Genomic DNA, 55,134 nt, shown 5'->3' with positions numbered 1-55,134 from the left:
GATGTCACTGAGTTATCTCTGTTATGTTCATCAGGACAATGAATAGCTGTTTCAGTCACAGTCCCTTGACTTTAGGGCACATTTTGATATTAGAAACTTGATGTGAGTTTTACTTTCCCCTAAGAGGTTAACTCCACCAGGTAGGTCATATTTCCATCTGTGATGCAAAACTAGAGAAGTTCAGTAATTAAGCAGCCTGCCCAAGTTCTAGTGGTAGTGAAATTAAGATTCCAGGCTACCTACTTCGGTGGTGCTTTTGGTATTTTTCAGTTGTTTTTTGTTTTTTTGACAGGATTTTATATATCCTGGGCTTGCTCTGTATACAGGAGGATGACCTCGAACTTCTTGCTTCTACCTCCTAGGTGCTGGGATTACAGGTGTGCACCATCAGTCTGGCATAGGGTTTGCAGCTCTCACCAAATTCTAATTTCAGGACAGTTATAGTCACTCTTCAGTGTGCATCCCTCCCTCCCTCCAATATCCCGGCAACCATGAGTGTGCCTCCTCTCTCCGTAGATGGGCTCATTATATCTCATAATGGATTCACAGAGCACATGCTCTTTGTGAATGACTTTTAGTCACCTTAATGTTGTCAAGGTTCATTGAGGTTATTCTTTCTTCAAACATAATTTTAAAATAACACATATATATCTATAGCATATGAAAAATATATATAATATGCATTATATATATATAGTAAAATATAATCTTAAACTTTTTTTTGGTTTGGGCTTGCAAGATGGCTTGGTGGGTACAGGCACTTACTGCCAAGCCTGACGATTTGAGTTCCAAGGATGGTGGAAGAAGAAAGCTGACTCCTGGAAGTTGTCCTCTGACCTCCACACAGTCACCCTAGCATTGTGTGCCTAGCACACATTCTCCTGCCCTTTCCCATCTGTCTGTCTCTCTTCACATCACACACACAGAAACCAGTAATATGTGATAAAATAATTGTAATTAAATTTCTTTGGTTAGAATGCAAAGCAATGGGTTTTCTGGTATTTTCCTACTAAGAATCATGCTTCCCTGTCATTCATGCCCTTTCCCCTATTCCCTGTTGTCTTAGTCAATGTGCTATTGATGTGAAGAAACAACATGACTGCGGCAACTCTTACAAAGGAAAGCATTTAACTGGGGCTGCCTTCCAGGTTCAGAGGTTTATCAGCATGGCAGGGAGCGTGATGGCGCGCAGGCAGACATGGTGCTGGAGAAAGAGTTGAGAGGTCTACAGCCTGACCCACAGGCAACAAGAAGAGAGAGCACCTGGCTTGGGCCCTTGAAATCTCCAAGCTCACCCCCAGTGACACATTTCCTGCCACAAAGCCACACCCACCTCAACAAGGCCACACCTCCCAATCCCTTTCGAATAGTGCCACTCCCTAGTGACCAACCATTCAAATACATGAGCCCCTGGGAGCATTCTTATTCAACCGCCACACCTGCCCTCTTCTCTCCTGTTGCCCTCTTCCTTCCAGATAACTGGCCCTGGTTTCTTATCACACATCTCTCGATCCCTCCTAAAAACAGCAACGATCCCCTCTCTAGTTTCATGGTCCACACTCATGAACTCCAGAAGGTTGCAGTTCTTTATGTGATACGTCTCCAGTGGGACTTCATCCCCCGCCCCCCTCAAGAAACACTTGGCTGAGTGGACGTTATGGCTTGTTTGCCTGTTCGTTCCTTGTATTTTCTGGCTAGTCTTGACACCACACACACACACACACACACACACACACACACACACACACACACACACACGCGCGCGTGTGTGTGTGTGTGTGTGTGTATATGTATATAATTTCTGTTGGAAGTATGTTCTCAATTCTCTTGTGTACATACTTAAGCATGGCATTGCTAGGTCCTGTGATAATATTTTAGGAAATGCTACACTCTTTTGGACATAGACTGCATTGGAACAAGGGTTTCAATTTCTCCACATCCTTCCAGCACTTGCCTGTCTTCCCAACTACAGCCATCTCACTGAATGAGCAAATGCCAGCTCATCATGGCCTTGATTTCTACTTTCCCAGTGACTAACAAGGGGAGAACTCCCATGCTGATCTGCCATTTGTACATAATCTTTGGGAGAATGGTCTCTCTAGCTCCTTTACTCTGCAATTAGGTTGCCTGATTATCCATGCTTAAAAACTTCTTATTTTAATAACAAATCTCTTATTGGGTATATGATTTGCAAACATCCCATTTTTGGTAGGGAATCTTTCCATAGAATTAATTAGGAAGTATCTCTTATACTTTTGGAAGAGTTTGTGAAGGACTTTTGTTAGTTCTGTGATGTTCGGTGGAATTCCCTAGTAAAACCATCTAAGCCTAGCTTTAAGAAATATTATACTTATTTTTAAAATTTATTTATTTTGTGTGGGATGGAGGGCTGTGTGCATGCTATAGAATGTGTGTGGAACTCAGAGGGCAACTCTGGAGAGTTGGTTTTCTTCTTCCACTAGGTGGTACGGGGCTGCCGAGATCAGGTCTTCAGGCTTGGCAAGAGCTTTTAACCTCTGAGCCATCTCAGTGGCCAGGGACTGCTTTTTGTGGGAAGTTTTGAAACCAATTATTAGCAGGTTAATTTTGTATGTGTGTGATGCTAAGACAGACTCCTGACTTGGTTTGTTCAATTATCTTAACACAGAATACTAAATATCTAGCTCTTCCTACTCATTGTAAATGGTGTTTTTGCCTGTGACTTTACTCCTGATAAGATATGAAGGCTATTTGCTTTATCAGTGGTCTGTATGTTAAGCCTTAAGGAATTCTTTGTCCTCTTGGGCTGTGGTTTGGAAACAGGGGACTGGGACAGGGGCTGGGACTTTCCTACTATCGTTGCTCGTGTTGTGGTGAGCTCTGAACATGACCTGCACACACACTCTCGATTCTCTGCCTATGAAGCTGGGAGTACATCCTTGGACACTTGATGCCCACATAGCTTAGGGAACCAAGCCAGGCCAGAAGTCACACCCAGTTCTCTGGCCTGGATTCTTACCTCTTGTGACTCTCCAGACTTTGGAGTCTCCCTTGTCCCACTGGGCCTATCTGTTTCCTGCCTCTCCCTGAATTCATTGTGTTCTCAGACCTTGGACTTGACCTTATTTTAGAGTCTATCCCTGAGCCCTTGAGGACAGTGAGTTCTGAACCTCACAAAGATCCAGGACTTTATTCTGTCAGCAGCTCTTAACCCTCCAGTTCATGCCTCCACTTATCCCTGAACAATATGTTCTGATCCTCCCACAGTTGCTCATGATACAGTCTGGACATGTCTCCCCTGGCCTCAGCACCCAGGAGATGTGATCTTCTGCTTACCCCGAAGCACTCCTTCTCCCTTGTCACTAAGTAGGGCAGAAGCATCCAAAGCCATGGGAATGCAAGACAGCAAGAAGGGATGCTGAAAACCAGGGTAGCCACGCAGGGCATCCAAGTGCAAAGACCAGAGGAGGCACAGACTCAGGGTGTAACATAGCATTAGGTTAATGAAGAAATTGCCCCATAGACTTGCTTACAGGCCAGTTTGATGGAGGCATTTTTCTCGACTTGCCCTAGCTTGTATCAAGTTGACAAAAAACTAAGCAGAACAACTTGACCACATGAAGATCACAACAGTGACTTTATTGAATTTCTATGTCCATGGTTGGCAAGCACTTCAATGTAGAAATCCCTCAGGAGCTCCATAATGCCCTTCAGATAAAATATCTTCACCCCAGCCTGTCTGCATGCCCACACACTCAACCCTGGCTCAAACCATGCTGGAGGATTTCATAGTGAAGGGACCAGCTCCCCATTTTGGCAACCATAACAACTGAACATGTATTTGTCTGACCTTGTCTTAGTCACTAAGGTCAGATGCCTGCCCCTTTCGGCAGCCATGACAGTAATGCCTGCTTTTCTGACCTTGCCTTAGTCACTAGAGGTTAGGTGCCTGCCTCGTGGCAAGGAACCAATCAGAAGTTAGCTGGTGGTGGTATGCTTTACGGCTCTGGGTGTGCTTTACAGACAACCGCAGAGCAATGAGGCACAGAGCATAGCAACCACCCTGGGAGGGCCTATGGGCCATAACAACCAGTTGGCCAATCAACACAGGGCAAGCCCTCCAAGCCTGGAGGCACACCAATCCTGAGCCTGTGCATACCCCTAGACACTTCCCTTACGCTGCCCTACAAGATCTCTATGCAGCCCCTTTGAGCTGTCTTTGCTAGCCATCCGCCATGGTGGGTGGGTGAAAGACCCGAGCTAACATGGAGTTAGCTAGTTAAACAACAATAAAGCCTCATGCATTTTGCAGCAAGCTTTCGAATCCACCTGGTGATTGGGGTGACCGAGGTCCTGGGTTGAGACCCAGAGGTCTGAGTTTTCCTGGGGTCTAACAATAGATAGAGCCCATGTTTTCTCTTGGACTGTGTGTATTGTGTATGTGTGCTCGCTGCCTGGCTTCTCTCCTTTCCCTGGGCCCTTTTTCACAAGCTCAATTGCCACTTTCCTCAGGAATTCTGTCCTGACACTCTGGGCTGGGTGGCTACTCCCTATCTTCCTGTGGCATCTTTGTGTTGCTATAAACTTGGATATTCCCAGTCCTCTGTTCAGGTCTTACTCCATTTTTCTTGCACAACTGCAAAAGAGATAGCTGTTGCTACATAGTTGGTGGCGTGTACCCAGCTGCCCTCTGCCTACATACATAGATACTAACAAGCCACATGTCGAGCCATGAGCCCAAGGCATCTCTTTTGGCCTTATGTAGGCCAAGCTTGACAGCAGTGCAACACCCTGGCCTCTGAATCTCCCCTGAGGTAATCCTGTATCAGGTCCCTCCCTTGTTTCCTCATCTATCGGGTGCTCACATGGGAAGCATAACTGTGAGTCTGGCTCCTCTGGTTAGATTGCTAACTTTCCAAAGGCAGGCAGGTACTTTCTCCCTGGCTAGCTGAGCCCAAGTCTTGCTGTAGTCTACTTTTTTTTTTTTACTAGTTTCAGGGAAAATGGACTTTTATATTCTTAGTAACTAAGGAGACAGGCATTCCAACGTCAAAAGCTTCCAAAGCATTCTGAGTAAGGTTCTTAGGTGTGTCCAGCAATTATGCAAGATTTACCACTCACACTGGACCGCTCCCCTCAACCCCGAGGCTTCAGTCCCTCGCTTGAAGGCCAGGCGCCCCCTTGTGGAAGAACACAGTCTCTTCTGAAAAGGCAAACACCAGACAAACTTCATGAAGCCCAGCAGTGAAGCTCTCCTGGGATCACAATGCAGATTACTGTTTAAATTGTGTAATGTAATGATATATATTATTCCTTATAATAAAACTGTTCCTACTCATAAAATTTAGCAATTGTACTGAACTATTAATAAAGGGCCAAGAAAAAAGTCACCACAATTCTCACCTTCCAAAGAGAGCCAAAGGTAGTATTTTTGGTGTATTTTCCCCCAGTTCTTTCCTTTCTTCCTGTGTGTGTGTGTGTGTGTGTGTGTGTGTGTGTGTGTAGGCTAGTGATGGAGGTCACATGACTTCCTTGCACTCCCCACCTGTTTTTTGTTTGTTTGTTTTTTGAGACTGGGTTTCTCTGTGTAGCCTTGGCTGTCCTAAAACTCACTCTGTAGACCAGGTGACCTTGAACTCACAGATCTGCCTGCCTCTACCTCCTGAGTGCTGGGATTAAAGACATGCACCACCACCGCTAGGTCCCTACCTGATTTTTTTTTTTTTAAGGCAGGCTCTCACAGAATCTGAAGCTGGCTCATGCAGCTACACCCAATGACTGGCTGCAAGCCTCAGAGATCCTCTGTCTCCATCTCCTCAGGGCTGAGATGACAAACATGCAAACACAGGTTCTCTGTTTGCAAGGCCAGCACTTTCCTGAGTTCCTACCCCAACCCCTATGAAAACACAGAAGTTGGCTGTACACACTAGCCTAGCTATTGCAGCCCACCACCCTCTTGCAATGTACTCAATAAAATATTCTTAAAAGAAAATACAGGAAATAGACAAGCAATCCACATAGGCATCTGTGTGTAGCATATTAACCTACAAATTTAAAGTTGAGGTCACGTCTCCATGCAGTGACTAAGCCTATGGCCTGGAAGCCTGCCACTCTAGTTAGTCTGAAACCTGCCTTCACCTGTGTTTTTTTTTTTAGGGCTTCTTTGCTGTGGTAAAACACCATAACCATAAACAAATCAAGGAAAAGTGTTAGTTTTATTTTACAGTTCTCAGGTCATACTCCCATCACTGAGGGAAGTCAGGGCAGGAATCTGGAGGCAGGAACTGGAGCAGAGACCATGGAGGGATGCTGCTTACTGACTTGCTCCTCTCCTAGATTGCTCAGTTTGCTTTCTTACACTACTACTTAAGGTTGGCTCCACCCATAGTGATCTGGGCCCACCCACATCAGCCATCAATCAAGAAAATTGGCTTACCCACAGGCCAATCTAGTAGCAGCATTTTCTCAGTAAAGATTCCCTCTTCCCAAATGACTCTAGCTTGTGCCAGGCAGACATAGCACCAGCCCTCATAGCCACAGCCTCTCCACCCTGTGGCTTTTCTTTTTTACAGCACTGGTCACCTTCTACCTACTATGGGCCTTCCTTTCTGCTTTAGCTCATTGTGTCTTGTGGGCAGTGGGCTAAAGGGCTACATAAATGCTAAGTGCTCTGGCTGGTGTGCTACAGTCCTTTGAATCTTCTTCTTAGTGAAGTCAAGATCAAAAGAGGGCTACTGCATTTAAGAATCTTCAAAGGCCTACAGTGCCTGGAAACTCCAAGGTGGGCCTGTGACCTCAAAACAGCCCCCAGAACGCTACAGGCCAGGTCTCTTTCCCATCTAAAGACATTGGCTGATTCTATTCTGGGTCACAGATTTACAGGGTGACCCCAACACGCCCCGTCACACCAGCAAAAAGGAAGCAGTGGAAGGCCACTACGAGTACATCTACTCAGGACCATGCAGAAGAGGCAGGGCTGCTTATGTAGAAAACGGGAAGTGAAGGTATAATCAGTATGAGATTAACCATAAATTGACAATGATGGAAGCGTGATGAGAGGTGGGTGAAAATTCATTTTGATTTCTTCATCAGTTTGCATTTTGTCCATCACAAAGTCCTAAAAAAAATGACAAGGTATAAAGTAGCTGTACCCATAACAGCAGCATGGGAGTGAAGCATCCTAAGGATCTACTTCACACTATGGTAAACATATTTTAAGAAATCCTTATGCAGGCTGGGAGTATAACAGTTTGAGCATAAAGAGTTTTGAGTCATACAAACAAACAAAAACCAAACTGCAAGGACCTGATGCTTAATTTTTATTGTCAATCTGACTGGATTTGGGATCTCCTAGGAGACACAGGTCTGGGTATAGTAGGAGGGTGTTTCCACTGTGCATATGGGTGGCATTACCCGGCTTCAGCCCCCAATTTTTTTTTTTTTTTGAGACTAGGGAGGGGAGTCTTACTTTGTAGCCGTGGCTAGCCTTGAAATCAAAGAATTCTGCCTGTCTCAGTCTCCCACATACTGGGATTAAAGATGTATGCCACCACACCCAGACAAAAATATTTTATTGTCTATGAGTGTTTGACCTGCATGTATGTCTGTGTATTGTGTGTGCCTGCTGAAGGCAGGTGGGGGTATTAGATCCCCGGGAACTGGAGTTACTGATGGTTGTAAATCATCATGTAGGTACTGGGAATTGAACGCTGGTCCTTTGGAAGAGCAGCCAGTGCTCTTGCCTGCTGAGCTCTCTCTCCATTTTCCCTGTTGACTTACAAAAAGGGGGATTTTTGTGGAGCACCGGCACACATCTCTATTGACTTTCTGTCTCCACACACAGTGTGATCAGCTGTCTTATACAACTGCCGCCACGCCTTCTGCACCATGGTTGACTGTACCTTCCCTTAAATTGTGTGCCAAAGTAAATACTTCCTTCAAAGTGCATGCTACGTGGTGATTTGACTCCATGGTAGAGCACCTCCTAAGAACAAATCTCTGAATTCCATCCTCAGCACTGAAGACAAAGGAAAATAAACCTGGATTTTCAAAGCTGCTTTCCAGGGCTGGAGGGACAGTTCAACAGTCACAAGCACCCGTGGCTCCTGCAGAGGAACCATATTAGGTTTCCCTGAACCCCTGCCTGCAACTCCAGGTCATCTGACACCTGCTTCTGGCCTCTGAGGGTACCTGTACCCTCCCCACAGACACATACATACGCGCAAATGTCTTTTAAAAAGTTGTGTCATTTATTTTGTCGGTGATGAGAGATTAATGGGTATAATAAGTAATGAAAAATTATAGCTTTAGTAGGCAAAGAGCTAAGATTGAGAGAGAATTTAAATTCTGGTCAAAAGAAAAGAAATCACAAGACCATCCCCTTTCACCAGCAATGATAGGGTATTCCTGCCTTGGGGTTCCTTTCTTCTATTCTCTGGGAGTAGATAGGAAGCAAAGCAAGTACCCACAACTCTCAAAAACCATGTCTGTGGGTCAGAAGGCAACGGTGACCTTCCTGCTGCCACCATATATCCAAGTTGCTGGGGGAATCAGTACTTCCTTCATGCAAGGAAATGTACCACTGAAGTCACCCAGGCTGTGTGACCCTGTCCCAAACGGGCTAGGGTTACTGAGAATTCCCATTGGGACACTTTCTTCCATGTCTGCAGTATCCACTGGAAGGCTGTGTGGGAGAGAGCGTTTGGGTGGGACAGCTTACATTCTCCTGCACTTAACCTGGCCCTGCTATCTTTGGGCCCTTTACACTCCACCCTCTCTCCTCAAGGGTCAAGCCCTAGGTCCCAGCAGTTGAGCCTCTGTGGTCACAGGCCTCTGAGGGTAATTGCCACTCTAGAGAGCTTCTCAGAGTTACAAGAAAGCAGCTTCAAAACTATAAATAGCTGCAGTAAAAAGACTGTGGTCGGAGTTGTGACACACAGCAAACTCAGTTTCTCTCTTTTTGACAACTGACTTCTGAGAAACAGTCTTTGCTGTTGAATAGCAGGTTGACCTCTGGTGGGGGACACTCACTTCCTGGAGGGTGCAGAGGACACATGGATCCTGGACTAGGTATTGGCCCTGCCCTCCTTTATCTGACCTGCTTTTATTCAGCAGGAGACTTTCCTAGCCAAACTGGGCCTTTTCTGGGTGTGCAATTGGCTAACTGCACATCTTTTAACTTGGGTTTACTCTTGCACAAAGCTGCTTGTTTTGTGGGTGTGTGCATGGAAATATAGTCTCACAGTTATGCTGAAGTGCACTTCTTTCCAAAAAGCTTCAACTTCTGGTTTTGCTGTCCCACACAATGTTTTCCTTGTCATTATTGCAACTCCATTCCACCAGCTAGCTCCCCCAGAAATCAAAAAGGAAAACAAAGCAAATGTTAAAAGATGTAGGGCTGGAGAGATGGCTCAGAGGTTAAGAGCACTTGCTGCTCTTCCAGAGGTCCTGAGTTCAATTCCCAGCAACCACATGGTGGTTCACAACCATCCATAATGAGATCTGGTGCCCTCTTCTGGCATGGAGGCAGAATATTGTATACATAATAAATAAATAAATTTTTTAAATTTTTTTTAAAAAAAGATGGAAAGTAATAAAATTAGATAGTACAAAGGAAGTCCAGAATCTAAACACTAGAAATTGTAAGAGGGAAAGCAGAGAGCGGACCAAGATGCTCTCTCAGGACAGGACAGATGAGCCTGATGGAAAACTCCCTTCCCTTAGTGGGTGACGTAAAACTTCAAAATCCATGTCAAATAGAAGGCCCTGTGGGTAGGGGGAGGGCTGGAAAAATGGCTCAGTGGTTACAAGCACTGACTGCTATTCCAGAGGACCCGGGTTCATCTCCCAGCACCCACATGGCAGCTCACAACTGTCTGTAACTCCAGTTCCAGGGGACTTGAAATCAATGGCAAAACACTAATGCACATGAATGAATGAATGAATGAATGAATGAATGAATGAATGAATGAATTAATAGTGCTTGTGAATCCTGAAAGGAAGCAATGACCAATCTAGAACTGTCCATCTGGAGAAGTAGTAATGGGAAGTAACATAAGATGCTCAGACACACAGGCTGTAAGCAGTCTCCTTCCCATCTACTGCTGGTCGGGAAGCTGCTGCAGGATGTGCTCTGGCAAAACAAGGACCACAGACAAAAAAGGAGAAAGGCCAGAACCAGAAGATTCCACAGGGAGCAGAGGGGGCAGGGATCCCGAGTCTGGACACTGAAGGGACACTGCAATGTGGTGGCTGTGTACTTGGAACAGAGGATAAGACAGACTGAGTGTGAGCAAATTGGGAGACCCTGCAAGATCACATACGAGAAACCTAATGGAAACGATATTTCCAGAAGAGATTTCTACAACATTAAAGAACTGAAGGATAGGCCATTAAAAAGTTTATATAAAACTAGTCCAAAACTAATCAATTAAAAAAGATTGAGGCAATTATTAACTCAAGGAAATTAAAGTGTGAGAAAGAAATAATTTTAGCTGATTACGTGGTTCAGTTCAGAATAGCATGAGAACTTGTAGTATGGATAATGAATAGTGATTGAAGTAAAATTATGATATAATTACATTGGGTGGGGCTGGGGGATGGCAAGAGATGGGTTGGGAGTATAAAGATAAAGACAATGTCTCAAACTGGAAATCAAGCAAGGCCTTCTACTTAAAGATACAGGAGCCGGCTGGGTGTGGTGGTGGGCACCTGCAATCCTAGCTAGCACTTGGGAGGCAGAAGCTCAAAGGCAGGCAAAGTCATCTTTGGCAACATATCAAGTTCAAGGCCACCCTGGTTAACATAAGACCACATCTCAAAATAAAACAACAAAAATAAAGATCAAGGCAGAAAGTAAAATAACCCATGGGAAGAACAGCAAGTTTCCTGTGGGACTGGGAGTCAAAGGGAGACTAGATACTGTCATTTCTTATAATAGACCATATTGAACTGTTTGATTCTTTCAATTAAATTGCATAGAATTTTTTTTGGGGGGGGAAAAAACCCAATTGGTAGTGGATACCCTTAAGTATCTTAAAATGTGACTGGAATCTTGCTGGGTCAAAGAAACCAGTTAGGCTCAAACAGAACAGGGTTTTGGTTAGTAGAATTATTCAAAACCCCCGGGGCATAGCCCTTCCTTCATATTACAGCCACATGGGGAACTTCGAGAGCCTCTCCATGCCATGGTCTACCTGAGCCAATGAATCACTGAGACTGGCTGAGGGAGGCATCCAGAGTTTAAAAGCACGTCCCGAGATTCTAATGTTTAGCCTGCCGAGTCTATCGGTGGCCTAAGGAAATATTTTTAAATTTACCTCTTTATTCAATCATTCTGAGACATAGGCTACCTACATATCCCAGGGCAGTTTTTAACTTGAGTGTAGCCCAGGCTGCCTCAGCCTCTGGAACGCTGAGATAAATACAGACGTGTGCCACGATTCCACTCCCAGCTCTGTATCCTAACTTGTTGAAATATTTATTACTTATTATCACTATTTTTTTTAATGGCAGGGTTTCATGTGTCCTAGGCTGGCCTGAAACTCCTGATGTAGCCTAGGGTGACCTTGAATTTCAGATCCTCCTGCCTCAGCTTTCTGCGGTTACAGGCATGCACCACCACACCCCGTTCATGTACGTCGTTCTGGGAACTGAACCTAGAGCCTTGTGCATCCTGGGCAGCCAGTTTGCCACCTGAGCTACATCTTTGTGATCCCTGGCTTCATTTCTTTATTACTATGATTATTTACTTAAAAATGTGTGTGTGTGTGTGTGTGTGTGTGTGTGTGTGTGTGTGTGTGTGTGTGTGTGTGTGTGTGTGTGTGTGTGTGTGTATACTTGTGCATTTGATGGCACACAGTGGAAGTCAGAAGACAGCCTCAGTACCAGTATTCTCCTTCCACCTTGTTTGAAGCAAGGTCTCCTGTTCTGCAAATTTGAACTCCAGGCTAGTAGGCCTGCTAGCTTCTGGAGAGTTCTGTCTCTGCCTCCTATTCTGTCTCTGCCTCCTATTCTTGAGTAGGTGTGGGGAAATTACAGGCACACTGCTGCATTTGGTTTTTGTGAGTTTTGGGGATCTGAACTTAGGACAGATCCAGGCTGGACACCAGGCACTTTAACACACTAAGCCATCCCCTTGGCTCCTCACATGCATTTTCAATTCTACTTAATTCAACTCTTAAGAGAGTCATAGCTACAAGATACAAACTGGGACTGGAGAGCCGGCTCAGTGGGTACCGGCACTGGCAAGCCTGACCACTGGAACCTACCTAAAGGGAGGTGGAAAAAAAACAACTCCACAAAGTTGCCCTCTAACCTACGCAAATGTGCTTTGGGACTAACCCCCTGACCCCATTAACATAAAAACCTCAAAAGGAAGAAAACATGGGCTGGAGAGATGCCTCAGCTGGTAAGCATACTTGTTGCTCTTGCAGAGGATGGGAGTTTGGTTCCACAGCTTACGACTGCCTATAACTCCTGGTCCAGGGGATCCAAAACCTTCTTTTCGTCTCCATGGCACACAGATAAAGACACATGCACATAGATAAAGTTAAAATCTTAAAATCCTCACAAACTGATACTTTTAGCCATTTGAGCAGAGCTTGTAACAACAGCTGACTGGCACAAGGCCAGGCATGAAGGCCTCAGGGCAGGAAGTGCCAAGAGATGGCTTCACAGAAGCCCTACTTGGTTGCAGAGAAGGGTCGAGAACACAACACCTACCCCTGGCCTTGTGTAGGCGATGACTACTTTCTAGCTGTTATCACCAAGTCAGGGCATTGGCTACATGGTATCTGGGAAACCGAGGAGAAAGAAGCCATTTGTCATCTGTATTTTAAACACACAAGTTGTGTTTCCCTAGGTTTCGTCCAGGTAGTTCTCCCTGTTTTCCCTTTGCTAACCTGGGGTTTCACCATGGAAGGAATTGGAACCCCATGTCTTTCTGGTGGGAATGTTGAGAGGTGCCTCTGCTAAGAACAGTTTAGTCGCTCTGCCGCACACACAGCAAACCTGCAGTTACCACAAGGCCCAGCAATCCCACCTAGGCTTGCACCCAAGAGTGCTGAACGCCTAAGTCCACATAAAAACACGTAAAAGCACGCCCAGAGCACCACATTCACATTAGCCAACGAGTGAGAGCCACCCACATTCCGGTTAGCTGTGTGTGGTAAATACCTTGTAGCATTAGCCTTGCACAGGAGTGAAGTCCTGACATGCTACATCGTGCAGAAGCCTAGAAAACGCTTGGCTAAATAAGAAATCAGACACAAAAAGCCATGAGCTGTCTGGTTCCATTGAGAGGCAGATTCAGAGGCAGAGGGTAGATTAGTGGTTGCTGGGGTTGGGGAGGGGAGGATCAGAAGAGTGTTAATGGTGTGGAGTTTGTTTGAGTGATGGAATTAAACAAAGGGTGATGGGGTATGATACTGCAAACACACTAAAGCCCACCGAAGTGCATGCTTTAAGATGCTGAAAAGAATTTTGTGTTGTGTGAATTTTATCTCAATGCAAATGCAAGGAATAGAACTGTAAGGTTGTGATGTTAGGATCCAGGCCCTCCCCTTTCACAGTTATAGACAGGCACCTACTGAGACTCTGTCAATCTCTGGCTAACATTCACTTGGGGGAACAGAACTACACAACAAAGGGGCTATTGGTGCCACAGCCTGCTCATCACCCCCTCCTCTGCCTACTGCCTGGGAATCTGTCTAGCTGTAGACTTCTACCTTCCCCCTGTCTCAGAAAAGTACCAAAAAGAGAAACCCACTTCTGTCACGAGCCTTGATTCCTCAGGGACAACCCCAAATTGAAATTTCCCTAGAAATCTCATGGTAGGAAGAGGAAAAGAAGGCCAGAGATCTTCCTGAGCAGGTAAAGGTGATTGCCACCAAGCCTGATGACCTGAGTTCGAACTCAGGGAACTACAAGGTAAAAGGAAGAACCAACTCCTTCCTGTAAGTTGTCTTCTGACCTCCAATTTGTATTGTGGTGCATGCACACACGCACACATGCATGCACACATACTATAAATAATAAATGTAGTTTAGCAGGTGAGATGGCTTGGTAGGTAAAGGTTATTTGCCACCAAGCCTGACAACCTAAATTTAATTCCCAAGACATCTCCAGCTAGAAACCTTGTTATAAAACACACATACACACAGCACAAGTGGACTCAGTTTTATGAAATGCAAGTTAATAATGGCCAGGGAGACCCTGAGGGAACATTACCTACCACCCTACAGGTTTTTCGCAGACCAGAGAGTGGAAGGGGAAGGAGCAATGATTTAAGAACTTTCAGTGTAGATTATATGTTTAAAACAAAACATCAATAAGGCTGGAGAGAGAGCACTGCCTGCTCTTCCAGAGGACCCATGTTCAATTCCCAGCACTCACATAGTGCTTACAACTGTCTGTAACTCCTGTTCTAGGAATCTAACACCCTCTTCTGGCCTCATAGATACCAGACACATATGTGGTACACAGATATACATACAAGCATAACACGAATATACATTATAAAAACAAAAATTAACCCTCCACATCAATATAAACCATGCCCTGGTTTATAGTGAAGGAGACAATAAAAGGAAACTCATCAATTCAAGTCAATCCCAAGAACAAAAGTATAGGGGGAAATGCTGGCCACGCCCTCTTGGGAGTGGTCAGAGTGACATAGCAAGACTTTAACTATGTGGGTAGCACGCATTCAGCTCTGTTCCCTGACCCGCCTGGTTGTACAGGACTGGCTCCATCGAGTGAGTACTCTCATCTGCTCATCAAACTAGCTCTGACTTCATTGCGATCTGCATTAATTGCGTTTCACTTTACAAAAGTCTTGCTGAATTAGAGAAAAATCCAGACTTGTTTTTGAAAAATGTATATACATTTATTAAAAACTTGAAGTTCCGTAAAACTTTACTAGAGAGGGACACTATAAATTCAGACATCCTGGGGATTAGGTACAGACAGATTTAGGTTTCCAAGGAATTCTTAGCATTTCCTATTGAATTCCTTGCTGCTCTGGGATTTTGGTGCTTTAGGATAGATCCTCTGGGCCTGGAACCCTGGCTACTGAACAGCGGCTCAAGAACCCCAGAACAGATGGGAGAGGCTCTGGTGTGCTTACAGTCAAATGCAGACAGCAGTACATCTCACGAGTGGGTGTGGTTTCCTCTGAAGTTCTTTGGAGTGACACACCCATAAGACCATTTTCTCCACTCAGTGAAGAACCACTAGGCCCCCCCCCCCAAATGCTGGCCCCATTACAACCCCAGGACTCCATGTAACATGCAGGTAAAAATGTCCCTAGGCAGGAGATTTCTTCATTTCTTATCCAGTCATCTAAAATTGTCCCTTAGTGGGTCACAGTTAGGCAGGTAAGATCATAAAAATCATAAAATTTAAAAATGTAATCTTTTCCAGATAAACAGCATGGCCGTTGCAAAGACCCAGTATAGAAAAGTCTTGATCAGCAGACTCCTCCAAAAATCGAGTGGTAAGTGGCTCGAAAAGAAGTGGTAAAAGCCATCCTGCAAGGGACACAAGAGGAGCATTAGTCTGCCTCCCCGTGAACAAACCCGAGCCCCACATACACAGAAGGCCGGGCTTAGAGAGGGCTCAGCAGTTGAGAGCATTGTCTGACTTGGGTTCAGTTCCCAGCACTCACATAGTGGCTCACAATGCCTGTGACTCCAAGTCCAGGGAATCTTGCGCCCTCTTCTGGCCTCTCTGAGCACTGCATGTATATGACAACACATGCAGGCACTCATCCACACACAATAAAAATATCTAAATAAAAATTCACAGGAAGGGCTAGCGTAGAGCTTGGAGGTCAAATATGTGATGAGCATGCATAAGGCCCTGGACAATGTCCAGTATGAGAAACACTCCAAAATACATGGGAGGTTCTAGATCATGCCATAAACAAAAGGCACGTGGCTTCCAGACATGTCATATGATTTATTCACAGTGGCTCAATTTGGGTAGAAGCAAGCATCTAACTCTCCCATATGGCAGAGATGCCTCAGAACACCTCACACTTTACCTCAACGCTGAGGAAAGACATCTAGCAGAACTCTATTAAAACCTCTCTTTCCTCTGATACCTTCTCCACAACCTCCAATAAAATTGAAAAACTTAAACCTTGGGCATTCCCTCCTTTGACGTCACCTGTCTGTCTTTAGCTCTTGATTTCACCCTTGACCCTCTCTCTACAAATCAAATTCAAAATGGTTTCAAAACACATCAGGGACCTCCTGGGTCACACCTGTAGTTACCCCTTTAATAACTTTCTTGGTTCTTACATCCATAGTCCCCCTCTTCAGCACACTGCCCAGCTCAGCTCATCCAGACTGCAGAGAGTGTGTGTGAGTATGAGTGTGTGTGTGTGTGTGTGTGTGTGTGTGTGTGTGTATGTGTGTGTGTGTGTGTGTGTGTGTGTGACATCACACAGGCTTGTGTGGACAACATCCCTCCATTGTGCCTATACAGGCTTCAATATCTGACTCAGATACCCTGAGATGGGAGATGTGCTGACTCCACACCACCCCAACAGAGACTGAGCTCTGGTCACCCCAAGACAAAAAGGCCGGGAAGGTTATATTGGACCAGAGTGTATTCACTTGCAGCACCTGCTTTCTCTACTTCACAGCTTAGAGCAAATAGCAGGCACCCCATTGAAAGCCAGCCTGTGGATTTGTAAGCCTCTCTTCCCCAAAAGAAGTTTACCAACACCAGGCTACCTGAGACCCTAGGCAATCAGGGACTCTGGTAACAAATTCTGTATGATGAACACATTAGCTAAAGGAGCCAGCTTTTCCCCCTTTCCTTGCTGCTCCGGAAGCAGTGACAACCCAACTGCAAGCACGGATTTACCACTATGGAGCATGGGACCTCTTCCTTCCTTTGAAGCCTATTGAGGGGACTCCGACTTTGTCGAGTAGACCTAAACTCTATACAGAGCCCCTGCCATGCTGTCCTTCTATGGTGTTAGTAACTCTGCTAATGAATCTCCTACCCAAAAGAAAATCTGCCTTGACATTCCTCTTGAACCCTCCCAAGTCTTATGAGAGCTTATGAGAGAGCGGAGAGGGGTGAGGGGAGAAAGGGGAAAGGGGAGAGAGAGGGGGCAGAGGGAGAAATTAATACTGTCTTAATGACCTCTTCAGAGAGTTCAGAGAGGGTTCTCAAAAACTCAGCTGAAGGCGGGCCTCGGGCCCTGTGGAGGCCCATACATCAGGAGCAGGGCAGGAGTTACTGCTCCGCCTTTCTTATTCAGGTGCTCTAACTGCAGACTGCCGGCAGGAAGGTGGGTTTTTGTTTTGTTTTGTTTTGTTTTGTGGGTTTTAATGATTAAGTTACATTTATCCCATACATTTGGGGAAACCTGAGGCCAAGCTCAGCGTGTGGGCTAAACTAGGGTAGAGGTTTTTTTTTTTTTTTTTCCTGGTGGTGCTGGGGATCAAACCCAGGGCCTCACAGTCTACCCTCAAGCTTTATTCCCATCCTGGGTGTTTTTCTTGATCAGTAGCTCTGTGTAGCTGCCTCTTTAGCTTACACTACAGAGACTAAGGACCAACAGAAAGCCAGGAGCCTGGAGGTTGACCAGCAGGGGAAAGTGCAGTGGGCAAGAAGTAGAGATCCCAGTTAGAGGCCCCACTTGGTGGTCACACACATTTCACAACCCCCAGGGCTTTAGTCTCCTAAAGGGTTAGAGAATGAGAGGAAGCTCCAGAGAGCCTGGATGTGACCACAACTCCCTTTCTGCTACTTGGGCCTATCAGACCTCATAAGCCCTCCCTGAAGTCCCGAGGGTAAGGGTTAGAGTTAGCCACCCCTGAATGATTTTTATGAGAACTATTGAGCAAGGGCTGCCTGAGTGCCTAAAAGAAATCTTGGGCTGGGAACGTGGCTCAGTGGGTAGAGTGCTTGCCTGGCAGGCTCAAAGCCCTGGGGTCCACATCCAGCACCACATAAACCCATCTTAGTGACCTAGCCTGCAACTGTAGAGCTCTTGGGATGGAAGCAGGAGAACCACAGGGACAGGAGGTTATGTAATGAGCCTAGCCTGGGCTACATGAGACCCCGACTTTAGTAAAAAAACAGCTGAAGCACTCCTGGTCTCTGAGGGCTCAGTACAGCACCCCTCCACACACACACCCTACCTTCACACACCACCATACCCTATCCCTGGCTCTCAGCTCTCACCCAGCCACCGTGAGCCTCCAGCCAGGAGCGATGCTGTCCCAGGATCCGATCGCACAGCAAGTCCACTATGAGTTGGCAGTCTAGAAGCACTTTACTCGATCCTTCAGACCATTTATCTGCTCTTGACTCACAATTGTCCCCGCGAAGGCCAAGAGCATCACAAGGCGGCCCCAGTTGAAGCCTTCGCTATCAGAGAGCACCGCATCTGCCATCTGTGTCATCAGCAGCACACGGTTGCCCTTGTAGCCGTAGAAGGAGGAGAAAAAAAAGTGGTGCTGTTCTTGGAACTGCTCTGCCACGGAGCGCAGCAAGGCGGCCTCGACCGACCTGGGCAGTGGCTCGGGTTCATCTGGCTCCCGTGCGCAGAACATCAAGTAGTCAGTCAGCAGCCGTCTAGTGCGTTCCAGCAGCGGGTCGTCCATCCTCCGGCCTCTGCGCCCGGCCTAACTCCACCCAGATTTCTAGGCCCAGCTGCTTCCTGCCTCCACCCACCAGACATCTGGGAATCTCACTTACACCTGTTATAAGGAGCGAGGCCTGTGATGGCCTATTGAGAAACAGCTGGGACCTGGAACTTTCTAGGAGTTGGTAGGCCTTAGACCAGTCATTCTCCTGCCTCGGCCTCCTGAATCACTGGGATTGCATGCTTGTGCCATCAAGCTGTGTCTTAACTTGCTATTGACTGGAAAATGAGGATACATAAATCATTTTGCAAAGCAGCTGGTCTAGGTTGGAGGAGGCAATGTGGCCCCTGCCCCTGACTCTTGCCTATCTCTGAACTACCAGCTATGTTCCCTAGAACCCCCGCTGTTCTCCCTTGAACACATCTCTAGTACAGTGGTTCTCAACATTCCTGATGCTGTGACCCTCACGTTGTGGTGACTCTCAACAATAAAATTTATTTCTTTGCTACTTCACAACTGTAATTTTGCTACTGTTAGGAATCGTAAATACCTGAAATGCAGGGTATCTGATTGGGGGGGGAGAGGTCACAGGTTGAGAACCATTGGTCTAGTAGGTTACAGGCCTGCTGGGCTTCAGCCCTTGTGGGTCATCTTGGGGCTCTTTTTTGACTTTTTGTGATGCCCCAAGTTTCCTCGGAGGCCTTTTTTCAGTGATCTTCTGTGCCCAGCTGTCCTAGTCCCTGTCCACATTCTCTAGAGGCCCGCTTTAATCCAGGGCAGACTCCTTGAGGAGCAAAGAGAGCTCTCTAGAGTGTTAAAGTATAACCCAGACCTATCCTATGTCTCTGAGACTTTTTCAGGGCTCCTAAGAGACATTTTAATAAAACAACAAAAATGTATGTGGTGTTTCTCACTCTCAGTTTCAAAGAGACTGAAGAGACAGTAGCACCCGATGGCTGGAAGTATTGGGGGGAGATGTTGGGCCCCAGCCGCCACCGGGTCTCCATGAGTTGATAACCACAGATGCATCCTGTTTTCTAGTCTTGGATTACAGTCTGGGTCTTGCCCCTCCGGCATCAAAAAACATGAGCTCTTATACCTGGGATTTTTCCACTGTGCCGTAAGTCTGTATATAAGGCTGCTCCCTCCCTGCAAAACACACACACACACACACACACACACACACACACACACACACACACACACACACACACACACTTAGCACAAACGACTGGACGGCTCAGTTTTTAATTGAATCTCCAGGCTTTCACCTGATACCCAGACTTAGTCTTGGAGGGTTGCCACAAGTGGAGGTTCCATTAGACTTAGTCGTGGTGCAGGCACCACAAGGCCACAAGGAAGAATATTCTTTCTTGCATTCTGAGGGGCTCTCTGAGGAGCAGGAGTCTGGGGCAAAGCCAACACTAAGCAAAGAGCCAGGCAGAGGAGGGTAAGACAGGGGACCAGGCAATCTGGGGATACACACTCCCCCTGCTTCTCAGGGACAGCAAATCTTTGGCTGGTCAGATGCCCAAGGCCACACACAGTGCCAGTTTTACCCAGGAATGATTACCAGTGTCCAAGGTGACCTTTGGTTCCCAGTACTTTCTTTAAGAATTTTTTTTCTTTTTAAAGATGGGTTCTTGGGCTGGGGCTGTAGCTCAGTTGCTTCTGAATCATGTTGGGTGGGTTTGGTTCCAGCAGTGTGCCTACAATTTTAGTGTACCCAGTGTGTGGTGTATGCACCTGACAGGCAACAGCAGGGGGCCCAGAAGTTTATCTTCTTACTTGGCAATGTAGCAAGGTTGAGGGAAGCCTGGGATATAGGAGAGCTTGTGTGGTAGTTTGAATGTATTTGGCCTCCATAAGCTCGTAGGGAATGGCACTGTTAGGAGGTGTGGCCTTGTTGGAGGAGTCTGGTTGATGCACACTTTTAGTCCAGATCTTGAGGCTGGAGGGCACACCTTTAATTTGGTCCACACCTTCTGTTTTAAGTGTGTCACTGTGGGGGCGGGTTTTGAGGTCTTTTCCTCAAACTTCCCTTAGCGAGACAGGCAGCTGACTTCCTGTTGCCTGCAAGATGTAGGACTCTCAGCTATTTCTCCAGCACCATGCCTGCCTTCCTGCCTGCATGCCACCATGCTCCCAGCCTGATGGAGTGAACCTCCGAACTGTAAGTAAGAGTTGCTGTGATCATGGTGTCTCCTCACAGCTACAGTAAACCCTAACTAAGACACTTTGTTTCATGAGAAACAAAACAAGGAGCAGTGAGATTATTCAGCAAGGAAGGATACTCATTACCAAGCCTGAGGATCTTGAGTTTGATCCCCAGGCACCACATGGTAGGAGAAGTAAACAGGATTTCACTGGTTGTACTCTGACATACACATGTGCTTTGTGGCATGCGTTTTCACCTGCATACACACAGAATAAATAAATGAATAGAATAATGAATAAATAAATAAATAAATAAATATAAAAAGCAAAATAGTGCAAAACAACACACACACACACACACACAATGAAAAGACGAGGTCTCACTATGCGGCTGAGGTTAGTCTTGAACTCTTGGGCTCAAGCCATCCTCCTGCCACCCCCTCCGAAACCTGAACTTACAATTGTGTGCCACCACTTCTATTAACATGACATTTTTTTTTTTACTAGATAAGGTATTTCTAAAAGAACAAACCTCTACACCTTTAAAAGAAAAAAGGAAGAGAATGTAGGGACCTTGTAATAAGAAGCAGCCAGTGGCATCTAGAAGGAATTGCGGATTCAAATAAAGACAGGATACCCCTTTGATAGCAAAGACATTATTATTCATGACCTGCCCATCAGTTTGTATAAGTATAACTGCTGTTCAGGACACTCGAATATTATTGACATGGGCAACACCCACTTTAATTTAAGCATTTCTAATAACACTGCTAGTAGGCTTTTAAATCCATTGAATGTCTTGTCTTCCCACACCGGAAGGTTCTGTTTGCTCTCCGAAGCATTTGTGCTATAAATGGCAACCAGTTTCCCCTCAAGTGTGGGAAAAAGTCCTGCCCTAGACCACCATCTATCACAGCATCACAAGTCAAACACATGGCCTGTTTTCTGCACATGTCTGCTTCATGTCTACAGGCTTTCCCAGACAAAAACATTTCATCTAAAAAAATACAACTGAACAGCTTGAAAAAAAAAAGATACTTTTACATAAAAACAGCTTTAAAAAGTGAATCTGTGTAGTCACATTTGGAACTGGAATTCTCTTCTAAGACAGACCAGTGGACAGTCATTCTCACAGTCCATACAGCTGGCATGTCCAGAGGAAGGTTCTAGAAGCCACAGTCCACACCAAGAAAAGGTAGAGTTTAAAGTGCTCTGAAGACAGACTGAATTCAAGGAAGCAATGAGGGACATTTTCAATGCTGATAAACGTGGAGTTCTATTGGTTGGAATAACTTCAAAAACAGACAGATTTTACAAGGTGTTGGAGATGAATGAGACAAGAACTGGAAGGGACAGCTGAAGTGCCAAGGCCCACAGGAGCACATTGCCAGGGAGGGGATGGTTTTCATGGTGACACTGGAGGGGCTGAGTGAGTGCTGAGCTGTGAAGTTGCTCCCATAAGCTAACCCGTGGGAAGTCCTGGGCTCCTCTAGAAATCATGCCCACAGGAGAGGACCCGTTCGTCATGTACACTGTGAGAAGATTATGCCCAAACCTGAGAAGACACAGATAGGTTGTTTTTAGTAGTTAATAATTCATAAAACTTAAGTTTAAAAGAGGAAATCATACTGCACACACACACACACACTCTCCACCAAACAGGGCTCTTGTGGGCTTCAGCATCCTTGACACCTACCCCTCTCAATTCACTGTCTGCAGGGCCTCTGCAACCAGCTCACCAGCCACTCCCTTAGACTGGGAACTGAACCACGTATATCCTCACAGATCATTGTTGTTTATCATCACCTCACTATTAAGCTTTGTTTTTATAACATTGCAAAAAAAAAAACAACTTTTTTATCTATTTGTCCTAAAACTAGACATTCAACCTACTCCCATTAAAATAAATAGAACACGAGGGACTGCTTACTTTCTAAGACCTTATTAAAGTATTTTTCATTCATTCATTATCTGTCTATATCTGTATACTTTGGAATGTGTGTGCTGTAGTGTGCATGAGTAGGTCAGAGGATAATCTGTGGGCATCAGTTCCTCTCCTACCACCATGTGGGTTCCAGGAATCAAACTCAAGCTGTTGGGCTTGGCAGCAAGTACCTTTACCCACTGAGACATCTTGTTGCTCCCTCAAGATTTTCTTTAAAATCTGCCCCTCATCCTCTGCCCAGCAACGTTAAAATTATTATGCTCCAAATATGTCCAAGCCTAGCCAAGTCTTTATCCAAAGATCCCTCTCAAACTAGGCCCCTAAACCCTCACACAAGCCTTTGTTAGATTTGGTATCTTGCATAGCAACGAGCAATGAATGTGCTTAGCACTCCCATGTTCCAGGAACACCCAATGTCCACCTCTTTGCCTTTTGCTATAGTGGTAGGACTCAAGGGGAGTTGAAAGTCTGATCAAAGCCATAAGGCCCCTTTCCTGCAATCGTAGTCACATAGTCAATATATCATCCCAGGGGCCTTCACTGCCTCACAGGGGGCTGTGACCTGACACATGACATCTGTGCTGGTGTGGGGAACCCTTCAGTACAGGGAGTAGCAACTGGGAACCTGTGGCTTACTCAAGGACAGAATCACAATCAATCAGACAGTTAGGGGAAAACAAAACATTTGGGTTATCTAGCTCCAGTTTTCTTTCAACACCATGCCGAAACTCTTGGTCTCTCTGAACACCTGTGTGGATGAAGCGCCTAACCTCCCAGAGACACCCCCGTGGCATCTGTAGTTCTAGACATGAGAATGCTGGTTGACATCCTGTCTCAGGAAGGCCACCAGTCCTTCCTCTCCTTTCACACAGGAAAAGTGAGACATCTCTCTTACTCTTAGAGTGTGATCCCATGATCCTGAGCAGAATGCTGTCCCATCGGGAGAAACTCGAAGAGTGCTGACACGGTTTTCATGTCCAAACAGGATGGAGACCCTGGAACCCTTGAGAACGTCCCAGACATTGATGGTATAGTCATTGTACCCAGCGAAGAGCAGGCGACCTGGGAGCAGAAGACACAATACAATGGTTACACCATTTTTCTGTTGTTCCTTCCTTGACTGTCACTCTCACTCACCCACCCACCCACCCACCTAGTCACTCATGAACTTTTCCATCCATCCATCCACCCACCCACTCATCTTCCCACCTAGTTACTCATGAACTTTCTCATCCATCCATCCATCCATCCATCCATCCATCCATCCATCCATCCATCTATCCATCCACTCATCCACCCATCCATCCAATAAATATAGGCTCATCTAGGCCCACTGTGTGGCAGACAATATATGTTGCCTTTGCAATTCAAGAGAAAGCTGTCACTGTCATCTGTGAAAGGCACGGGAGGAATATCACTGTAGCATCATGGTAGGAGCCACTATGCCAGGCTCACGTGTGTGTGGTTCTCCATTGGGCCTTAGAGGAAGCAGGAACACTCCTGCCATTAAACCTTCAACTTGAGTTTACAGAGATTAAAGCAAGGTGATCCATGCTTTCGAGGGCTGAGCAGCTGAGCTGGGTAGAGGTGTCATAAAGTGGCTGCAATTTTGTGTGCAAAGGCGCAGACTCAGAACAGGTGAGTGTCCCATCAGAGCTGGCTTGGCTTCTGCTAGCTGCCTACCAGCTATAGGCAAGGTAGCAGGGAGTTTCAGAGCACAAAGGGAAGGGCCAGCAGATGAGGTGAAGGGAGGGGTATCTGAAGGTCAGATGTGGCCTGAGCATATCGCCCTGCAGAAGGCTCGGTGATGGGAAGGTAGGCAGAGAGACGGTTTGCTTTTTAGGTCTAGTCCTACAGTCCTGGAGAAGTTTCGGAAATAAAACATTACCACTGAGGGAGAAGTCCACGCTTGACGCTCCAAATATGATACTCTCCTTGGAGTAGATGGCGACCTCTCTATCTGCCCGCAGGTCGTAGAGGCGACACTGGGATGCAAAGAAACAGACAAAGGCACCATTATTTCTGGCTTCAATTTGTGAAAGTGCAGACCACAGAGCTATTCTTGGGGGCCAGTAGTTTCTGTAGTTTGAGGCATGACAGGAGAAAACCTATTTAGTTTTCTCTCCTGTTTATCCTTCAGCCCTGTTCCTGCTAACCTCCAGGAGTCAGTAGAGACTCAAAGAAACAGCAAATGTGGAAAATTTCTTCAGGTACAGAGATAAACATATAACACTACTTTATTTACCCCAATGAAGCATATAAGTCATCAAGGAACATTTGGAAATACTTAGAAATTCGTGCATGAGGAAATGAAAATTACCCCAAGTCTTAAAGAGTTATTTGCTAATGTCTGTGATGTTCTTTTTTGTGTTGTTTCTATTTTATGTCTATGTGCCGGATGCTGAAGTCATCTGAGAGGAGGGAACCTCAATTAAGAAAATGCCTCCATAAGACTGGGTTGTAGGGGATTTGGCTTAGTGGTAGAGCACTTGCTTAATAAGTGCAAGGCCCTGGGTTAGGTCTTCAGCTCTGGGGAGAAGAAAAAGTTGGGGCTGTAGGCAAGCCTATAGAGCATTTTCTTCATTAGTGACTGATGGAGGAGCGCTCAGCCCATAATAGGTGGGGCCACCCCTGATCTGGTGGTCCTGGGTTCTATAAAAAAAAAACAAAAAACAAAAAACAGCAGGCAGAACAAGCCATGAGAAGCAAGCCAGTAAGCAGTACCCCTCCATGGTTTGTGTCAGCTCCTGCCTCCAGGTTCCTGACATGTTTGAATTCCTGTCTTAACTCTCTTTGATGCTGAACTGTGTGATGTGAAAGTGTAAACCGAATAAACCCTTTCCTTTTCAACTTGCTTTTTGGCCACAGTGTTTCATCACAGCAATAGAAACCCTAACTAAGACTGTGTGGAAATAGATGGGGTGGGTGTTGCATTGCCGTCTCTGTCAACATTATGTTGTAAGCATTTTCCAAAATTAGAAGATTTTCCAAAATTCAGAGAAGATGATTTATGTGTCTGTCCAATATTCTCCATGTGGCTATGTCTCAACCTGTGAGAGCAAGGCCAGCTCAATGTTCTCCTTAGGACCAAATTTCTCCCTTATACATAATTCTATGAGGAACAATATTTTGTGGGAGAAAAGCTGACTTCTGAATATATTACAAGGGGTAATGGGCTGGGCAGCAGCAATAGAACTGTCCTTAGCCATGCGATGAACATTTTTATGTAAAAACCTTTATATGCATGTTGATGACTAAAATAAAATTACATTAGCTTAGGAGCAGAACCCTTAGAATAGAATTATTTCCAGGAAATGGCATGGCCAAAATATATGCGCATATATATTACATATTTTAAAATATTTTATTATTTATGTGAATATGGATGTGTGTGTGTGTGTGTGTGTGTGTGTGTGAATGCACGTGTATGGGTGTGTGAGGAGGACAGAAGAGGGCGTCAGATGCCCCAGGACTGGAGTTACAGGAGGTTGTAATGGGTGCTGGGAATTGAACTTGGGTTCTCTGAAATGGCAGCAAGCTCTCTTAACCTGAGTCATCTCTTCAGCCCTGAGATTGTCATTATTATCAAAACTCAATAATTTCTCTTGTAATGTCTTCCATGGCAGCAGCTCCAAGCGAAGCCTATTATTTAATATGCTATTTGATATTTGTGAAGGACAACAAGAAATGACATTATGTTTTCTCTTAAAAATGTATGTTGGGCTGGAGAGATGGCTCAGTGGTTAAGAGCACTGACTGTTCTTCCAGAGGTCCTGAGTTCAATTCCCAGCAACCACATGGTGGCTCACAACCACCTTGAATGAGATCTAGTGCCCTCTGCTGGCATGCAAGAGAAGACTGTATACGTAATAAATAAATAAAATCTTTAAAAAAAAAAAAAGTATGTCAACATAATTTGCCACGAATAACAAAACTGTGAGAAGTGAATCTGTTTTTTAGGTAAGCAACTAATGCCTGAGAGTTTTAAATAGTGAGAGGCATGGAAATATTTACTTACAGCAAAATTTGTTTTGCAGCCCAGGCTGGCGGTGAACTTGCTATGTATATATAGCTAAGCATGACCTTGTTCTTCCTACTTCCATCTCCCTCGAGCTGTGATTACAAGCACAGCACCACCATGCTGGGCTTTAGGGCAGTGTTTTTAACAGGGGAAAAACTTTAGAAAGAGCTCTCTCCAGATGGAAGACTTTCTCAGTACACGATGGCATGCCGGTAGTATGGAATACCAGACAATTACCAAGAGAATACACGTGTAAAAAGTGCTTGTTAGGCACAGCAGACTATACATAAGCTGTCATTATGTAAAAAAGACAAATATACAAATAGATATCAGGACAGTCAGGACTCATTAAACGGTGTGAGGCTTTCCTTAGGAAAGGACAATTTAATTTCTCTCACTTTTTTTTCAGGGACTGCACATGACTTCTGTGACCATAAAATAAGTTCTTTAAAAAAATAAAATAAAGCACTGGGCAATGGTGGTGCACACTTTTAATTCCAGCACTTGGGAGACAGAGGCAGGCAGCCTGGCTTACAAAGTGGCTTCCAGGACACCTGGCCTGTTGCACAGAGAAACCCTTGCTCAGAAAACAAAAACAAAAAGCAACAAATAAGGTAAAGGGCAGGAGAGATGGCTCTGCCGTCCAGATCACTGGCTGCTAATTCAGAGGATGGGAGTTTGAGCAGCCAGATGGTGGCTCACAGCTGTAACTCCAGTCTCAGGGCATCCCAGTGCCCTCTTCTGGCCTCCAAGGGCACCAAGCACGCATGTGGTGTGTAGACATACATACAATCAAGACATAAAAATACATATGTAAAATCTGAAAAAAAGTTAAGGCCTGATGCTTTCCTGTGGTGTTTTTCTGGTCCCTTTCTGTTGCTTTACTTTAAATAAAATTTCCTTGCTACTTTTGAAAAAAAAGAAAGAAAGGAAGAAAGAAAGAAAGAAAGAAAGAAAGAAAGAAAGACAAGCTATTATCTCTCCCCTCTGCCTCGACAGGCTCTCAATAACTGAGAAACATACCGTTGCATCATCTGACCCGGAAGCAAAGGCATCTCCACTGGGGTAGTATCTGCAGAGAGAGTTGGTAAAAAGCCTGTTAGGGATCAGCCATCCCTCGCCACTCCCCTGCCTCAGAGCCCCTGGGAAGGCATTCTGGCTCAGGGGCTCAGACTCAGAAGCTCCACTTCCGGGACACAGGAGGCCTTTTGCACAGGCCAGAGGGAAATCTTACACAGTTTGATCACCAGCCCCTCGTGTCCCTCCACTGAACCTGGGATAGAGGCGCTGCCTTGCAGAGAGGCATGCCGAGAGCCAAATGTCATAACCCCCTCACACACTAGGCACCGAACAAAGCAGGATCCCTGTAATGCACCTAATTCCCCACGTGTGGCTCAGAGCACAGGGACAACAGAGTCAGATGGACAGAGCCACGCCAGCTGTTGGCACTGCCACTAAACGCAGTACTTTGGGCAGTGACATCGACTTTCATAGTCAGGTTTCCTCCTCTGACAATGAGGGTAACAAATCCTGTCTTCCTGGTGAAGATCTAACAGGGCAGTGAGTCCCAAGAGTCGGAATTCTGCCAAATAAAAAGCAATCAATGAACGGTGGCCATTCCCACCAATGCTCAGTAGGAAGTATGGATGCTCGACTATAAACCAGAAGCAGGAGTGAGCCAGGGTATTTATTTATTTATTATAGATGGAGCCTCACGTGGCCCAGGCTGACCCTGAACTCCCTATGTGAATGACCTTGAGCTTCTGCGGGTCCTGCCTCCACCTCTGTTCCGAGAGTACAGAAGTGAGCCACAACACCTGGTGTTATGCCGTGCTAGAGAGAGAACTCTGGGTTTGGTGTACATTAGTTAAGCACTCTGCCGGCTGAGCTACATGCCCTGACCAAGTGTCCTTAATGGCTTCACTCTGCCCACACTCAGATACGTCTCATCCCTTTCAGTGAATCTTCTTTCTGGTTACAAATGGCTTCCACCCTACAGTTCGTCCTGGGGAAAAGATAGTAAAAAAATTGCTGATGAATAGGAAAGTTGTGTGTGTGTGTGTGTGTGTGTGTGTGTGTGTGTGTGTGTGTGTGCACGCATCTAGAAGGTGAAGGACAGATTCGGGTGTGAATCTCAGGAAAATGTCCATCTCCTTTAAGTTGGGTTCTCTTACTGACCAGGAGTTCACCATTCTCTTACGTCTGCCTCCTCAGGGCTGGAGTTATAGCACCTGTTACTATGCATTGTGACGAGGATGATAGATATTTAAGTTGGGTCCTCAAATGGTTGATCAAATGGCCCCAGCAAGCTTGATTTTGTGTGACCACCTTACAAAATTCTGACTGAAGGGGACGAGAACAGAAAGATTGGGAGAAAAATGCCCAGTGTTTAGCTCTGTCTGCCGCAAACCATGGTATGAACATATGTGCTTTTTTAAATGTGTGTGTGTGCATGCATATGTGTGTGTGAGGTGTGTGTGTGAGGTGTGTGCGCGCGTGCGTGTGTGTGATCTAAGTCCCAGTAAAGCCCCATGACAGAGGCTCTCCAGCATGGTATTCACTGACCGGACACTGTTGACGTCGGATTCGTGAGTTTCAAAGGCTTGCACGCACTGGCCAGAACGCATGTCCCACACCATAGCCTTCTTGTCACAACCCTACGAATAGAAAAATCACCCATTTATACACTGCAAGTACTATGTATACACAGGGATGAATCTTAACAAGCTACCTTCCTCCACCCACTAAGTCTGCGGAGGCAGAACCATTGATCTCAGGCTAGAAGAGCAGGTGGTTTCCTCACACTCCCCCCTTTAGCGTGTGCCCTCCTTCTGGACATCTGAGTTGGAGGTAAAACCTCCGTTGTTCCCCCTCCTTCCTCCTGGGCATTTCACTTTTTTCTTCCGTTTTCTCCTCTTTCTATCCACTCTCCTAAGCCCAAGGGCAGGCAGGTGTTGGCGCATGTGGTGGTGGTGGTGCCCAGGCTGGTGGCACTACGGACAGGTTGGTGGCATCTAAATGGAGCCGCCAAGAGCCTCCGCTTTGCTGGAGTTGCAGAGCCAGCCCTCAGCAGAGTTAGGAACGGGGTTCCTCTGGGCCACCTGCACCTCAGCAGCATGCCAACCTGGGAAACAGCTGTCCAGGGCCTCTTCATAGGCTTGCCATTGAACAGCTGGGGGAGAGGGTGGAAAGTCAACCCCCTGGCCTTCCACCTCCACCCTGAAAACTGCATGCTCTCTCTGAGCCGTTTGCAAGCCAGAGAACCAGAAACACAAGATTTTCTGTATTATGCTATGAAGGTTCTGGGAGCTTTTTGATGAATTCCCACAGAGCCTGAATAGCAAAATGAATTCTCTCAACAGACGAATTGATGGCTTAAAGCATTCAAGTTAGTTGGCTTCAAAGGTATGAAGAGGTACAGCGACATCTTAGGAGTACCTGCCATGGGTACAACACCCCGAGAGACTCACTGGGGACAGAGACAATGAAATCCAAGTATCTCCAACTCCTGCCAGGAGACAATATAGTCTCCAGAGATAACGGTCACTTCAAGAGAGCAGTGTGGTTAAGCAGGGACAACGCAGTTATACGAAGGCACAGGCAGAAGTCATATATGGATGGCCAAAACGAGAAGGAAATCAGGGTCTCTCCCAGTGAGCAATGGGAGGCTCCCAGTGGCTTGACTCCCAGGGCTGAGAGCTTTCAGCTACAGAAATCACCACCATCTCCTGGGCAAGGGAGGCAGACAGGTTTGCGGGTTGCCACAGCCAGTCTAGTTCTGTGTTATCCCCAATCTGCACAGAAACACCCCTCCCAAATACACAACACACAGTAAAAACTCTTTCATCCAGTGTGGGTACTCTCTCGGGGGAAGAGGCGTGGAGTGCTATTGTGACGTATGTTAACTTCTAGATGAAAAAATTAAGGTTTATGTATGCTGATTGCCATAGTTCCTCTTTCAATTCCTGCACCTGAGGGTGAGAGGTGGATGGTGGCCCAGACATGTGGGATGCAGTGCTTCCCCCGCCCCCCTCCACCCCAGCCCTGTGACATCCCAGCACTGGCTCATCTTAGCATGCATTGCACATGCCCAGCAGCCTCTGACTGAGCTAAGATGCACACTTATTTGAGGAATCTTAGACACACTGTGACAGACACGCCCCAGGTTGCAGCACTCAAACAGAGCATTCCAGATCTCGACAGAGACTTCTGAATGTCAGTGACAGAAGGAAGCCTGGAGACATTGCTGACACCGCTGCAGGAACTGGGATTTCCAGCTGCAGGGAGCTGCCGACACCTCTAGGAAAGAGACGGGACTAGACCCAAGGACAAAAAAGAACTGCCAGCGTCTACCTCCCCAGTGGACAAAAGACCGCAGAGATTTTCTCTGTCCTTACCCCAGACACGAAGGTGTTTCCAGTTTCCGAGGGGGCCAGGTCCAAGCAGAGGACATCAGCCCCATGGCCATGGAAGCTCTGCAGTAGCTGCCCACTCTCTACATCCCACAGGGCGCATGTCCCATCACCGCTGGCGGTCAGGATCTGCATGAAGAGAGTGTTGAGGAAAGCTAGCTAAAGGCTGAACCTTCCACGGAGTACACCACGCCCCTCCCACCCATACTCATGCCTACCCCTCCACACCCACACATACCCACACACACCCAAACACACCCCCCCCACACCCCCCCACAGCCATACACAAATACACACCCATACAAACCCATACACAACACACACACACACACACACACACACACACACACACACACACACAAATACACACCCATACAAACCATACACACCCACGCACACACACACACACACCACACCACACCACACCCATACACAAATACACACCCACAACACAACCACACACACACACACACACACACACACACACACACACACACCCTAGCTGCTTGCTCCAGGAAACACTGTTTCTGGAAGAAGAGACAGGACCAGCCATACAACCTACTTACCAAGCCTCCTCACCAAGCCTCACTTGCAGACCCTCAGCTTGCTGGGCTAGAAGCCCAGCACTACCAGGTCCTAAACCAGGTTTCTGCCTGCCTTGCGTGTCTGTATGACTGAATCAACTATGGGGGCAGTCACAACCCGCTAAAGAAATGAGTGTTAGAGCTGCATTGCCCTTGCTGAGGTAATGCAAAGCGGGGCAGACTTAATGCCCATTTTGTTCTTGTTTTTTTTTTTAATTAAAAGACTTTTTTATTCATGTGAGTGTGTGTGCATGGGAGAAAGTAAGTGTGTGTGTGTGTGTGTGTGTGTGTGTGTGTGTGTGTGTGTGTGTGAATGCTGAAGTCAAAATAAGGAGTCAGATCTCCCACAGCTGGAGTTATAGGCACCTTTTGGGATGCCCAGCTTGCTATGAGCCATCTCTCAAGCCCCAATTTTTATTTTTAAGATTAGAATGTAAGGGCTGAGAGATGGCTCAGAGATTAAGAGCCCTGGCTGCTCTTGCAGAGGCCCAGGGTTTGGCTTCCTGCACCCACATGGCTTAGAACCATCTATAACTCCAGGGGATCTGATGCCCTCTTCTGGCCTCTGAGGGCACTGCACGCATGTGGGGTGCAGACATACATGTTGGACACACACTTAATACACATAAAATAAATAAAAATAAATAAATCTAAAAAGAAATTTAAGAATTAAAGGGTAAAACGCAGACAGAGAGACGCATGCTGTTCACAGCCCTGACGCTCTCTGGCTGTGAAGTTCGATGTCGCCTGCCTTACAGGCTGCTCTGACCCTCACCCAACCAAACACCCAGAGTTTAACTCTATCTCAGTACTTCTGGTTCTCCTCTTTCTGATTTTATTAGGAATAATGACCAAGGAGAAACGACCTCTGGAGCCTGCACTACACAGAGCGGACCTTACCTTGCAGTTCCCGGATGTGCTCTGCATGGGGCGTGCCTCAGGATGATGTGAGCACTTACCTGCATGTCCGAGTTGGTGAAGCTGCAGGCAGACAGGTAGTTGGTGTGCATAGCAACAGACTTCTTCTTAGCAGCCATGTTCTCATTTTTGTCAAATGTCAGTGGATACACGGAGCACTTGTTATCCAGACCCCTGGCACAGAAGACAGAGGAGCCAAAGGTTGACATGGAAGAATGAAAGACATATATCCTTTCTCATTTATACTGACTTTGCAAATGTTTTTCTTCAGCAGTATCTTACACTAAAATCTCTCCCTTTTGACCATGAAGACCTTTTTGTTTATTTGTTTTTTGAGACAGGGTTTCACTGTTCAGCTCTGGCTGTCCTAGAACTCGCTTTGTAGACCAGGCCAGCCTTGAATTCACAGAGATCTGCATGCCTCTGCCCCCTGAGTGCTGGGATTAAAGGTATACACCACCACCACCCAGAAAAACCTTCTAATCTATGGTCAAAACTGAAAAAAAAAATAACCCACAAATATGAAACCTGATATTCCTTTCCTTGGGTTCACACACAAGTGTGTGGGAGCAAATGCAGAACCATCTAAATGCAAACATGCTTTTTACTTCTTCATAGATCAAGGTGCACATTTACACCACCCCAAATTAAGGACATTCCTTATGTCTCCACTGCATGTTTATCACAGCTGAGACATTGGCAAGGGTTCCCTATCAGCTCATAAGGAGCAAAGGAGCTAAGAATCTAACGGCTGGAGAGATGGCTCAGTGGTTAAGAGCATTGGCTGATCCCACAGAGGACCCGGGTTCAATCCCAGCACCCGAATGGCAGCTCACAACCATCTGTAACCCCAGTTGCAGGGGCTTCTGGCCTCTGAAGGCACCAGGCACACATGTGATACATAAACTGTACAGATACTCAAAATTAAAGAAGCAAAAAGTAGCAAATGCAAAATATCAACAAAACTGTTAGAAAAATGATTATTATTTCTTTTTTAAAGAAGCTCTTGTTGCTTTTGCAGAGGACCCGGGTTCATTTCTCAGTGCCCACATTTTGGCTCACAATCATCTGTAACTTCAGTCCCTGAGTATCTGATGCCCTCTTCTGATCTCTGTGGGCACTGAGCATGCACACGGTGCACACACATACATGCAGGCAGACATCATACACACAAAATAAAATAAATAAATGTAAAGTTTTTAATTGAAAAAGTGTTATTAGTGTTGTGTGTATGAAAGTGTGGGGGGGATGCACTACAGCACCCAGGTGGGGGTCAGAGGACAACTTTCAAGAGTCACTGCTCTCCTCCCACAGTGGGACCTGGGATTGGACTCGGGTCACCCGCTTGCACGCCAGCTCATTTACTCTCTGAGCCATCTCGTGGCTCTCTGAGCCACCCAGTTTTTCATGTGGCGATGGGGTCTGAATTCAGGTCCTCATATTCATTTACTCACTGAGTCAACTCCCTGGACCTCTGGCTGTTTTTCCTTGTTCAGGACAGCTCTTGGGCAGCTGTTTCTAAGGGCCACTTATATGTTTTTCATGGTCAGAAAGGACAGGGATCTCAGAGTTCGAGGCCAGGCTGTTCTACAGAGTGAGTTCCAGGGCTCTGGAGAAACCCTGTCTCGGCAAAAACAAAACCAAACCAAAACAAAAAACAAAAACATACAGACCTGTAACAGAACTGTTATGGATCGTTTGGATTTTGGAATATTTGCCTATACAAAGCTAAGGGGACTTTTGAAAAACTTACCCACAAGCGATGGCGCATCCCGATGGAGCATAAGCACACGCCATCACCCATGTGCAGGGCATGGTGACCGCATGCTCCTGAAACATCAGCACCAATCAGGAGTGAATACCATGCACTTCCACACAGGTCTTACTTAACATCTGAGCATTTACAAAATACAATCACCGGGGTCTCTACTGATTTGTCACCATTTACACGGCAGTGGCAAGGGATGAAAGTGGGCTTCCCACCGACAAGGGGGCTCAGCCTTCCAGTACAAACCAAGTCTCAGCTAGTAAGAAACAGCAATAGTTTACTTCACTACTTTTTATCATTTGCCAGAGGCCTGGCCATTAGTGACTCTGCCCTGGAAAATGGCTCTCGTTTAATAATGTAGACCATGCACTGGGGTTCCCTTGCTATAGTGAGAAACAAGCCTTTCTTTCCAGACAGACTTTGACACCCACACTTAGCATATGGCACTACCTTGTGCGGATGCTGGTGGGCCCTGCCTGCATTTAGAGTTTTGGTTTTTATCTTATGGGAACAGTCTAACCTTAGATCTATCTGCCTGAGATGTATGTGTGTGTGTGTGTGTGTGTGTGTGTGTGTGTGTGTGTGTGTGTGTGTGTGTGTGTGTGTGTGCGCGCGCGCGCGCATGCCAACAGCACTCCTGCCTTGGACTCAGACTGCCTGCCCCACACCACAGTGTGTGGGTCTGATCCCGAGGCAGTCTCCTACATGTCCTCACCTGCATGTGCTCAATTCTACAGGGTTATGGGCTCTGGCCAGAGGTAGAGGAAAAGAAGACAGGATTTTGATCCTTTTCATGATCACTCAGAAGAAAAATATAAAGCACGGTTGGGTGTGACAGTTTAACAGGTGTCTCTCTGCCCTCTCTGGTCTGGGATTGTGGTCCTCTAGGGGGTGTGACTGGGGGTGCTGGCAGAGTTCCTGTTTCCAAGGCAACAGGGGTCCTAGAGGGCCGTCAGCCTGGGAACCCAAGACCCAGGATATGTCAGGGAGGGATACCTCACCTTGTTAGTCGTGAAGGAATCCCACACAATCACCTTTCCATCCTGGAGAGAGAAGAGACAACAGTTGAGGAGGGGGGCACCTGCCAGTGTGTTCTTACCAGTAATGGCCCAGAAGTCCTCAGGGCACTGTGTCCTGATGGGCAGCAAGGAGAGGCAGCTGAAATCCAGGGTGATCAAGACCCTCCCACTTTCATGTGAATAAGTGAGTGTGTGGGGGTACTGGGTTTCCCAGAGAGCTTTATAAGGCTCAGCTCCCCGATTTACACTTTTCTTTGGTGGAAGGGAGGTCTGGATGGAATGAGAGAAAGCAAGACTCAGACACTTTTTCTATTGGACAGGATCTCATGTGGCCTGGGTTGGCTTAGACCTTCACCTGTATCTGGGGATGACCTCAAACATTGGCTCTGCTGGCTTTCTGAGAGCTGGGCTTATGGGCATGTACCACCATGCCTAGCTTAGGTTCAACTATTTAATCCCTCAAGCCATTGAAAGCAAAGGTGGTGAAGGAGGCAGGGAGATGGACTGGGAAATACCTCTTAGGGCAGAATCAAGGCCCGATGTTAAAGTGACAGTACCTTTCTCTACCACATCTGGTGGGAGAAGTCAGGGTAATGCTAAGAGCAACTGAGGTCAAAGTGCATAGTTTGGGGACCCTTAAGTTCCCTGGGCTCATGTGTGTTTAGATCTAGTTTCTGTCTAAATGGCAAACAGTATGCACAGGATGGTTTAGGAGAGGCAGTCATTTATAATACAATAGGGGCTCTGAAGCTGCACCTTTGGGTCCTCTGCACCTAGAGCCCACACTCTGTAAACAGGGACACTGACTCAATGCGGTGATTTCCTCTGCCTCCCTGCCTGCCATTTCCCACCGCCTACGCACTGTGCACTCTGAAGTCTCTCCCGCAAGCTGATGTACTTGCCAGGCGCCCACATATCTGTGGAGAATTTACCTCCACCCCCAAACCCTATCTCCACTCATCAGGGTGATTAATCCTCTTTGTTAACAGGAGAAGGTTGCTGGTAATCCATAGATTGTCCCAGAATCTTCAGTGTTTCTAGCCTCCACCCAACATTTTCACCCCCCCCCACACACACCTCTCATGAACAGAGGGGGATGCATGCAGTGTACTCAGAAGTGGCCATGTGGCCTTTCCTCCCTTTCCTTCTCCAGTAAGAGTGGCACACAGGGGCTGGGATACAGCTGAGTCACTAGAGTCCTTGCCTGGCATGCAGGAAGCCCTGGGTTTGGTTCTCAGCACGACACAAACTGGGTGTGGGGGTGCACACCTGTAATCCTAGCACTTGGGAGGTGGAGGCAGGAAGGTCAACAGTTCAAGGTTATCCAAGGTAACACAGTGATTTTGAGGCCTGTCTGGGAAGCAGGAGAACCCTGTCTTTAAAAAGGAGGAATGTGAGTGACAGGAAGTCCCCCACACTTGGTGTGCTTGCTAAGATTTCAAAGTCAAATAACTATGTCAGTAAAGACTAGACAGAAATGCACTAAAATGGTAAGCTGGGCAACATGTACCTTCAATCTCAGCACTTGAGAGGCTGAGGCAGGGGGATGGGACATATGAGGACAGTTACGCCTATAAAGCAAGACCTTGCCAAAAAACAAAACAAAACAAAACAAAAACAACTAAACAACAAATAAAATTTAATTAAGATAATGGTTGAAACAGGGAGTCAAAACTTTGTTCTTCTCTCTGGTGTTTTTTAATATGCGTGGGTGATAAATTTGTTATGGATATAAAACAGAAAGCAAGCAGAGCATGATCTGTTGGATCTACAGGTCACACAGCAAATCAATAACACTTGTCCCATCCAGAGATAGGACCGCCAGAGACTCTACAGCAGCTGGGCCATCCAGAGCATGTACATTTTCTTTTTAAAAGGATTTTATTTTTATTTTTACGTGTGTGTGTGTGTGTGTGTGTGTGTGTGTGTGTGTGTGTGTGAGAGAGAGAGAGAGAGAGAGAGAGAGAGAGAGAGAGAGAGAGAGAGAGAGAGAGAATGTGTGTGTGTGTGTGTTCACATAAGTGTAGTGTCCATAGAGGCCAAAGGAGGTCACTACATCCCCTGGAGCTGGTATTACAGAGCTACCTGAAGTGGGTGATGGGAACTGAACCTGGGCCCTCTGCAAAAGCAATATAAATCTCTCCACCCCAGAACATGAACAGCTTCATACTTACAAAGGTTATTAAGAAAAGATGGACCCTTGTTTTGAAAGAACTGAACCAGAGCCAGATGTGTGGGAAACCCCAGAGCCTGATCTCAGAATATATCAGTTCATAGGTTTCTGTTTGTTTGAGACAAGGTCATAGGTAGCCCAGGCTGCTCTTAAACTCAGGTAACCAAGGATGACCTTGAACTCCTGATCCTCCTGCCTCCACCTCTCAAGTGCTGGTATTGCAGGTACACGCTACCATGCCTGGTGGTGATTAATAAGAGACTTTCCCAGAAGTGTTTCCTCAGGGTTAGCACATGGAGGCTGTGGTCCAGAAGCAACTAAGTTTGTACATCATGCAGGCAGCCGAACTTGGTAATGTGTAGGAGTCATGCAGGTGGTACTGGTTTTGAAGGCATGAAGGGGTCATGAGGAACAGCTGAGGCCCGCAGTCCCTGAAGGAGAGGCCATTGGAAAAGTTCAGCCCCAGTAGCAGTGGAAGGTCCAGGATTGAAGGGTCAAAAAGAAAAGTTAAGGCATGCCACCATGCGGCAGTATTATAGGCTCTGAAGAGAGCCCAGAAGAGCCCAGACGGTGCAGCCAAGTTGTAGGGGAGAAATCAATGTTTTGAAGATGCCAGTACCATGAGACAACTTCCAATGACAACAGCTCTGGCGTGGGGCTGGCCTGAGTCTAGGAACAAGCCAGTAAACAGTGATCCTTCATGGCCTGTTTCAGTTCCTGCCTCCAGGTTTGTGTCCTGAGTTTCTGTCTCCAGGTTCATGTCCTGAGATCCTGCCTTGCATTCCCTTATGGTAGACTGTGATTGGAACACACAAGCTGAAATACTTTCCTCCCCAAGTTGCTTTTGGTCCTGGTATTTTATCACAGCAATAGAAACCTAACAAGACAATATCTAAACCGAAAAATACCCATAAAATTATTAAACCAACAGAGTCAGTTTCCCTCCTTATTTTATCAGGATATTCTACATGCCCAATACAACATAACAGAAAAATGGAATGCCAGTTCCAAGACTAGGTCACAAAAGAGCTCCACTCTGCTTCTCTTCCCCTCTCTTGGGTCACTTGCTGTAAGGGCGGTCAGCTACTAAGCTGTGAGCAGAAATTATGGAAAGGCTTGCATGGCAAGAAGCAAAGGCATTCAAAAGCTGTGTGAGCAAGGCATCCCGAGAGATGTCACACAGTCAGTCAACTGTAGCCATGCCTACATCTTCAGCAGCCTCATGGTGGAGTAAATACCAATGCTCAGGTGTCAACTCTCACAAACCCTGTGACATATGACTTTGTAGGAGGCTGCTTCATTTGGGGGTAATTTACATCAATACAGGGGATGGAACCCAGGGCTGTGTGCTTGTCAGGCAAGTGCTAGACCTCAGAGCTAAATCTTCTATCTCAGTTTTTGGATGATGTGTTATGTATCAGTGAACATACAAGATATAGAAGTAAAAACTGCATGAGCACTGCAAGAAATTATACATTCCACACAGTTACAGTCAATTTCTTCTTATTAACACAGTAAGAATTAATAAACTACTGGCTGTGGTGGCACACACCTCTAATCCTAGTCTCAGGAGGCAGAGGCAGGTGGATTTAAGTTCAAGGCCAGCCTGGTCTATATAGCAATTTCCAGGCCAGACAGAACTATACAGTGAGACCCTGCAAAAAACAAAAAACAAACAAAAAAACCCCCAAGAACCAAAACCAAAACACCATTATATTAAAAAAAAATAAAGCCATTAGTGGGATCTCAGTCATTTATGGCCCCCTTGAGTAGGGGAAGACCTTTAAAAAACAAACAAACAAACAAACAAAAAAACGGCTTCACCCACAAATGAGAACTTGTGATATGCTTAGGGGGAAATGATCTTGAATGCTTCATCAAAGGGGTCAGGTACAGTCTAGAGTGACATTCTCCAGGGTGCCACAGCATCTGTTTGACCAGTGCTGGGGATCAACCCCAAGGCATAGTGCACGCCAGACAAGGGCTCTAACCCTGAATACAATGTCAGTGCCCAGGAGGATTAACTCACACCCCTGAGAATAAGCAAAGTTATAAAGAGGAGACAGGCCATGGACGGGATGGCTCCTTCTCTCTGAGCTGTGTGACGGGAATACTCAACCTCACCCAAGTGCGATGCAGTAGCCTCAGGCAGTACCTGTGAGGAGCTCACGATCCTCCGCTTGTCTTTGCACCAGTCCATGCACAGGACTTTGTTTCCGTGGCCTTTGAGGGTCCTTCTGGTCTTCATGACAAACTGGCCCAGGGCTTCCACCCGCTCAGCCACCTGGTGTACTGCAAGGACAATGCCACAATCAGTTCTGTTTCCCAGGGTCAAGGTGTGAGCCTCAGCTGTCCCAGGAAAGCCTCTGGCTCCCCAGCGTCCTCTTCTTACTTTTAGGCCTTGCAAAGATTTCTTTGCAAGGTTAGAGAGTAGAGGCAGCACAGGACTCTCTTTTGCATTTATGACCTGACAGTTGCAAGACTAAAAAGACTACTTCCTATTTCTAGAGCACTATGTAGACTTTCCTCTTGGCCCCAAGAGATGGGCAGAGCTGACAGCAGAGTAAGGCTACTGTCTCTGTGTAACAGGTGCACACCAAGGCTCACATAGACTCTTTGGCTAATACAAGTCCATATAACTTGCTGGGAGCCAGGCTGGAGCTTGAGGATTTTATCTTTGTGTGTGTGTGTGTGTGTGTGTGTGTGTGTGTGTGTGTGTGTGTGTGTGTGTGTGCCAGAAGATAACCTCAGGTGTCATCCTCAGGAATAATATCTACGGCTTTAAAACAGGGTCTTTCACTTGACCTGGAAGCCACCAATTAGGCTAGGTAGGCTGGCCAGCAATCCTCTCGTCTCTGAACTCAGGTCTAGTGATTCCATGGCAAATGCTTGACTGAAGGAACCATCCATCCCCAGACTCTACCCCTTTCTACTCACAAGGGAAGCTGACTTTATAAGAACACCTACACTGTGTACCTTGCTGCCTGGCAGTAAGCTACATCTAACTGTCCTTGTGCCTACACAAATCTCGGGGCATGGTGGGCTGTCTCTGTGCCTAGCAAAGCCTGGGGCATGGTGGACTGTCTCTGTGCCTAGCAAAGTCCAGGGCATGGTGGGAGTCGCAGGAATCACTGAACAAGCACTGAGCAAACGATGCATGTGTGAGGTTGCTGATGGGAGCAGGAGGCCTGCAGGGTTCAGGGACTCCTCTCCACGGCAGGCAGCTGAGGGAACTACTCTCTTGTTGGTTAGTGGTTGAGCCAGGATAGGCCTGGGCTCCTGAGCCTTTCTGCAAGCAGGGGGAAGAGGGAAGGGATCACTCCACAAACAGCATGGCACCAGCCTCCTTCAGACACAGTCCTTATAGGACATACTGAAAAAGTTAAAAAAAAAAGACCCAATTTTCTGAATTCTTACAGGCCCTTTACACAAGCCTCCACCAATAGGGAGCATGTCCTATTTAATTCCTTTAAAAGATTTCTTTATTTTTATATGTATGAGTGTCAGCCTATGCATGTGCACCAAGTGCATGCAATGCCTACAGAGGCCAGAAGAGGGTGTCAGATCCCCTGGAGCTGGAGTTACAGACTGTGCTGAGTGGCCACATGGGTGCTGGGAACTGATCAGTGCTCCTAAGCCCTGAGCAACTCTGTAGTTCCGTTTAATATTTTATATTGAAACCCTATAGCCATACTATTGTAGATTCCCTTGCTTCAGCATTAGAGGAAGCCTAGCTTTTCAACATCCCTCTAAAAAAACAAGATGTCTCACCAACTAAAAGAAGGCCTCATTATATAACTCCAATTTTAACACATCCCAACTATCAATTATCCTTTCTCTTTATGTCTTTCCTTCCCACACAGATTCACTCCCAACCCACTCCATCCTGCTTCTATCTGCCAAATCTTGCAAGCATTGAATTAAAGAATTACAAAAAATTAAATATCAGGAAATAAAAGAAAATTTGGAAATGAGCTAAATATGTATTTGTGGGGCTTGGCTGGGGGCAGGAATAATTTCTCCTTTGCCTTCTGATAGACTGTTCCTCCAGGAGCTAGCTAGCTAGCTAGCTCTCTCTCTCTCTCTCTCTCTCTCTCTCTCTCTCTCTCTCTCTCACACACACACACACACACACACACACACACACACACACAGTATGTATACTTTATATACACATACATACATACATTTTTTAAAGAAGTGATGAACATATTGGTTTCTACAGCAAGAATGCTAACTGGTCAGGAAATTCGGCTGACAGAGAAGCTTCAGGAAGGCAGTGGTGTGCTCTTCTTGAGCCACCTGTGGGGACTAAGAACCTTATCTTGGCCACCCACAGCCATCAGCCTTCCAGCAAGTCATCTCTCCTCTTGAAGGCTTGGTTCCTTATCAGTTGCTCTTGAGAGCTACTCAAGCCTGACACAGAGGGGACACTTGCAAACCATAAATGAGACACAGAGACAATAGGAGGCTGCACTGGGCTTTAGGGTGATGTCTGCATTCAGAGAATGAGTCTGTGTAAGGGGCTGTCTGTGGGGGTTCTCAGCTGTGGAAAGCAAAAACCCAAAGGTGTGACAGAATCAGGGACAGCAAAAGGACTCATCACTGAGAGCAGAGTGATGTAATGTTTGTACCCCCATAACAACTGTTATGCATGGACAGTGGCCTGTTGGCTCACTGTCATCACAGTGACACAGATCTATCTTTTCTGTGCCTGTCCCTGGCTGCAGTGTGGAATAGTGACAGCATGGGGAGGGAACCCAGCCAGGGGACTCCTCTCTTTGGCAGAGCCCTCTGCAGAGACCACAGCACCCGCTGTGCCACACTCCTGTGGTTCCTCTAAGACATGCCTGCAACAGCCTAGAAGCTGGTCCAAAAGAACCTGCTCCTGACCCGTGCCTAGAGTGTCCTGCTCAGCCGGAGTCCATGCAGCTTAAAATGCACAAGTGTAGTCCAAACCGGAAGCCTCAGCGGAGACCCCAAAGAGGGAGACAGAAGTGCTCTACTGGGTGTTAAATACCATGCCAAATACCTTGGTACAAGAATAAGGCTGTCCCTGCTCTTAGTAGGCTTACAGCCTGGAACTAACAGACATGACCAACACTTAGGCACCACGCACTCTATAGTGTGACAGTGACTAACAGGTTGTCATATGAGGTCAGGGAACCACAGGGTGGTATAGCTGGCAGGCTGTCAAAGGTAATGCCATTGGGTACTGGATTTAAAGGGGGCATAAGAACAGGGCTAAGGAAAAGACAGGTAGAAACCTCCCTTCCTCCCTCCCTCCCTCCCTTCTTTAGACATGTGCCACCACACAAAGACTTTTGGTGCATTTGGACAATATCCCCCACTTATTGCATTGGGGTTGGGCGGAGGGCTTTATACAACAGCTTGAGAACACAGTTTTAAAGTTCTGTTTCTACAGGTGAGGAAGCCAAAACTCAGAGGTGCTGAGGACTTTCTGTACACATACTACAGCCCTTGAGACAGGTATACACCTTCTACAGTGGAGTCAACTTTAAGCAAAGTGGCTGTTAGTCTTTGGAAAATCAAGGACAATGACACTGAGGCATGGGAAACACCCTAACCATGGGTTCCCATATGGGAGCCAGATCAGTAGCTCACAGGGTTAGTCAAGAGATTGCTTGGTCCTAGCTTGACCTCTGTCTGGTTTTGAGAAGCTAGATCAGAATGCCACACTATGCACATAAACAGCTCCTTCAGTAACCAGGCCCTGGGCTGAGCTCCAGGTGGGCGGGGCTGACCAGGATGATGAATCCCAGTTTCATGGTGCTTGAGATTTGGTGAATACGAGGGTCCACGCATGGAATAGTGGTGTGCAAACTTCCATTTCAGCTGCAGAAGTCTCCCTCCACTTTCTCTTAGAGGTAGAATCTTATTTATTTAGGTTTTTTTCGAGACAGGGTTTCTCTGTGGCTTTGGAGGCTGACCTGGAACTAGCTCTTGCAGACCAGGCTGGTCTCGAACTCACAGAGATCCGCCTGCCTCTGCCTCCCAAGTGCTGGGATTAAAGATGTGCGCCACCACTGCCCAGCTAGAATCTTTTTTTTAAAAGATTTATTTATTTATTATGAATACAACATCCTGCCTCCATGTATGTCTGCAACGACAAAAGAGGGCACCAGCTCTCATTATGGATGGTTGTGAGCCACCATGTGGTTGCTGGGAATTGAACTCAGGACCTCTGGAAGAGCAGCCAGTGCTCCTAACCTCTGAGCCATCTCTCCAGCCCCTAAATGTAGAATCTTACTAGATGCTAATATAGACAACACAGAAGTGAAGCTGGGCTGTGGCATCTCGAGGCAGGGTTGCTGGGATCCAACCTAGCAGCAGGGGGAGCCACTGAGCCACACGGGCTCTCTTACTTCTCAGAGGAGGACAAGGCTAATGGAGGGACACCATTTTCAATCCCATGGAAGCAGCAGGTTCCCCTGAGCCTCGCTGCCCACCCTGAAATGCAGGTATTAGAGTTATCTAGCTGGGACTGTGGGGATAATCTCTCACTCTGGGAGACTCACCTCCCATCAGGACACAGATGCCTCAGCTTTCAGGCAGCACCGAATAACTGGCCATGGGAGTGCACACCTGCAATCCTGGCATTTGGGAGGCAGAGGCATCGGAATCAGAAGTTCAAGGTCATCCTCAGCTACCTGGCACAGTTAGCGACCAGAATGGGACACATGAGATCCTTCTCTCAGCTTTTTTCCCAAAATAGTTTCTCCTGTCCATAAACAGGAGGAACTATTGGGTTAAACGTAAAATATGTCTCAGATACATTTAATCCAATCTCAAGAGTGCTCACACAATTATGCATGTAAAAGCAAGTCATGAGGCATATGAAAACACAAGAAGAGGTGCCTGCAGGTGGGGGCTGCAGACTTGCCTCTTTTGCTTTCTCTTACTGCCCCACAGTGAGTGTGGATTCTGGGAGGATCCATTAGAAACACTTCCCCCAGTGAGCTCGCTCCAGGCTATGACTGCACAGCAGAGGGAAGGGGACAGGAAATGAAAGGCAGGCTGGCTTTTTGCTCCCTCTCCAGGCATCAGAGGGCACAGCAGTAGGCAGAAGGCCATCTGCACGGACATGGACTTTCTCTCAGCCTGAATACTGGGGCTGTATTTCCTCGGAACATGGAAAAGCTATTGGCACACTGCCTCAGGTCTGTCTAGAGTATGCTTTTGCCTTGATCTCCCCCTAATCCATGAGATCAGATTAGTCCAGGGCTCCAACAAGACTAAAACCTTTCACAAAAAGCACATTTACAACAGACAGAAAAGTCAATGACCCTGACTGGTAAACCTTGTCATTAACCCAAATGGGGTTTGGATTCATACACTGAAAAATTACATAAATTTGCCTTCACAGTTTTGTTTCTTAACAAAATTAATAGTTGTCTCGGTGGAGTTGGGATTCTGGGTAAAGCTCCCACAACCCAGGATGCTGTGACCTGCCAGCACTTTGGGCTGTCAGCCTGCCTTCCAGATCATTCCTGGCTCTAACTCTGAGACTCTAATGTTGAGCTGTGTCCTCCTTCCACACACTGTCTTGACACCATCCGGAAACTCAATCCTCCCCACAGCACATGAGAGTTGGGTCTTTGACTGAAGCATCTCCACATCCCAGAGCCCTCTCGAGAGAACAATGCATCCTTACAGGAATTCTGCTCTGACTAGGTCATGGTGGACATACTGTCCAGGACTTGGTCTTTACTCATTTTGCTATTTTAACAAAAAGCATCTCTGCTCTCTAGAACGCAGTGAAACGTGGAGAGCGGAGACCTGCACCAGAAACCTCCTGGCTCTCCTCCAGCTGCTCTGGCAATGCCAGCCTGCCTGTTACCCCTCTGTTCCCCACCCCCCATCCCCGGGACTCAGATGCATTCTCAACTAGAATGTGGGTAGAAGAGTGCTCTTTGCATCTGGGCCTGAGGCTGGAGAAGGTGATCCTTCCTGATCTAAGGGCTGCTGACCGGCCAAACCCATGGCTCTTGACGAGGCTGACAGTCTCAGAAACTGAAGACGTCACCTTATGAGGCAAAGGGGCCTCTGTAGGTTCAAGGATGTTAAAGATTTTGAGATGGGAGTGCGCTCTAGGTGGACCCAGTGTAACCCCAAGGGTCCTTCCCATAGGAGACAGCAGAGTGAGTCAGAGAGGGTGATGCCAGAAGCAGTGGTCAGAAAAGAGTGGCCTGTGAGCCACAGAATAGCCTCTAGATACTAAGGACAACACTGTAGGCAGGGACCATGATGTCCTCAGGCTGTGGATGTAGGGAATGGCTCAGGGCCTCTGAACCCATTGACCCCTTTAGACTTCTGACTGCCTGAACTAACAGCTATCAGACTGTGGAAGTCTGTGTGACATGGTGTAAATAGGAAACCAACACAAGCCGTAGCTGCACAATTGTAAAATGAAGCAAGGGCGCCCTCATTATCAGCAGATAGGAGTGAGGTGGGGGCTCTAGGCTGTGCAGGAGGCTAGGGAGGCAGGAGCTCCTGGCTGTGCAACTGAGGCAGGCTCCTCCCTGTTATACAAGCCATGTGAGCTACTTCAGGCATGTCACACAGATCAAGGATCTAGCTGGGGATGACGCCTAACAGAAAAGACAAGGGTGCAAGTGTTAAAGTTATGGGGCTGAGGACAAAGTTTCATCCAGGAATTGCTCATTCCCTTCCCATTTCTCATCTCCATCTGTTACACTGACTTTAAAATATTTATTTATATATCCATTTGCTTTTGAACAGAGTCTCGTGTAGCCCAGGCTGGCCCCAAATTCATTATTTAGTTGAGGATAAACCTGACCTGATCCTTTTGCCTCGACCTCCCAAGTGCTAGGATTACTGGCCCGCATTGCCTGGTTTATGGGATGCAGAGAATGGAACCCAGGGTCTTGTGCAATCTAAGCAAGCCCTCCACTCAATATCCCGACTGATTTTTTCATTCATCGTTAAATTTCTTCTAAAATTACATTTATTTGTTTACAGATTGTATGTGTGTGCACGTGTCATATATGGGCCTCAGAGGACAACTCACAGGAGTCGGTTTTTCCTTTTAACAATATGGGTCCCAGGGATATAACTAGGGTCCTCAGACCTGCCCAAACCTGTTGGGCCATCTCACTGCCCCCACTGGAGGGTTTTAAAAGAAATGTGACTTAAACAGGACCACTCAGCCTTTGTGGTGTGTGGGAGTGTACACGCACAAATAAAAATCTGAAAAGTGACTTTAAAAACCAAAAAACAAACATGCCAGTGGTTCAGTTCACTCAGGCTTTTTAGAAGCCCAAGTCGTAGGCCTGGGGAGATGGCACACACGTCAGGGCCTGGGTGTAAATAAAGTTGGCGCAGTGGCTTCTGCTTGTAATCCCAATGCTGGGGAGACAGAGGCAGGAGGATCTCTAGAAATCACTGACCAGCCTGGACTACTTGTCGAGATCCAGGTAAAAGTAAGAGATTGTTTAAAAAGCAAGGCCGACAGCATTCTGAACAAGGAAACCTGAGGCTGACCTATACACACAGACACAAGACACACACACACACACACACACACACACACACACACACACACAGAGAGAGAGAGAGAGAGAGACAGAGAGAGACAGAGAGAGAGAGACAGAGAGAGAGAGAGAGAGAGAGAGACAGAAAGACAGAGAGACAGAGAGAGCAAGAGCAACCAAGACCTCACTGTGTCCCACCAGGCCTCAACAGCCCCCCACTGTAACTCCACCTCCTACCCCGCCACTGTGTATGCCTCTCCAGACAGGGCCTCAGCTTCCCCCCAGTACAGCGAGCATACTCCCCTGCCTCAGCTTTGGCTCACTATACCAACCCCCCCCCAAACACACACACACACTTAACAGCTTTGCATTGATTTTTGTTTCAAACTCTCTTCACTGTGGCAGTCTATCCTTTTTTTATACAAGTAAGGAATCTGCATTCAAACATCCTTCCCAGGAGCCACCCTGGGTCACAGTCTCTGCGAGTTTTTTGAGTTCCCCCATAGCTCATTTCTCTCTTCCTTACCCCCTCCTTTCTATCTAGAGAACATATATAGCCTAGAACTTATTTTACCTATTGAATGCCTGACTCCCAGCTTTGGACCAAAGCCTTCTGAGGGAACATTCTTGATTTGTTCGCTGCACACAGAGCCTGACACACCAGGGGCTGGCAAACTGTGTGAGAAAAAGAGAGGTATGTGTGTGTGTATGTGTGTGTGTGTGTGTGTGTGTGAGAGAGAGAGAGAGAGAGAGAGAGAGAGAGAGAGAGAGAGAGAGAGAGAGACTGTTGACAGAGAAGCAGGGGGCAGAGATAGAGGAAAAACTAAAGACTAGGGGTGGGAAGAAGTTAACTCCTAGACAGGAAGAGTCAGTCAGGTGTGCAAGGGGGGTTGGATCTATAAACTCAGGGCCCAGCTTTCTACCTTCCATTTTCTCTGGGGGAGGAAGTAAAAGGACAGAGGCCATCACAGAATGCTAAGTGGCTGACAACTGCCAGGGCAGAGAGCTGTCTGAAGATACTACAGGGTGACTTAGCCATTGGCCACAGAGGCCTCCTGGTGCCTCCTCTTCAGCAGCCTCATGAGTCCAGCAGCAGGAGAAAGGAAGGCTGTTGGTCCATCCAGGGCTGAGGAGGAGGCAGGAGGACCAGATAGAGTCATGGTCCCTTGGCAAGACTTTTGGAAGTTAATCAAAGTATCTGTGCTGATGCTAGGGAAGGGATAGAAGACAGGTCAGGGCTGAGGGCTCCAGGGGAAAGCCAGGGTTCCCAAGGATCCGGGAGAGACTATGGTCAGAGTAGGACTCTAAGTAAGAGGATGCAAGACAAGATCACCCCCCCCCCGTGGGTGGGTGGGTGGGGTTTCTAGAGTGAGGGGCTCATGTCACAAGGGCCACCTGTGTAGCACTTCAAAATGAATGCACAAGCCACAGGGCCAAGGAACGTCTCCATTTCCTCAGCTGTCAAACAGAGAAGTCTGAGGCACTAAACCAAGCTTGAGACAACATCACCACCTTCAGCCTACAAGGCTCTGAAAAGGGGAAGGAGAGACTGACCCCATGTCTCCACTCCCTACTTCTCAACTTTGGGGTGGCAATGTGCTTAGCATGGGCCCCCTTTATCCAGACTCCCTGGCAGAGGCCACATGGCCTAGTTCTGGCTAATAAAGTACAAATAGAAATCTTAGGAAGAGAGGAATTCTGGGAAAAATTTTGCTTTCTCCCTAAGAAGGAAAAGAGCCCGGGGTTCACATTCTCCCTTCTTCCTGCTTTGGATACAGAGGCAAAGTTTGGAGCAATGGCAGTCATCTTGGAGTCACTGGGTAAATGCCAATGGCTGATGGTGTGGAAAGGCCTGGGCTCTTCAAAGCACCAAGCAGTTGCACCAGACCTGATCTTGTTACCAGAAAAACAACTCACAATTTAACTAATTACATCTGGACACATTTCGAAATCTCACAGAAGCGGGCTGCCCTTCTAACAAGAGAAGGTCCCTGGGAAGGCATAACAGGGGTTCTGTACTTCCAGCAAGTTTCAGGGAAAATAAATGCTAAAGGCCCCTTACTGAACCCCAGTTCCCTTCTCCAAATGGAACTTAAATTAAGGCTGTGACCAATTAGGAAGGCGGGGACACCACACATAAGTGTGTGTGTTTGCGGGGTGGGGGGTTGCTGGCTAACAAGCCTTGCTCTGCAAGGGAGGGTGAGCGGGTAAGACCACTGCCCAAGCGGGGTCTCCACTCTGAGCTCTGCGGAGGACCACCCCTCTCTGACCACCCCTGTTCTGAACCGGGATGGAAGCGGGCACGCCGGCAAGTTTATTTACACCGCGCTGGCCCTTTTATGTCAACCGCGGCATCCATCAAAGGCTTCTAAAGGGCCTGCCGCAAGCTGAACGCGTGGATGCAGGAGGCGTCTCCGCTTCCCTCCGCCATCAAGCTCCCTGCCCCCACGGACAGTGGAGACACGGGAAAGGGAGCCTCATATCCGCGGGGAGAAAGGATCTAACGGGGGGCAGAGTCCCAACGGGGAGCAGTAAAGCGGTCCCGCCCCGGCACACCTGCTGGCTGCGCCTCTCCACCCGCCCCCTGGGAGGGGCTCAGCATCCTCCCACCCCGGGCGGTGGAACCGGTCCCACGCGGGTCCTCCAGCCCCTCGGAGGGTCGGGCCCACGAGAGCTTCCCCGCCACCCCCGGCTCGCACTCACGCTCCACGTCATGCAGCTTTGCCCGCTCCTCCTCCAGTTTGCCCTTGAGGCTCTCGGCCTCGCTCTTCAGCGACGCCAGCGTCTCGTTCTCGTGCAGCCCATCGGTTGCCATCTTCGTCGGGATGCAGCCGGGAGACAAACGCAAAGCGGGAGATTGAGAGCCGACGCCGGGGTGGCCGAGAGGGCGGGATCAGCAGCAGCCTCCGTGACCCCGGACGCCTCCCCGGGTCCGCCCCCTTGGCGGTGACGCGACCGCGGCGGTGGCAGACTTCCCCGGCTCCGCCCTCCGCGCTCTCCCTGAGAACCAGGCGGGGCTATGCCCTGGATGGGATAAGGGGTGGAGGCTTGGGGGAACTGAGGCTCACAGAACAAGCTGTGGTCCCAACTCCTCTTTCTTCGCTCCAGGGGAGCCTAGAGAAGTCGACACAACCCAGCCCTCTGCATCCCTGGGGACTTGAGGCAGGATGCGTCAGAAACCTGTCCCACAACCCTCTAGCCAGAAACATTCTTTTAAAAATGAGTTCTGGCTGCCGGGGTCCTGGGATGGGGCAGCAAAAGTAGGGGTCGGTGGCACACCCTGCTGGAGTCGGAGGCGTCCTTTCCTCTGGAATGAAGTCTTGCTTATGGTGACAGAGTAACAGACTACAGTGGCTCCTCTCCACCTACACTTCCCTGGGCTTAGGTTCCCTGGTGACTCTTTTGATGCTCACCGAAGTTGCTCGAAAAACCAAAGTAAATAAAATAAATAGTTCAGTTAATGCTAGCTTATTAAATGGATGTATAAAACATGCTACATAAGTGTAAGTGTATTCATATAAAGTGTAGATGTATAGCGAGCAAGGGCTCACTGGTGAAGAACACTTGATGATCCTCCAAAGGACCCAGGTTCGATTCCCAACACCCACATGGTGGCTCACAACCCTCTGTAATGCCAGTTCCGGGAAGCCAATGCCCTATTCTGGTTTTACTGACATCAGGCATGCCCCATGGTGCACAGACATACGTGCAGGCAAACCTCTAGTATACATAAAATAAACACACCTTTTTAAATTAAAAATTTAAAGATTTATTTTATTTTATGTAGATGAGTGTTTTGTCTACATGTACGTCAGTGTACCTCAAGGGCGCAGCACTCCTGTCGGATCAGGAGATGGTGCATTACCACCTGTTACCAGATGGGGGCCCTTGTGAGCCACAGCTTTGAGCTCAGCCTGGTGACTCTTCTGAGACAGGCAGGGACTGATTTCCAGGGCTGAGGACATTTTTGGTGGTGATCTGAAGCCTGATAATAGCCACCTTTGGCAAGGATAAGATGCAATGTACTTTGAAAAAAAGAAGTCAGGATTTCTGTTCAGTTCCTACCAGGCCCAGCAGGCTTGGGCTCAGGAGCACTGGAGTTTAGTTTTGCTCTCTGCTTAGCTGGGCAAGATCAGCCAGGCTGTCTAAACAGCTAAGACAGGGAGCCTGGACAGGTCACCCAGGACTGTTTATCTACCAGAATTTCTTCTAGCTTTCTGGCTTCTAGGCAGACTGGGAGGAGACAGAAGTGAAAACCATCAGCCCCAGGAATAACGACTTGTTAGGAGTGTGTTATGACGCCTTGCTATGACCTCACATGACACTTACAGAACCCTGGGGTACAAAACTGTTAGCATTCCTATTTCCCAGGTGGGAAAATAGGCCTGTGGAGATGGGTGACAACTGGTGCCCACACTGCCTAGGAGAGCAAGTAGTCCCGGACCTCAGGCAGACACCAGAGTCACACTGGGCTTCCAGGAGCCTGGGGGCACATCCTACAAACCCACTCTATGGTAACTCGTTTATCACAGGCTTGCATTAGACATTATTTTAAGGAAGGAAACTTGAGAGAACAAAATAGAACAAAGGAACTCACAATCTCTGCACAGGTGGAACAGTAGCTGAGCTGCTGAGATTTCTTGAACACGGGCCTGAGGGCTCTTTGTTTGAAGCATTTGTCACAGGAGCCGAACACATTAACCAGGAAGGTCTGATCACACATCTTGCCCGAGATGAGGCTGAAGGACAGGAAAACAAACAAACAAACAAACAAACAAAAAACAAAAAAACATGATCGGGGTGTGGGAAAGACAGAGAACGCTTCTGGGGACCCAAGCCTCATCCTCAGCTGCCTCGGTCTACACCTCCACGCACGGGCAGAGCTCACAGTGAGTGCTGGCCTCTGCTTTACCGAAACACCCAAACCCATTTGATCAACAAGAAAGACAGACAGCCCGATTTCTGAAGTACACGCGGTTAACTGGTTGTTTAGGCAGCTTGCCTAGACCGTTAAAATTGATCTTTGGAACACCGGGGAAACATTATAATGCATAATACAGTTAATTTCTTAACATTTAACATTAATCATCTTTGTTTTCATTTATACATTTTTATTGGTGTGTATGTGCACACCCTTATTTTTGATACAAGGTTTCATGTAGCCCAGACTGGCCTTGAACTTGCTAAGTATCGGAGGGTAACCTTGAACTTCTTGATCCTCCTTCCTGTTACTCCGGAATGCTGGGGTGACAGCATGCCCCACCACGCCTGGTTTATGCAGTATAAGAATGTGTAGGCAAAGCACTCTACCTACTGAGCTCTCCAGCCTGGAAAGCCATTTGCAAACTGTCACAAATGTTCCTCCCCCTGGTGTAAGATTTTGGATTAAAGACAGAGTCAGAAAGTGGGCCTGAGCCCTGGCAGAGAGAGGAGGCCATTTGTGTGGTATTGGCTTCCTGCAAAGTGGGCATTTGTATCTATTAAACATGGCAGCCAAACACTCAGGGCCCCATTCTGTGGGTGCACGAGCAGACTGGCTTAGAACTTGAATGGTGGCTTTGGGAAACAGCTCCACGGGGGGAGGGGGGGGCGGCTATAGGCCTGGGCCCCTGGCTGCCCAGGTTCTGGTCCCTTGCTGAGGCCAATAGTCATGACTCCCCTGAAGTTTTGTTCACTGATATATCAAATAAATATCTTCAAAACCCCTGTAGGGTTGGCATGGGACTTACAAAGGACAGTATACAAAGGGCATTCAGCTTGAGGCTGGAAGTTGTGAACCATTCAAAACCACACTGGCCTGTGAGTGGCAGCAAGGACAGGAGTAGCAGCAGCCTTAGGAAGGAAGAGGAAAGAGTCAGAGGGGCTGTGCCCAGACATGAAGGCCGGCTAGGACACTGCCATGGGGTGGCCTTGGACAGAGAACAGGGGAGAGGAGGAGCTGGGCTCAAGTGGAGATGGCTAGCATGTGGCTTCGGTTTCCTTTGGGGGTTTGCAGTGCGTTGCTGGAGATGGAGGACTGGGAGATTACCAGGGAAGGAAACAGGCAGCCCAGTCTGCTGATTCAATAGCTGTCCCAGAGAGAGCCGCACCTTAAGATTCAAGGAAATTACCCATGCCCATGCTATGGGGACACTGGACTGAACATGCCAACAAAGGAGAATTTGAGAGAGTTGTGTTTTGGGTAAAGGTGATACCTGGGAGGGAGAGTGCTATACAGATGTCACCACAGGGCCAGAGAAGGAACTAGAAACTGTGGAGTTGGGCAAAGGTGCGGCCAACACAATAACTGAAGATGAGGTGACAAGGGAGTAGAAGGCAGAGCGACAGAGATGCAAGGGAGCAGATACTGACAGCTACAGCGGCTTAGCCGACACCTCCCATAGCCTCTTCCCAGGGAGGTAGACATCTTTGTGGAAGCCAAGAGAACAGAGGGGTTGAACAGTGGTTTCAAAGTCAGAGAGAGAAGCTGAGCCTGAACTGTAGTTCACAGAGCTACCTCTGTCAAACTGTGAGGTTTGTCACAATAAAAGAGTGAGTCATAGAAAACAAAAGGGGGATGGGGTGATGGCTCCATCAGGAAAGTGAGCATGAAGACTTCACTCTCATGCCCAGAATTCAAGCAAAGAGCCAGTGTGGTGGTATACATGTGTTACCTCAGAACTGGGGAGGCAGAGACGGGCAGATCTCTGGAGCTCACTGTCCAGCCAGCCAGCCAGAGATCCTGTTTCAAAACAGGTAGATGGTATCTGAGGAAGGATGCCTAAGGATGTCCATACATAAGCATACATATGTGTTCCCATGAACACATACACACCCATGAACACACATATACCCACAAACACACATGCACCCATGAACACACACATACACCCATGAACACACACACACACACACACACACACACAGAGAGAGAGAGAGAGAGAGAGAGAGAGAGAGAGAGAGAGAGAGAGAGAGAGAGAGAGAGCGCCTGGGGCTTGATGAATGTCTGCAGCTTCCCAGCCCTGCAGGGGCTCTGCCAGTCTCCAGGTCAAGCTGAAACATCAGGTTAATAGCATTAGGGAGCTGTCACTCAACGGCATCATCCAGGGATTTGCTCTCCCAGAAGTAGGTGGGGGAGAGAACTGCTGCAGGGAGCTGACCCAGAGAAAGAGATTATGTCCTAAGAGGAAGTAACTCTCAAGGACTGAAGGCTGAGGTCATCTCCAGGGACAAAAGCCATACAGGTCGGGAGGCAGGTGGTTATGGGAAATGAAGAAAAAGAGATGTTCCAAGTTTGAATAGAGACAATATTACTTTTCTTAGTATAAATTCCAAATCATAGGAGGTATTTATAATGTTCATTATAACTAACTGGAAACAGAAGGACATGAAAACAATGACCTCTATGCCCTGTAACAGCAGGTCCTGGGCCTGTTCACGGTCACATTCTCTTGCAGTGTCTTCATAAGCACAGCTAGTTTAAACAATCAGGTCGTGGAAGGGCTGGTGAAATGACTTAGCAGGTGGGTGGAGGTGCCAAGCCTGACAGCTTGAGTCTGACTCCCAGAACCTACTTGGTAGAAGGAGAGAACTGACTCCCAAAAGTTGTCCTGTCCTCCACATGTGTGGCATGCTCATGTTCACACAGAATAAAAGACAAATGTCAGAAAAAATTAGGAGGAGGAGAGCCCGGGTGCGTGGCTCCACTGATAGAGTGCTTGCCTAGCATCCTCAAGACTCGGAGTTCAATCCCTGGCACTGGCAAAAAAAAAAAAAAAAAAAAAAAAAAAAAAAAAAAAAAAAAAAAATGAACAAGCCGGGCGGTAATGGCGCACGCCTTTAATCCCAGCACTTGGGAGGCAGAGGCAGGCGGATCTCTGTGAGTGGTCTACAAGAGCTAGTTCCAGGACAGCCTCCAAAGCCACAGAGAAACCCTGTCTCGAAAAAAAAACCAAAAAACAAAACAAAACAAAAAAGAACAAAAATAAAATGTCCTCTGCGTGTACTTGAAGCAGCATCAATTTTAGGCAAACAAATGTCTGCCAAGGGAAGA

At 47.1% G+C, this 55,134-nt stretch overlaps 2 protein-coding genes across 2 annotated transcripts; both read right to left on the bottom strand.

The window, feature by feature from the left end:
- Positions 1–15,380: 15,380 nt before the first annotated feature.
- Bcl2l10 (BCL2 like 10) lies at positions 15,381–18,755 on the bottom strand. Its single transcript, XM_027411381.2, is given in 3 exon segments — positions 15,381–15,509; positions 18,187–18,302; positions 18,305–18,755. Coding segments are annotated over 3 exon segments (549 nt in total). The 5' UTR covers positions 18,609–18,755.
- A 2,632-nt stretch (positions 18,756–21,387) lies between these two features.
- On the bottom strand, positions 21,388–50,042 carry Gnb5 (G protein subunit beta 5). Its single transcript, XM_027411145.2, has 11 exons — positions 49,806–50,042; positions 39,743–39,879; positions 35,397–35,438; positions 34,381–34,457; positions 32,669–32,801; positions 31,111–31,254; positions 29,279–29,370; positions 27,737–27,785; positions 24,581–24,677; positions 23,588–23,754; positions 21,388–22,302 (listed from the first exon to the last, which is right to left on the bottom strand). The coding sequence occupies exons 1-11, from the start codon at positions 49,915–49,917 to the stop codon at positions 22,291–22,293; spliced, it is 1,062 nt and encodes a 353-aa protein (XP_027266946.1). The 5' UTR covers positions 49,918–50,042; the 3' UTR covers positions 21,388–22,290.
- Between the last annotated feature and the right edge of the window lie 5,092 nt (positions 50,043–55,134).

The sequence above is a fragment of the Cricetulus griseus genome, chromosome 4 (assembly GCF_003668045.3).
Source record: "Cricetulus griseus strain 17A/GY chromosome 4, alternate assembly CriGri-PICRH-1.0, whole genome shotgun sequence".
In the NCBI taxonomy this organism is placed as follows: Eukaryota; Metazoa; Chordata; class Mammalia; order Rodentia; family Cricetidae; genus Cricetulus; species Cricetulus griseus.
Note: the sequence above shows the minus strand (reverse complement) of the source record. Positions and strands in the feature narration are given on the sequence as shown.

What these genes read in the sequence shown, in the direction of transcription:
- Gnb5 (XM_027411145.2), bottom strand. Translation starts at nt 49,917, where the DNA reads ATGGCAACCGATGGGCTGCACGAGAACGAGACGCTGGCGTCGCTGAAG. An exon ending in TCACCAACTCGGACATGCAG is followed by an intron (nt 31,255 to 32,668) that starts GTAAGTGCTCAC and finishes CTCTTCATGCAG; the next exon opens with ATCCTGACCGCCAGCGGTGA. An exon ending in TCCGACGTCAACAGTGTCCG is followed by an intron (nt 27,786 to 29,278) that starts GTCAGTGAATAC and finishes CTCTCTCTGCAG; the next exon opens with ATACTACCCCAGTGGAGATG.